A 72,089-nucleotide genomic window follows, 5' to 3' on the forward strand; every position below is an offset into this window, starting at 1 on the left:
TTGATTTAGCATCTTAGCCTTCATTGCTGTACTCTGCTTCTTCTAGCCTCTGGGCAGTGACAATGAGCCGTGTTTGTAATATCACTACCAGCCAAACTGGTGTAAGCATTCAGCAATGCATGCATTCCCTCACTGGTTTAACAAACATTCACATCAATACATCTTAGCATTCTTAGATAAGAGGGACAGGGAGGAAGACAGACAGAGAGGAAAAAAAGGAAAGAGGGAGAGAAGGAGAAAAAACACAGAAAGGGGAATACCTTCCAGTTTCGGAGACAAAAGAAGAAGATGAGTAGGCACCCGTGTCAAAGGTCTTGTGGTCTCATTGTAAACTGTGGAAGAGCATTGAGGTTGTGTGGACTCAGAGTATGCGCCACAAATGGCTATTCCGGCATTTGTGGCGCAACACATGGGCCCCACAGGGGTGTGTGCTTAGTCCCCTCCTGTACTCCCTGTTCACCCATGACTGCGTGGCCACACACGACTCCAACACCATCATCAAGTTTGCTGACGACATGGCAGTGATAGGCCTGATTACCAGTGAGGATGAGACAGCCTACAGGGAGGAAGTCAGTGACCTGGCAGTATGGTGTCAGGACAACAACCTCTCCCTTAACGTCAGTAAGACCAAAGAGCTGATCGTCGGGGCTGCAGTGGAGTGGGTCGAGCTGTCAAGTTCCTCGGTGTCCAAATCACTAAGGACTTAAATGGTCCACACACACACACACAGTTCTACAGCTGCACCATTGAGAGCATCTTTAGTGGCTGCATCACTACTTTGTATGGCTACAGAGGGTGGTGCGGACAGCCCAGTACATCATTGGGGCCGAGCTCCCTGCCATCCAGGACCTCTATATCAGGCAGTGTGAAAGGAAGGCCTGGAAAATTGTTAAAGACTCCAGCCACCCACGCCATAGACTGTGCTCTGCTTCCGCACGGCAAGCAACAAGTCTGACACCAGCAGGCTCCTGAACAGCTTCTATTCCCAAGCCACAAGACTGCCAAATAGCTACCAAAATGTCTACACGGACTATCTGCATTGACCCATCTATTTTATTTTTTATTTTTGCACTGACTCTATGCTACACACTCACTCAGACACACTCACACTGACACTCCAAACACACACACACACACACACACACACACAGGACTACACACTCACTCAGACACACTCACACTGACACGCCAACACACACACACACACACTTCATTTGCTCACACACACAAAACATGCACACACTTTCATACTGACTCTACACACACTCACATACAATCATCATATATGCTGCTACTCTGTTTATCACATATCCTGATGCCTAGTCACCTTACCCCTATACTGTACATATCTACCACTCCAGTATCCCTGCACATTGTAAATATGGTATTGGCACTGACCCTGGAACTGACCCTGTAAATAGCTTACTTATTTTCTTGTGTTCTTCTTATTTCTATTCTACTTTACTTTTTTTTTTATAGTACTACTGATATTGATTACTGCATTGTTGGGAAATAGCTTCCAAGAAAGACATTTGTGCACGTGACAATAAAACCTGAAACTTGAAACTAAGAAACAATCGTTTTTGTTTTCCATTGCATAATGTTTTGTTATGTGTGCCCTAATGAATACAACCAATTAGTAGTTCCACGTCGGCTGACTTTAGCGAGGATGCCAAAGAGTTCCATAGGTCAGCACGTCTCCACAGGAGGGGGAAGTGGCAAGCTGAGTGCATGGTGCTCTCAGCTCGGAGATCTCCGATAAGGATCACACTGGGGGTTTAATGCTGTGAGTTTACCCTGGATTCTACCTCAGGTTTGGGCTTCCTGCAACGCCTCGAGAGAGCAGGGAGCACAACCTTGCTTACGTAAATAAGGCAGGAGGAGAAAAGCACACAGAGCCAAAGGTGAGGCCCTGTTCCCATATTTCACGACAGCCACCATTGTTTGTGTTCCAGACTTCTTTCTTACCATGCAAAGTAGCTTCCTTTCCTGGGATCGGGTCGCGCCAATAAATATGTTGTTCTGCAGAAACAGACGCATTTCTTGGAGGCAGGTGAACGTTAAAAAACAAAACACAGCGGGGGAGGCTTCTTAGAGAACAACTTTCTTTATCGTACTCTTTATCTAGCTATTAGCTCCATTTAACAACTCAGACACTCCGCCTAAAGCAGCTTTAAAGGAAAGGTCACATTAAACATTAAGGAGAAGTAAAAAGAGGACATCTTTCACCATACAGACATATTTGCTGTACAGGTGTGGAATCTTAATTTGCCTACTATTGTCGTAGCTAAATAATCCTGCAGCAACAGGATTTGAACGTTTAGTCCACAATGTTGCTTGATCAGCAGTTAGGCTATTAGCTGGACAAAAGTAGGCTACATGAAAAGTGCAATGTTAATATAACCATGTGCTATGCTGTGTTCATAACTAAGTGGGAACGTGGCAATTTTCAGTTGTGAAGTAGTAAATACAAGTTGGATAAATTCACATGCTTTGAACTTGTTGAGATACACCGATTGGCTAATGGAATACAAGCGGTGTCAACCATAAACAAAAAGTACAGCTATCATGCTTGCTAACAAATAATTGTGTTCAAAAACCATATTAATAGATTGCGTTTTGTTGTATTTAAATGAATAATCCACTCAAAACCACAAATTCCTATGATTTATATTGTTAAATAATGGCAAATATGTGAGAACAATATGTTGTGAAAAAATAATAAAGTAGTTATAATAAGGTAGGAAGCAACGTGAAAATTGATATGGAAATCTGTTTGAGCGCAAGTCAACTACAAACCCCACAATGCTCTCTCTATGGACAGGCTGGCTGGCTAGCTAGGTACAGTGAGGGAAAAAAGTATTTGATCCCCTGCTGATTTTGTACGTTTGCCCACTGACAAAGAAATGATCAGTCTATAATTTTAATGGTAGGTTTATTTGAACAGTGAGAGACAGACTAACAACAAAAAAATCCATAAAAACGCATGTCAAAAATGTTATAAATTGATTTGCATTTTAATGAGGGAAATAAGTATTTGACCCCCTCTCAATCAGAAAGATTTCTGGCTCCCAGGTGTCTTTTATACAGGTAACGAGCTGAGATTATGAGCACACTCTTAAAGGGAGTGCTCCTAATCTCAGTTTGTTACCTGTATAAAAGACACCTGTCCACAGAAGCAATCAATCAATCAGATTCCAAACTCTCCACCATGGCCAAGACCAAAGAGCTCTCCAAGGATGTCAGGGACAAGATTGTAGACCTACACAAGGCTGGAATGGGCTACAAGACCACCGCCAAGCAGCTTGGTGAGAAGGTGACAACAGCTGGTGCGATTATTAGTAAAAGGAAGAAACACAAAATAACTGTCAATTTCCATCGGCCTGGGGCTCCATGCAAGATCTCACCTCGTGAAGTTGCAATGATCATGAGAACGGTGAGGAATCAGCCCAGAACTACACGGGAGGATCTTGTCAATGATCTCAAGGCAGATGGGACCATAGTCACCAAGAAAAACAATTGTAAAACACTACGCCGTGAAGGACTGAAATCCTGCAGCGCCCGCAAGGTCCCCCTGCTCAAGAAAGCACATATACAGGGCCGTATGAAGTTTGCCAATGAACATCTGAATGATTCAGAGGAGAATTGGGTGAAAGTGTTGTGGTCAGATGAGACCAAAATCGAGCTCTTTGGCATCAACTCAACTCGCCGTGTTTGGAGGAGGAGGAATGCTGCCTATGACCCCAAGAACACCATCCCCAACGTCAAACATGGAGGTGGAAACATTATGCTTTGGGGGTGTTTTTCTGCTAAGGGGACAGGACAACTTCACCGCATCAAAGGGACGATGGACGGCGCCATGTACCGTCAAATCTTGGGTGATTTCCCTCAGCCAGGGCATTGAAAATGGGTCGTGGATGGGTATTCCAGCATGACAATGACCCAAAACACACGGCCAAGGCAACAAAGGAGTGGCTCAAGAAGAAGCACATTAAGGTCCTGGAGTGGCCTAGCCAGTCTCCAGACCTTAATCCCATAGAAAATCTGTGGAGGGAGCTGAAGGTTCGAGTTGCCAAACGTCAGCCTTGAAACCTTAATGACTTGGAGAAGATCTGCAAATAGGTGTGGGACAAAATCCCTCTTGAGATGTGTGCAAACCTGGTGGCCAACTACAAGAAACGTCTGACCTCTGTGATTGCCAACAAGGATTTTGCCACCAAGTACTAAGTCATGTTTTGCAGAGGGGTCAAATACTTATTTCCCTCATTAAAATGCAAATCAATTTATAACAATTTTGACATGTGTTTTTCTGGATTTTTGTGTTGTTATTCTGTCTCTCACTGTTCAAATAAACCTACCATTAAAATTATAGACTGATAATGTCTTTGTCAGTGGGCAAACGTACAAAATCAGCAGGGGATCAAATACTTTTTTCCCTCACTGTAGCTAGCTAGAAAACATATCTGCCTACACATACTAATACCAAAGTCAAGGATGTGAAGTAGTTAGCTAGTTGTAAAATCCCTGAAACAAACTGCACTATCAATTTAGGAGTTACAATCTCACCATGTTGAAGTTGGTAGAGATTGTATTTCTAGTTCAAAACTTTGAGTCAGTGCGGTTGCTATGGCAATGTTTCCAACGGGCCGGCAAGTCTGCTAGCAAGGAGATGAGAGGAGGAAACCGCCTTTCCAGCATGGTAGTTGAAGGAAGAGACTATTAATCTGACGGCGCACTGTGTACTTTGAGGACATTTGGACAAAATATACACTTTGTCATGACGATATAGATGGATGGATGTGTTCTAGACAAGTATGCCCATACCATCTATTGGCTGATTTGGCATTCTGGAGTGCAGGTAATTGTTTTCATAAGCTTTATGAAATGTGATGGTGTGTTATCTCCAGTGACAGAACTATATAGCTATGACACGTTCCTAAACGATTTCCTGATTTCACAGACCGACCACAAAGAAGTTAAATCATGGTGAAAAGTTTTATTTTACCCACTGATAGAACATAAGCTTTCACCAAATTAACAGGAGTTTCAAGATTTCTTTTTCTGGGGGTGGATTATCCCTTTAACGGCCGAAAATGCTGTTATCCAGGTAATATCCTTAGTAGGGGACGTCAGAGGTCAGCATGTGGGAGAAGTTGGAGGTCAGGGATGATAGACGAGTTTCCCACTAGTAATTACCAGTTGAGGGCCGTTCAAGTGGACTTTTCCTAGTCGTATGTGGTAAATACCACCTTCCCACTTGGTTATGAATGCAGGGTAGTGCGGTTTTCAGTGAATTTATGTAAATCACACAGGAAAATTCTCAGCAACAAAAGAGTCCTGTAGTAGGAGTGTTTATCAAATGTAATATACATTTTTTGACAACGTAATAAACCAGCTAACATCAACAAACACAAATCTACTGACCTCATTTGTCATTAGGTTCATGAGGTTCAGGAAGAGGGTCTCAGACTGCTATTATTATGACTTCACAGAGAATATCACAATATCACTTTGTTTACTTGCCCACATACTGTAGCTTTCCTTTTAGTTCACCGTTTCAAATGTTGGCGTAGAGGGATTAGAAAAACTCAAATTCCTGACTAAGTGTAAAGGTGAGAACTACAGCCCCCTAGCATGGCCCATGGACTTCCCCTTATGATCCATAATGAATACACAGCCATTGAGGATGTCCGTTTGTCCACCCTGTTTTCCATTAAAGATCTGACAGCACAGTCACTTGAGTTATAGGCCTACTCAGGCAGGTTATAGGCAGACAATCACATTCGACCTATACCGTATTCCATATAGCCCATCTATCCTATTTAAAAAGGTCTGAAGACAGAAACAGATCACTTGGTTCCATTTCAACATTAGTGAAACCAAAGTGCTGTAACATATATCAATTAAAACAAATAAACTAGTACACACACATACACTTTTCAAATGTTCAAATCAAAAGGCTATTGCACAGAAAAAAGTTCAGAAACGCTGAACAGCAACATAAACTAAAGCACTGATCATTTGGAACGAGATCAGAATGACTACTAAGGCTTGATCCATAAATTAAATAATTAAATAGGTAGCCTACAAAATTCAAACAAACCATATGTTCAAATCAAAAGGCCTGATTAACATGACATCATAACACAGCCACATCCTGAGTCCCCGGGGCCGACACATTCAGAAATCAAAAGATGGTTTAGTATTTAGTTTAAAAGCTCTGATGAAGGCCAAGAGAACAAGAAACACTAGGCCTATTCAATGAGAAAACAGAAATCCACTTTGGATAAATAAAAAATAACAATTATTTGTTTTCAAAATGTAGCCTACGATGCAATACTTAGCTTCGCTATTCGGCATCTTCCCAATTAAGTAGCCTAGTTTTGTTGTTTGGCTACTTGAAGAGAACTAGGGCCTAGGCCTATCACTCGCAGCCCACCTCTTCCAATGCATTGTGGAAATGTGTGTATTGAATTCTACTATAGACGAAGAGCCAAAATGAGTAGCCTATAACACCCTGGCATTTAAACCATACTTGATTTTCGAAAATTCACATACTATAAAATGTTCTATTCTCGCACACTGAGAATGCGTTGTTTCGCGTTATTGGTTAATTTTGGTAGCACATCCCCATATCTGATTATCAGCTGTTATCAATGCCGAAATGAAAATGACATCCAGGCATTTAAAGTATAGGCCTACTTGATTTTCAAAATGTCACATAGGCTACTATGACCCTTTTGGTCCCGCTTTAAATGACATGCAGCTCATAAAGCCTTCATAAGCACTACATAAATGTGTTACAAAGCATCTATAACCGTATGTCATGCTTTATAAACGGTTCATAAATGTGGCATAACTGTGTGACATAATCACCAATGTTAAATGTGACATAACCCACATATATCAAATATGATATAATCGTGCTTTATAAAGGGGAACATGTTGTGCTGAAGGATGGCACATACTCTAAAGTGAAGTCATGTTAGTCACTTTAATCTTGATATCGTTCCCAGACACTTCCTCCCAAATGCGCGGAAGGTCTATTGGACCAACGCATCCAACTTGGCCTTCATTAGTTAGGGTTAGGTTTAAAATACAAATTTAAGATGATAAATAGCAGTGTTGTGTTCGAGACCACGTCAAGACCGAGACCGGGAGGGGGACAAGGGGTCCGAGACCGAGTCAAGACCGAGACCAGAAAAATGCAAGTCCAATTCAAGACCATGATTATAATTTTGTCAAATCACCACGATAATTAGAGTTCAAAATGTCCAGTATTTTTGTGTTCATATTTCAGAACAACATATGGATTCTTTAGACATTCTAAATAGTAAAGAAATGCATTATGAGGGAAAATAGAGCCACTCTACAAATGATTGCTAACCCAAATACAGTGGGGAACAATGGGACTTCTACGCCTTCAGAGAAAGGCTAAGGATTTATAAAATATAATGATAATGATATTATTATTTTCAATGATGTTCTGATTTAATCTCTTCAGTTTTTGTTGGAAAGGAAATGGTTAACAATGAAGAGAAAAACATTTCCAATCAGGATTTTTCTTTGCTGGTCTCTGGGATGATAAATCTAGCTAGCTAAGTCAGCCATTGGCTAGGTCATCAGAACCTAGATAAAGGCATCTGCCATTGTATTAGGGAGTGATAGTGGAATCAACCAATCACATTTTGACTTAATGGATGGGACTGTTTTTTCAAAAACGTATGGAAACTTCTGCCTTCTTGAAGGCTAACAGTTCACTGAGCAATAGCGAGCAGTAGTTTTTCCATGGTCTAGCTAGCTTTTGTGGTCGGCTAGTTTGCAGCGGCTGCAGCAGGTGTTATCAAAGAGGATGTTGTTGCTAATTTGTTAGCTTCTCCCTTTTCAAGAATAACTATCAACAAGAAGTTAAGTTTCAAAAGATCATCATCTGATGAGTGGGACTGTGTTTTTTACTGCAGTGTGCTTGCTGTTGTTAGCCATCGCTTTGGAAATAACTTATGTGTGTGAAACATTGTTGCACATAAAGTGGATATGACAGCATTTTAGCAACATGAAATCTTATTAAAATCTGTTCAGATACACCCCCAGGAAGGAAATGACACTTTTTAAAACATTTTCTGACAAGCGACCACTTAGATATGGTCATTGTCACGTTTTCATAAATTATTTGGGAATTATGTATACCAAGGCATTTGTGAAAATTCTATAGCAATGTAGAGTGGGAAAGCGGCCATGCGTTTGGACAATTAATAGACACTGCAATAAATAAAACCGGAAAAAAAACATCTGTCTTGTCCAGGACTGGAGTATACACAGACCGGTGCGCAATAGCCAATCAGAGCTACAGTAGGCCTTTATACAAACAAGCCATTTTCCACAAGGGCCTGCCATCATTCACTTTGAACTGGACTGTGAGTTTACAGGCAGTTGCAACAGCATGACTTTAGATTATTAGATCTAATTAGCACAAAAGCCACAAAATACACATGAATGGATTTCTTCAAATATGTAAACAACACGGGGGTCCTCTTACATTTGTGAACTTTACAGTCCTATTCAAATCACATTTTTATTGGTCACATACACATATTTAGCAGATGTTATTGCGGGTGTAGCGAAATGCTTGTGTTCCTAGCTCCAACAGTGCAGTAGTATCTAACAATTCACAACAATAAACACAAATCTAAAAGTAAAAGAATGGAATTAAAAAATATATAAATATTAGGACGACCAATGTATGAGTGGCATTGACTAAAATACAGTAGAATACAGTATATACATATGAAATGAGTTAAACAGTATGTAAACATTATTAAAGTGACAGCCTCTAAGGTGCAGGGTTGAGTCACCGGGTGGTAGCCGGCTAGTGATGGCTATTTAACAGTCTGATGGCCTTGAGATAGAAGCTGTTTTTCAGTCTCTCGGTCCCAGCTTTGATGAACCTGTTCTGACCTCGCCTTCTGGATGATAGCGGGGTGAAGAGGCCGTGGCTCGGGTGGTTGATGTCCTTGATTATCTTTTTGGCCTTCCTGTAACATTGGGTGCTGTAGGTGTCCTGGAGGGCAGGCAGTGTTCCCCCGGTGATGCGTTGGGCAGACCGCACCACCCTCTGGAGAGCCCTACAGTTGCGGGCAGTGCAGTTGCCGTACCAGGCGGTGATACAACATTTACATTTACATTTACATCATTTAGCAGACGCTCTTATCCAGAGCGACTTACAGGAGCAATTAGGGTTAAGTGCCTTGCTCAAGGGCACATCGACAGATTTTTCACCTAGTCGGCTCGGGGATTAGAACCAGCGACCTTTCGGTTACTGGCACAACGCTCTTACCCACTAAGCTACCTGCCGCCCCGGACAACCGGACAGGATGCTCTCAATTGTACATCTGTAAAAGTTTGTGAGGGTCTTAGGGGCCAAGCCAAATTTCTTCAGCCTCCTGAGATTGAAGAGGCGCTGTTGCGCCTTCTTCACCACACTGTCTGTGTGGGTGGACCATTTCAGATTGTCAGTGATGTGTACGCCGAGGAACTTGAAGCTTTTCACCTTCTCCACTGCGGTCCCGTCGATGTGAATAGGGGCGTGCTCTCTCTGTTGTCTCCTGAAGTCCACGATCAGCTCCTTCGTTTTGTTGACGTTGAGGGAGAGGTTATTTTCCTGGCACCACTCTGCCAGGGCCCTCACCTCCTCCCTGTAGGCTGTCTCGTCATTGTTGGTAATCAGGCCTACTACTGTTGTGTCGTCTGCAAACTTGATGATTGAGTTAGAGGCTTGCGTGGCCACACAGTCATGATAGAACATGGAGTACATGAGGGGGCTGAGCACGCACCCTTGTGGGGCCACTGTGTTGACGATCAGCGTAGTGGAGGTGTTGTTTCCTACCTTCACTACCTGGGGGCGGCCTGTCAGGAAGTCCAGGACACAGTTCCACAGGGCGGGGTTCAGACCCAGGGCCCCGACCTTAATGATGAGCTTTGAGGGTACTATGGTGTTGAAGGCTGAGCTGTAGTCAATGAACAGCATTCTTACATAGGTATACCTCTTGTCCAGATGGGATAGGGCAGTGTGCAGTGCGAAGGCGATTGCATCATCTGTGGATCTATTGGGGCTGTATGCAAATTGAAGTGGGTCCAGGGTGTCAGGTAAGTTGGAGGTGATATGATCCTTAATTAGCCTCTCAAATCACTTCATGATGACAGAAGTGAGTGCTACGGGGCGATAGTTATTTAGTTCAGTTACCTTTGCTTTCTTGGGTACAGGAACTATGGTGGACATCTTGAAGCAAGTGGCGACAGCAGAATGGGATAGGGAGAGATTTAATATGTCCGTAAACACTCCAGCCAGCTGGTCTGCGCATACTCTGAGGACGCAGCTAGGGATACCGTTAACACGCTTAAATGGCTTACTCACGTCGGCCAAGGAGAACGAGAGCCCACAGTCCTTGGGAGCGGACCACGTCGGTGGCACTGTGTTATCCTCAAAGCGGGTGAAGAATGTGTTTAGCTTGTCCAGAAGCAAGACGTCGTTGACCACAACGTAGCTGGTTTTCCCTTTGTAATCTGTGATTGTCTGTAGACCCTGCCACCTACGTCTCGTGTCTGAGCCGTTGAATTGCGACTCCACATTGTCTCTGTACTGACGTTATGCCTGTTTGATTGCCTTATGGAGGGAATAATTACACTGTTTGCATTCAACCATATTCCCAGTCACCTTGCCGTGGTTAAATGCGGTGGTTCGCGCTTTCAGTTTTGCGCGAATGCAGCCATCTATCCATGGTTTTTGGTTTAGGTAGGTTTTTATAGTCACAGTGGGAACAACATCCCCTATACACTTCCTGATGAGCTCAGTCACTGTGTCCGTGTATACGTCAATGTTATTCTCAGAGGCAACCCGGAACATATCCGAGTCCGCATGATCAAAATAATCTTGAAGCATGGATTCTGATTGTTCAGACCAGCATTGAATAGACCTTAGCACGGGTACTTCCTGTTTGAGTTTCTGCCTATAGTAAGGGAGGAGCAGAATGGAGACATGATCTGATTTGCCGAAGGGAGGGCCTTGTAGATATCCCGGAAGGGAGAGTAACAATGGTTCAGAGTTTTTGTAGCGTGAGTACTACAGGCAATGTGTTGATAGAACTTCGGTAGCGTTTTCCTGAAATTTGCTTTGTTAAAATCCCCAGCTACAATAAATGCGGCCTCAGGATATGTGGTTTCCAGTTTGCACAAAGTCCAGTGTAGTTCCTTGATCAAACAACCATGAAAAGGTAGGCTCTCTCTCCCTCAGTTATGCACATCAACAACAAGATCAACAACCAATGCTAGCCAGAGCAAAATGAGCTAAAATCTAACGAAGGAACATTAGATAAACCCTCTCAAATGTTTTCAGCTAGTTGGCCGTCAAAATTGCACTGATAAACGATGGGGAATGTTAGCCTCCTTATCCTTCTGCAGCTTGCCTGCCAATGCATGCTTGTCCCAACCAAGCACCCAAGCTGACTGGCTAAAGTTGGCTAGCTTGCTAGCTACTTCCAGACACAAATGAGAGAACACCTCACTCTGACAATTTATCTCGCCATAGCAGAGCTGGTTAGGCTGTTTACATGTTATCTAGAGTGTTCTTGACTAGCTTTTTCTACGTTTACTGACACCGGTCATCTTCAGCAGGTGTTGCACGTTCGTAAATTAATTAGTTGTTCTGCCCTCTGGCACTCTCAGACGAGAGTGCTCTGAAATCGGAGTAGATAGCCAGAGTGAATTTGCAAACGCAAGATATATGCTAACTGGATTATAATCGTTCAAGTTCTTGCTAGCTAACCAAATGACACCTGCATCTCTAGCTGTGTATAGCCACCGAAAAACGATATGAAAGGAAAAAGTCAGTCACTCACCCACTCCTCCAATGGCATTACATAACATCCTCCTAGCAGCTAGCTAGCTAGCTAGCTATCTTGCTAACATTAGGCTCCGTGTTTTTAGCTTGCTCTATAAATTGATACTCCAGTTAGCCAGTTAGCCACGTTATGACTGGCTTGTGATCATTGCCCTTGCTAGTTTGATTGTACTGACATTCCCAGCCTTAGTTACATTCGTCTGTTTTGTCCGGAATATTGGTTAATTGAAACTGAAACAGTGCATCCTGAATGGAGGCAGCAAACAATGTACCAGGCTAGCTGTGATTATCAATATTTTTGGACTACCAAGAACTGCATCCATCTATTCTGCAACAATGCATTAGTGTACGTCATGGAACGTTGAGTCAAATAGAACCTATTTTTCAAACCTCTTATGAGGTTGGTTTTGCAGGGCTTGAAAACTATTACAGACTACAAAGGGAAGCACAGCCGTGAGCTGCCCAGTGACACAAGCCTACCAGATGAGCTAAATCAATTCTATGCTCGCTTCGAGGCAAGCAACACTGAAGCATGCATGAGAGCATCAACTGTTCCGGATGGCTATGTGATCACGCTCTCTGTAGCCGATGTGAGTAAGACTTTTAAGCAGGTCAACATTCACAAGGCCGCAGGGCCAGACGGATTACCAGGACGTGTACTCCGAGCATGTGCTGACCAACTGGCAAGTGTCTTCACTGACATTTTCAACATGTCCCTGACTGAGTCTATAATACCAACATGTTTCAAGCAGACCACCATAGTCCCTGTGCCCAAGAACACTAAGATAACCTGCCTAAATGACTACCGACCCGTAGCACTCACGTCTGTAGCCATGAAGTGCTTTGAAAGGCTGGTCATGGCTCAAATCAACACCATTATCCCAGAAACCCTAGACCCACTCCAATTTGCATACCGCCCCAACAGATCCACAGATGATGCAATCTATATTGCACTCCACACTGCCCTTTCCCACCTGGACAAGAGGAACACCTACGTGAGAATGCTATTCATTGACTACAGCTCAGCGTTCAACACCATACTGCCCTCAAAGCTCATCACTAAGCTAAGGACCCTGGGACTAAACATCTCCCTCTGCAACTGGATACTGGACTTCCTGACGGGCTGCCCCCAGGTGGTAAGGGTAGGTAACAACACATCTGCCACGCTGATCCTCAACACGGGGGCCCCTCAGGGGTGCGTGCTCAGTCCCCTCCTGTACTCCCTGTTCACCCATGACTGCATGGCCTTGTACGACTCCAACACCATCATTAAGTTTTCCAACGACACAATAGTGGTAAGCCTGATCACCGACAATGATGACACAGCCTATAAGGAGGAGGTCAGAGACGTGGCCATGTGGTGCCAGGATAACAACCTCTCCCTCAATGTGATCAAGACAAAGGAGATGATTGTGGACTACAGGAAAAAAAAGTGTTTAGTGAGTCCACCAGATCAGAGGCAGTAGGGATGACCAGGGATGTTCTCTTGATACCGAGCACGCCCCCATTCTCATCGACAGGGCTGTGGTGGAACAGGTTGAGAGCTTCAAGTTCCTTGGTGTCCACATCACCAACAAACTATCATGGTCCAAACACACCAAGACAGTTGTGAAGAGGGCATGACAAAGCCTATTCCCCCTCAGGAGACTGAAAATATTTGGCATGGGTCCTCAGATCCAAAAAAAGTTATACAGCTGCACCATCGAGAGCATCCTGACTAGTTGCATCACCACCTTGTATGGCAACTGCTCGGCCTCCGACCGCAACGCACTACAGAGGGTAGTGCGTACGGCCCAGTACATCACTGGGGCCAAGCTTCCTGCCATCCAGGACCTCTATACCAGGCGGTGTCAGAGGAAGGCCCTAAAATGATCAAAGTATCCAGCCACCCTAGTCATAGACTGTTCTCTCTGCTACCGCACGGCAAGTGGTACCGGAGCGCCAAGTCTAGGTCCAAAAGGCTTCTTAACAGCTTCTACCCTCAATCCATAAGACTCCTGAACAGCTAATCATGGCTACCCGGACTATTTGCATTGCCCAACAGCCCACCACATCCCCCCTTTTACACTGCTGCTACTCTGTTGATTATTAATGCATAGTCACTTTAATTCTACCCACATGTGCATATTACCTCAATTACCTCGACTAATCGGTGCCCCCGCACATTGACTCTGTACTGGTACCCCCTGTATATAGCCTCCCGACTGTTATCTTATTTTACTGCTGCTCTTTCTCTTTTAAAAAAAATATTTACTTATCTATTTTTTTACTTTACTTACCTCTTTTTTTTTACTGCATTGTTGGTTAAGGGCTTGTAAGTAAGCATTTCACTGTAATGTCTACACCTGTTGTATTCTGTGCATGTGGCAAATACAATTTGATTTGATTTGAGCTCTGGTGGACATTCCTGCAGTCAGCATGCCAATGCAAGCTCCCTCAAACCTTGAGACATCTGTGGCATTGTGTTGTGTGACAAAACTGCACATTTTAGAGTGGCCTTTTATTGTCCCCAGTACAAGGTGCACCTGCATAATGATCATGCTGTTTAATCAGCCTCTTGATATGCCACACCTGTTAGGTGGAAGGATTATCTTGGCAAAGGAGAAATGCTCACTAACAGGGATGTAAACAAATTTGTGCACCGAATTTGAGAGAAATAAGCTTTTTGTGCGCATGGAAAACTTCTGGGATCTTTTATTTCAGCTCATGAAACATGGGACCAACACTTTGCATATTGCGTTTATATTTTTGTTCAGTGTATATATAGCCTACATGATGAGATTATTATGGACAAAAGAGCAAGATAATTTTTATTTGTCAAACTGCAGTGAAGCATCAGTGATCACATTACCAGAATAAGACCCTCAATATTTATCAGAAAGGAGCATCAAGTTCATCACCTTGCACTTTCACCACCCTGTGAAGTTCATCATGATTTATTTAATCTGTAGCCTAATAAACTGCATGCTTTCCTGACGAGTTGTAGTGGGAGGACCACACAACATGTCATCGCGGGACTCCAAATTTACCTAGATATGATTCTTATTATATCAATATTTGTGCATAAAAGCGTTACCACCAGCATTTATCGCATAATTCATTTTACCTACACAAAAAGATCCTACCATGTCGAATGAACAAATTATCTGTCGGCATTTATAAAACTGTACCGAAACGTTCTGTTTCAATCACAGATTTACTTTACTCACATAAAAACTGTGTATGGAAATGTGGTTAGTGTAATTGAATATTTATGTTGAACATACAAAATTACCATAATTTGTAAATATTTGACATAAGTCCTCATTTAACTATGCTTACCTACCTATAAAACCATTGAAGCAGACCTAAAGTAATTTTTGTAATATTGTTGAGATTAGTAAAACTGCTATGCAAATTGCCCTTCTAATATACAGTGCCTTGCAAAAGTATTCATCCCCCTTGGCGTTTTTCCTATTTTGTTGCATTACAACCTGTAATTTAAATGGATTTTTATTTGGATTTCAATGTAATGGACATACACAAAATATTCCAAATTGGTGAAGTGAAATGAAAAAAATTACTAGTTTCCAAAAATTCAAAAAAATAAATAATGGAAAAGTGATGCGTGCATATGTATTGACCCCCTTTGCTATGAAGCCTCTAAATAAGATCTGGTGCAACCAATTACCTACAGAAGTCACATAATTAGTTCGATTGCACACAGGTGAACTTTATTTAAGTGTCACATGATCTCAGTACATATACACCTGTTCGGAAAGGCCCCCCAACACCACTAAGCAAGGGGCACCACCAAAGAAGCGGCACCATGAAGACCAAGGTGCTCTCCAAACAAGTCAGGGACAAAGTTGTGGAGAAGTACAGATCAGGGTTGGGTTATAAAAAAAGATCTGAAACTTTGAACATCCCACGGAGCACCATTAAATCCATTATTATAGACCAGGCAAGGAGGGCATTAATCAGAGAGGCAACAAAGAGACCAAAGATAACCCTGAAGGAGCAGCAAAGCTCCACAGCGGAGATTGGAGTATCTGTCCATAGGACCACTTTAAGCCGTACACTCCACAGAGCTGGGCTTTACGGAAGAGTGGCCAGAAAAAAGCCATTGCTTAAAGAAAATAATAAGCAAACACGTTTGGTGTTTGCCAAAAGGCATGTGGGAGACTCCCTAAACATATGGAAGAAGGTACTCTGGTCAGATGAGACTAAAATTGAGCTTTTTGGCCATCAAGGAAAACGCTATGTCTGGTGCAAACCCAACACCTCTCATCACCCCAAGAACACCATCCCCACAGTGAAGCATGGTGGTGGCACCATTATGCTGTGGGGATGTTTTTCATCGGCAGGGACTGGGAAACTGGTCAGAATTGAAGGAATGATGGGGATGGCGCTAAATACAGGGAAATTCTTGAGGGAAACCTGCTTCAGTCTTCCAGACATTTGAGACTGGGATGGAGGTTCAACTTCCAGCAGGACAATGACCCTAAGCATACTGCTAAAGCAATACTTGAGTGGTTTAAGGGGAAACATTTAAATGTCTTGGAATGGCCTAGTCAAAGCCCAGATCTCAATCCAATTGAGAATCATGGGTAAGACTTAAAGATTGCTGTACACCAGCGGAACCCATCCAACTTGAAGGAGCTGGAGCAGTTTTGCCTTGAAGAATGGGCAAAAATCCCTGTGGCTAGATGTGCCAAGCTTATAGAGACATACCCCAATAGACTTGCAGCTGTAATTGCTGCAAAAGGTGGCTCTACAAAGTATAGACTTTGGGGGGTGAATAGTTATGCAGGCTCAAGTTTTCTGTTTTTTTGTCTTATTTCTTGTTTGTTTCATAAGAAAAAATATTTTGCTTCTTCAAAGTGGTAGGCATGTTGTGTAAAGCAAATGATACAAACCCCAAAAAAATCCAATTTAATTCCAGGTTGTAAGACAACAAAATTGGGAAAATGCCAAGGGGGTCAATACTTTTGCAAGCCACTGTAGCATTGCTGGTATGACCCTGTTTTTACTTCTCAATGGCCTGGTAGAGCTCTGTTATTTCCAAAATAAACATCAAGTAAAAAAAAAAAAGAACTATTGGAAGTTCTTATCTGAGTTGTTAGTAATAGGAATTTAAGGTGAAATAATTTTTTCTACATGTTTTTCAAGAAGAGACAGTTAAAGGGTTAAAGCTGAAAATAAAGTGAATGTCATGGCCAAATCATCCCAAAAAATTGTTTGTGTAGCTTAATTAAGTTACTTTAAGATGATAAGATGGTAATTTAAAACCTGCTAATTTTGACTTTATATTGACTTGCATTGGTGTTTGGACAAAAATGCTAAAGTTAGCATTTGGTGATAGCAGCCAGGTAAACTACACCATTACATTTTACATTTTAGTCATTTAGCAGACACTCTTATCCAGAGCGACTTACAGTTAGTGAGTGCATACATTTTTCATACACCATAGCATGGATTGCTGTCTCTCCTTCTCTAAAGACTGCTTACAGGGTAAGGAAACAAATGTAATTTTGTAATTTGGGTGAACTATCCCTTTAAGTTTGTCCAATTGAGATACAATCTCTTTCTCAAAAGAGACATGGAAAAGGGATGACCTTTACAGTGTTAAGGTTTGGACAGTTTGATGACCTAAAGGAATAGTTTAACTTTTTCACTCATCATTATTCATGATTATCCGTAATCATGATAGCATCCACATGAATGTAGGTGTTCAGAAACATATTCTATTCTTATTTACAATAAAAGTGACTCCAAAATGACACAATGCATTATTATTTACCATAAATTTATATTGGGCACCACATAATCCGAAACACAACCAAAATAAACTGCAAATGCATCCAACAAGCTCGTAGAGTCACAGGCTTGATGTAGTCATTGCATGGAATATGGGACCAAATACTAAACTTTTGACCAAATACTTATGACACCTTCAAATGGAGGGACTAGATACATAAAGTGCATTCATTTCTAAACGGTATAACAGATATGAATGAAAATATCCTCAAATAAAAGGTGACATTCTGTACTGTCACCTCATATAAAACATTTGATCTCAAATCCAAAATGTTGGTGTATAGAGCCAAATTAAACGTTTTCGCTTCATTGTCCAAATAATTAGGTAGTGGAGTGTATCTCTCCTACCTCTCCTGTCACCTCCCTGTCTTCAATAAAATACAGAAAATATTAAGAGTTAAACGCCCCAAAATAAAAAGACAGTGTTGGACCCCAACAGAGTATTTTGGCCATATAAATAATATCATTGTGCAATAGATTGTATTTCTATACATTTGAGCTCCTGTTTGCATTATGAAAAGGAGGTGAGGTGGTCTGTCCTGTGTGTGATGAATGTAGACTCCTGTATGGCAGCCAGGTCTCCAAGGACAGGGGATGTGGTCGCGTAAATAAAGCATGCAGGATGAATAAAGCATACCTCTTTTTTTTTCTCACTATTATGCGAATGTCAAAACAATTGACTCAAAGGAAAACAAATATCCCAACCGCTTTGGATGTTTACAGTGTCAGTGACATCACGCAACTCAGGCCCAACAAAATATTTATTGGAACATATACTTTGATCAATTCGGTCTTGTGTATCGGGGCATTGTATTATTATTTTAGAAATATGGGCGATCTCTCTCACTTTGTCAGAATTATGAATTACCCTCAAGCCAGAATTGATTCTTGTGTAGAAAAAATGTCAACACAATTAACAAAGTAAAGCAATTAATTACTTATTATTAAACCCTGAGCTTATTTTTGATACGGTTGTTTATAGTTTTCCTTATCCTTCTGTATGTTCTCATATTGAGTTTGATCCGTTTTCACAATGAATATGTATTTTTGTGCATGACATGACACACATTTTAAAAACAAGAATGACTTTGTGGCTTACATGATTTAGTCTTAGAGAGAACACTTGCGTAAGACGTCTAAGTCAGATTAGATTTTATCAAGGTTATTTTACGATGCCCTCTGAACAAAAGTATACATCTGCTTCTCATATTCTGGTCAAGGGTAATAATTTAAGGTGGACATGGATACTGACACAAACAGGGTGGGTGGTCCACCAGCCAGGAATCCCGAGAAAAACACTGAGGCTGCAGCATCCCAAATGGCACCGTATTCCATTTAAAGTGCAATACTTTTGACCAGGGAGCCCTATTGCAAGCTCAGTATTAGTAAAAGCAGTGCACTGTATAGGGAATAGAGTGCCATTTGGTATGCACAATGAGACTTATTCTCAGTTCACAGGTTACGGAACCATACGTCTCCTACAGGGCTAAATAAAGAGTAACCTGATGGATACACTGTGATAACATAAATCAGGACATCCCATCGGGTTTGACGAAGTGCCCTATTGTTTTGATTCAAGTGGGTAGCCATCCTGACAGACGCAGAGCAGACGTATACAGTAGTGGAAGAGGACATGGGGTTCTATTGAGTCTTCCTCTGTCGGCCTGTGGCGTGGCGTGTTATGGCGGGCTGCATTGTGATGTGTTGTTTATAGGAATGTTGTTATGCAATCTACAGGCAGTTGATGCCACAACCCTGCCCTGCTGGGCCGTCACCCACTAGGAGAGAAAGAGTGCCCACTGGGCACACACTGGTTGAATCAACGTTGTTTCAATGTAATTTGACAATGTATTGTGACGTGGAATCAACATGAAAAATACATTGGATTTGAAAAACTTAATCAACCAGTACTGTTTTCATCTCTCTTCAACCAGCGTTGTAAACATTGTTGTAAACAGGATGAAAATATTTTTTACGTTTCTATATGGAATTTTCAATGCAATTTCAATCAAATCAAATGTTATTTGTCACATACATGTGTTTAGCAGATGTTATTGCGGGTTTAGCGAAATGCTTGTGCTTCTAGCTCCGACAGTGCTAGAATTAATTAGGAGGAAGCTGGGTAGTTCTTCCCAGGGACTTCATTGTAATGTTCTGTTGCTGTTCTGCCATTAAAGGGCCTGATCAGTGGGAACCTCCATGTACATGAGCTCGTTTGGTTCCTGCCCCTCCTGCCTGCTTCTGCCAAAAAGGTTGGTTCTTGCCTGGAATACGCACCGGTGGCATCCGTGTCCGTAGTGTTCTAGGTATATGAAAGGATGTATGTATACATAGCTCTGATGATTATGGTGAAATTAGATTGATGTAACAACCAGTTAGTCAGGTTAAGTCAATGTATTTTAGTTGAAGTTTTACCTTAATTTCAATGTTGACAACGCTGGTTGAAAATGGTACTGGTTGATGACTTTTTTCAAATCCAATGTATTTTCCAAGTTGATTTCACGTCACAATACTTTGACAAATAATGTTGAAACAACGTTGATTCAACCAGTGTGTGCCCAGTAGGTAGACAGAACTCAACCCTGAGGCACACTCAGACCAGAAGCTTGTACTTATAATCAAATGGGAATAGAGGTTTGCTGTGCTCCAGACTGGGCCGACCCCTTCTCTCCCTCCTCAATACAGCCAGGCAACTCCAGAGCAAACAAACAAAACGAAAACATTTGAGGAACCAAACCATGAACATTTGTATCCATCGAGCGGAAAAAGAGAGGGGGAGGCGGTTGAGGCTTTGTTCCGAAAACAAACAGTGGATTGTTGGTGATTAACGTCAGATGTGTTTTCCAGTGCTGGCCCGTATTAATTAGGAGGAAGCTGGGTAGTTCTTCCCAGGGACTTCATTGTAATGTTCTGTTGCTGTTCCGCCATTAAAGGGCCTGATCAGTGGGAACCTCCATGTACATGAGCTCGTTTGGTTCCTGCCCCTCCTGCCTGCCTCTGCCAAAAAGGTTGGTTCTTGCCTGGAATACGCACCGGTGGCATCCGTGTCCGTAGTGTTCTAGGTATATGAAAGGATGTATGTTGATGCCGTTAGATATCCATATGAATTAGAGTCAGCCTGCCAAGCTCAACATTCAAAGCAGTGCCAAACTTAAATTGATTTACTTCCTGTCCTTCACAAGACTTGCCTAAATGGACAAAACAATGTGCTTTTCTAGGTCAAATACCCTAGTCTCACAGTGTTCTGTACAGTTTGGATGTTTCAACAGGGTTAGCATTGAAGCTAATATGGCTACAGCTAAAGGGTTAGGCCCAATCAACAGGGACTGGCTAAGCTGAAGCTTTGATCAAAGCTTATAATCGTTTAATTGTGAGCAAAAGTCGTGCCTATTATTTATCTTAGGTCAATATAGGTGGACATTTCTGTTCTAAACGTACCCTCGCAGTGACGCTGCAATTGCAAGCTCAGTATGAGTAACTTGTTTTGGTTAGGAAAATGTCACCCATAGTGTTTACTTAGCATAGTGACAGGAGGCAAGACGCAAGAACCATTGGCAGAAAGATACAGTGAAAGTTAGGCTAAAATTCAATCGTAGTACAAGTATTTCTCTCACCTTGTTTAGGTCTGTATTGCAGGTACAGTTGAAGTCGGAAGTTTACATACACTTAGGTTGGAGTCATTAAAACTCGTTTTTCAACCACTCCTCACATTTCTTGTTAACAAACTATAGTTTTGGCAAGTCGGTTCGGACATCTACTTTGTGCATGACACAGGTAATTTTCCCACAATTGTTTACAGACAGATTATTTCACTTATAATTCACTGTATCACAATTCCAGTGGGTCAGAAGTTCACATACACTAAGGTGACTGTGCCTTTAAACAGCTTGATGTCATGGCTTTAGAAGCTTCTGATAGGATAATTGACATCATTTGAGTCAATTGGAGTTGTACCTGTGGATGTATTTCAAGGCCTACCTTCAAACTCAGTGCCTCTTTGCTTGACATCATGGGAAAATCAAAAGAAATCAGCCAAGACCTCAGAAAAAAATTTGTAGACGTCCACAAGTCTGGTTCATCCTTAGGAGCAATTTCCAAACGCCTGATGGTACCACGATCATCTGTATAAACAATAGTACGCAAGTATAAACACCATGGGACCACGCAGCCGTCATACCGCTCAGGAAGGAGACACGTTCTGTCTCCTAGAGATTAACGTACTTTGGTGCGAAAAGTGCAAATCAATCCCAGAACAACAGCAAAGGACCTTGTGAAGATGCTGGAGGAATCAAGTACAAAAGTATCTATATTCGCAGTGAAACAAGTCCTATATCGACATTACCTGAAAGGCCGCTCAGCAAGGAAGAAGCCACTGCTCCAAAACCGCCATAAAAAAGCCAGACTACGGTTTGCAACTGCACATTGGGACAAAGATCGTAGTTTTTGGAGAAATGTCCTCTGGTCTGGTCTGATGAAACAAAAATAGAACTGTTTGGCCATAATGACCATCGTTATGTTTGAAGGAAAAAGGGGGATGCTTGCAAGCCGAAGAACACCATCCCAACCGTGAAGCTCAGGGGTGGCAGCATCATGCTGTGTGGGTGCTTTGCTGCAGGAGGGACTGGTGCACTTCACAAAATAGATGGCATCATGAGGAAGGAAAATGATGTGGATATATTGAAGCAACATCTCAAGACATCAGTCAGGAAGTTAAAACTTGGCCGCAAATGGGTCTTCTAAATGGACAATGACCCCAAGCATACTTCCAAAGTTGTGGCAAAATGGCTTAAGGACAACGAAGTCAAGGTATTGGAGTGGCCATCACAAAGCCCTGACCTCAATCCTATAGAACATTTGTGGGCAGAACTGAAAAAGCATGTGCGAGCAAGGAGGCCTACAAACCTGACTCAGTTACACCAGCTCTGTCAGGATGAATGGGCCAAAATTCACCCAACTTATTGTGGGAAGCTTGTGGAAGGCTACCCAAAAAGTTTGACCCAAGTTAAACAATTTAAAGGCAATGCTACCAAATACTAATTGAGTGTATGTAAACTTCTGACTCACTGGGAATGTGATGAAATAAATAAAAGCTTAAATAAATAATTCTCTCTACAATTATTCTGACATTTCACATTCTTAAAATAAAGGGGTGATCCTAACTGACCTAAGACAGGGAATTTCTACTAGGATTAAATGTCAGGAATTGTGAAAAACTGAGTTTAAATGTATTTGGCTAAGGTGTATGTAAACTTCCGACTTCAACTGTTTATTCCACGTTATGGCCGACTCACCTCAGATGCGGCTTCCTATCACATCACTGGCCTGGGGAGACTACTGTATGTGGCAAACCTGACACACAAACAGAGAGAAAACCTCAAAACTGTGAAAGGGGGAGGATTAGGAAATGATTGATGACAATCCCAGTCAGAGGAAGAGTGAGGAGAGACATGGCAGACATGACAGACAAAGTGAGCTGACAGGGGAGATAAGAATGCTATGGACGGTAACTATCATGTCTGTTATTCTAAGCATAGGGAATGAAGTCTGTAGACTAACCTTTCCTCTTTGTTTCAAATAACAGCGCAGCCTTTGACCTGACTGTGAGGTTGTCTGACAACTGAAGACTTTGTAATATGGATGCCATACTCCACTCCTGACTCTATTGCTTACCCATAGGGTTTCAAAAATCTGGGTTTGGCGGATGCCAGGAGAACGCTACCTGCCCCAATACATAGTGCCAACTGTAAAGTTTGGTGGAGGAAGAATAATGTTCTGGGGCTGTTTTTCATGGTTCGGGCTAGGCCCCTTAGTTCCAGTCCAGGGACATCTTAACGCTACAGCATACAATGACATTGTAGACGATTCTGTGCTTCCAACTTTGTGGCAACAGTTTGGGGAAGGCCCTTTCCTGTTTCAGCATGACAATGCCCCCATGCATAAAGCGAGGTCCATACAGAAATGGTTTGTCGAGATCAGTGTGGAAGAACTTGACTGGCCTGCACAGAGCCCTGACCTCAATCCCATCGAACACATTTGGGATTAATTGGAACGCAGACTGCGAGCCAGGCCTAATCGCCCAACATCAATGCTCTTGTGGCTGAATGGAAGCAAGTCCCCACAGCAATGTTCCAACATCTAGTGGAAAGCCTTCGCAGAAGAGTGGAGGCTGTTATAGTAGCAAACCGGGGACCAACTCCATATTAATGCCCATGATTTTGGAATGAGATGTTCGGCAGGTGTCCCCATACTTTTGGTCATGTAATGTAGATTGGGGGTAAGGCCCTGTGATAGACTAGCGTCCTGTCCAGGGTGTGTACTTGTACATTAAACTGCCTCACGCTACAGAAACAGGCTCCTGCTCCTATGCACCGTTCAGGCTCGTGCAAGGCTTGTTTTACTTACCCTGGTAGGTCTGCTGCAACCCTCCAGGACCAGGCAGTCTGGTGCAGGTGAGTCATGAACACTCACAGTAGGGAAGTGGGACACTGTGTGCTATTGGTCAGCATTGTAAAACCAGGATGTTCAAGTGGTCAATATGAATCATCTGCTCTGCATATAGAATTTGCTGCCATGTAATGTAATTTTCCTATGGAAAAGGGAACGAAAGCTACACATAGACATGTAGTGAGTAGTGACATAGGCTTTCAGAGATGCAGGCCAATTTAGGGAGTGTGTGAAGAGAACAAACAGCACAGAACCCATACTGAGATTGCCTGACTTGTTTTTAACAGCCCATGAGTGTTTATCAAACTTGAAAAAGATCCACCGTGGCTGAACTCCGACCAGCAAAAAGGAAGTTCCCTCCTAGTGCGTGGCGTGAACTTGGCTCCAATAAAAGCATCCGTTTGCCACCACGGTGCAGACAACACAAAGCCTTTGTTTACCACAAAACATCCCCTCGGACGAGTCTGGAGGTACGACCCTTCAGTTTCCCTTTGCAGCCAAGCCCCATATAGGAGCCATGGCGGAACCCAAATGGACATACAATAGCTGCCATAACACCCGCACACAGAGAGGCAAACAACAGATGTGTATATACAGTACCAGTCAAAAGTTTGGACACACCTACTCATTCCAGGGCTTTTCTTTATTTTTACTATCTTCTACATTGTAGAATAATAGTGAAGACATCAAAACGATGAAATAACACATATGGAATAATTTAGTAACCAAAAAAGTGCTAAACAAATCAAAATATATTTTAGATTTTAGATTCTTCAAAGTAGCCACCCTTTGCCTTGCTGACAGCTTTGCACACTCTTGGCATTCTCTCAACCAGCTTCATGAGGAATGCTTTTCCAACAGTCTTGAAGGAGTTCCCACATATGCTGAACACTTGTTGGCTGCTTTTCCTTCACTCTGCGGTCCAACTCATCCCAAACCATCTCAATTGGGTTGAGGTCGGGGGATTGTGGAGGCTAGGTCATCTGATGCAGCACTCCATCACTCTCCTTCTTGGTCAAATAGCCCTTACACAGCCTGGAGGTGTGTTGGGTCATTGTCCTGTTGAAAAACAAATGATAGTCCCACTAAGTGCAAACCAGATGGGATGGCGTATCGCTGCAGAATGCTGTGGTAGCCATGCTGGTTAAGTGTGCCTTGAATTCTAAATAAATCACTGACAGTGTCACCAGCAAAGCACCCCCACACCATCACACCTCCTCCTCCATGGTTCACTGTGGGAACCACACATGCAGAGATCATCCGTTCACCTACTCTGCGTCTCACAAAGACACGCCGGTTGGAACCAAAAGTCTCAAATTTGGACTCATCAGACCAAAGGACAGATTTCCACCAGTCTAATGTCCATTGTTCATTGTTTCTTGGACCAAGCAAGTCTCTTCTTCTTATTGGTGTCCTTTAGTATTGGTTTCTTTGCAGCAATTCGAACATGAAGGCCTGATTCACGCAGTCTCCTGGGTCGGGTTAAATGCGGAAGACACATTTCGGTGGAATACATTCAGTTGTGTTGACTAGGTACCCCCTTTTCCCAAGTAGTTGATAAACAATTAATTGTTAATTTATAGATAGTTATAAAAGTTATAAACAGTTATAACACATTGGTTAGCTGTAAGCTATCGTTAAACTAATAATTAACAGTTTATTAACTAAATATTCACGTATAAAGTATACCTTAATGCAGTATTTCTCAATCCTGGTCCTGGGGACCCAAAGGGGTGCACATTTTTGTTTTTGCCCTAGCACTAACACACCTGATTCACATCGAAATGCTTGATGATGAGTTGATTAGTTGGATCAAGTGTGTTAGAAATGTACACCCTTTTGTCCCCAGGACCAGGATCAAGAAACACTGCCTTAATGTAAAGTGTTACCCAATAAGGTTTACAAAACCATTGAAGTGATAAATTCATAGATGATACAAAATCTGTGTTTCAAGTGTGCCTTAAAATCAATTCAAGCAATACAACTGTGTACTGGTACTCATTCTAAACATGGAAGAAATATCTGAGCTCGAGGTGCAGTAGGTGAGCTTGTACGTGTGGTACCTGAGATCAAGTTAATTTTATCGCATTCCATTGAAATGTCTGTAAATGAGTGAGAAGTCAATTAACAGATTAATTAAAAGCGGTATTTGATATTTTCACGTTTCTTTGGAGACTTTCATTTCTTATCAGTAGTAGTACGTTTCACAGTATTTGTGTGATTCCGCCCCATAGTAGTAGTTGCAGCACATAATATGACAGATTTTAGGATTGAGTGCTCATCAAATTGTCGTCAACAACAAACCTCTACCTCTGTTATTTACAGCAGAAAGCCAAACAATTTAATCATTACGCTCCATCAGTATTAATTAGTCATAAAAATGAACACATCGATACAGAATTACGAGTGTTACGGGTGAACCTCTGTTCTACCAAACACTATGCGCTCCATATAATTTTCCTTGAAGTCAATCATCATCCATATCCTTCTCCTCGGTCGGGGGTTCCGGTGGCAGCGTGGTTCTGTTCCTGGGGGTTCTCCTGCGGTGCCGTCGAGGCCGGGCCTCTGAAAACCAGTTGGCAAGGGTCATGGCAACGCGGATGAGGCCCAGGTTGATGCAGTGCACCTCGGAGGTGACGGGGATGTCTGAGAAGAGGACGTGATCCCTGCATAGCAGGGCAGAGCTGTCACTGCTCTCGAAGTCTCTGACTATGTTCAGGATCTCCTGGCGCTCCGCCTGATGCATCATCCCCCGCACGTTCAGCAGGGTGGAGATGTGCTTCTTCCTGCAGGGAGGATGAAGGGAGGGAGAGAGGGGGAGGAAAGGGAGGGAAGATAGAGACTGGTGTTAGTGCGTTTCAGTGGTTTTGATGCTGATTCATGATTCAATTATGCAGAGCAAAGGGCCATGACTTATTATGTTCAGTTGATCTATTGATAAAAGATAATGTATATTTCACGCCAATTGGACACGATTCAACAAAGATGTGACAAAACCTTAATTGTCAATATGAACAAGGATAAGTATTTGTTCACAAAGCAATGAAGGGTGGGGTGAAGCTGACCGAGCCAGTAAACAAAGGTGGTAAACAGTGGATGGGGGGGATGAAGGGCTGATGTAGGAACTAATGGGACATATGGGGGAGTCCCAGTGGTGAACTGCAGACTTTGATCTCCGAAAATACCAGTTGCGAGCAAGAAAACAAAAGGCAGCTACTTGCAGGCACTCCTTGTGCCTGAATGAGTTAAGATCGTATCGACCTCCTCTCGCTCCATCATTTGATTCCAGAGCATGGCACCAGACTGTCTCCCGCAGGGTGGTAGGAACAGGAAATACTCCGCAGCAGCTTCCTGTCTCCCGGGCCACGCATCATGCGTCACACATTGGGTACGCTGCCAGCTAGCCGGCCAGCAGCTCACCCCACGAAACACACAAACAACGAGGGGCCAGGGACAGTACCTTGTGAGGCTCCCCAGCCTCTGCCACTCAAAACATCCCCTTGGTCCTCTCCAAGAATAGCAGGGTTAATGTAAGTATGTTTCTGTGCTTCTTTTCCTTGTGTTGACCCATTGTGTCAAGACAAAGGATTGAAGTGCCATTGAACGGGGTATGGTAGTATACTAGACGCATCGGTTTGAGTGTCTCAACAACTGTAACATTGTTGCATTTTTCACGCTCAACAGTTTCCCGTATGTATTTAAGAATGGTCCACCAACCAAAGAACATCCAGCCAACTTGACACAACTGTGAGAAGCATTGGAGTCAACACGGACCAGCATCCCTGTGGAAATTTAGGCTGTTCTGAGGGGAAAGGGGGGTGCAATTCAATAGTAGGAAGGTGTTCCTAGTGTTTTATACACTCAGTGTATATGTGGACTTGAATTGTGCACCTTTGTCTACACGCCAAAAACAGCACTTATGAAACTGCACCGTGGAATGTAGGTTCTGTGTACTGTGGCATTGCATATATAGGAAATGGTGACCAATGAATGACACTTGGCAAATTTGTTCACTGTATATCATTGTTTCCCAACTCTGGACTTTCTAAACACTGCTCTATACTGTATCCCCCGAATGATTGAAACCTTTACCGTATGTCTGGAAACTCCTTCACCAGAACAGCAACCTCCATCTGGATGGACGGAGTGTCCTCCAGTAGAATGATGTCAGCCAGATGAGCGAGGACACTGTCCAGCCAAGAGGATCCTGACTCCTGAGAGAGGAGATATAAGATCAATCATCATAAAAATGTGTAACACGAATGGCCACACAGAAACATATGAAAGCATTTGAAAACGCATACATTTTTCATTGTCCGTTTTTGTCCTTAAAAGGTTTAGCTCATTTCATTTTTCTGGACCAGTTGCATACTGTAAGTACAAAGGTCAATCATTTCTGTTGTCCATTAGCCATCAACGGATGACTCCTATTGAAAAACGATTATCTCAATCCATAATTTTCAGACAAAAAATCTCTCTGTGGACATACCCACAGACATTAAAGGAAAAATCCACCCAAAACCACTAATTCCTTTAATGTACAGTGTTAAATATCACTAATATGTGAGAACAATGTTTTTTGTAGACAAATGTTTCATTTTGGCGTTATAATAAGGTTGGTAGCAACATGGAAAATTGTTGTGGAAATCTGTTGCAGCTCAAATCGACTACAAAATCCACAATGCAATGCTCTCTCTATGGGCTGACTGGCTAGCTAGCTACGTAGCTAGTTAGCTAGCAAACGTAGCTACACACAATAATACCAAAGACAATATTAGCATGTAACGTAGATAGTTAGCTGCACTATCAATTTAGAACAAATATTTTCAGAAATATGAGATAATTCACTTGCTATGTGTAGTATTGTATAGCTTTGGAATCGTGACATTACGTACTTAAGAAGAAAATAAACACGTTTCTCGACACATACACTGATATTGAGAAGGGATTGCGTGACGATTAGTTTAGCAACTGCGTGACACAGCATGGCAACGTGAACGCGATTGGTCGACAGTCTGCTGGGTGGGGCGTTATACGGTTCGTCATTCATTGGATACCTATCTCCTTTCTATAGTATCGCTGACAACAGCACCATGCAATGCACCCTGGACTAAAGAGGCAGACAAATAGGAAAAATGGGCTAGACGCTCCGTTAAATTACACATTTCTCAAGGTAGGAATATCGCAAAAAATATGATCAATGGCTCACTCGAGAGAAGACATAATCCCGAGTTATGACATCGGCCAGTATTGAAATCTGACATGTATGATAGACGTTTTCGCGATGTAAAAGTCGTATTCCTATTAACTTCCAGTGTAGTGAGAGAGACTTTGTTACGGTGCTACGTCAAACGGCCGGATTTCTGGCTGCTTGAACGCCAATAACTCAGATAACATGAAAACATGAAATGACCCAGGGAATCGATAGAACATCTATCAGAGATGCACAAAAACAATATAATATTCAAAATGGGTGAACCTTTACTTTAATACCAACATCATGCACCAAAATCCATGCACCTTAGAATAAAAGGTGTTATCTAGGACCATAAAGGGTTATTTGACTGCCCTTGTTGGAAAACCCTTTTTGGTTCCAGGTAGAACCCAAAGGGTTCTTTAAAGGCCCAGTGCAATCAAAAACGTATTTTCCCTGTGTCTATATATATATATATATATATATACTGAACAAAAATACAGTGTTGGTCCCATGTTTCATGAGCTGAAATAAAGGATCCCTGAAATTTTCCATACGCACAAAAAGTGTATTTCTCTCAAAATCTGTGCACAAATTTGTTTACATCCCTGTTAATGAGCATTTCTCCTTTGCCAAGGTAATCCATCCACCTGACAGGTGTGGCATATCAAGAAGCTGATTAAATAGCATGATCATTACACAGGTGCACCTTGTGCTGGGGACAATAAAAGGCCACTCTAAAATGTGCAGTTTTGTCACACAACACAATGCCACAGATGTCTGAACTTTTGAGGGAGCGTGCAATTGGAATGCTGACTGCAGGAATGTTCAATTATCTACCATAAGCCGCCTCCAACGTCGTTTTAGGGAATTTGGCAGTACGTCCAACTGGCCTCACAACCGCAGACCACATTAACCACTCCAGCCCAAGACCTCCACATCCAGCTTCTTCACCTGTGGGATTGTCTGAGACCAGCCACCCGGACAGCTGATGAAACAGGAGTATTTCTGTCTTTAATAAAGCCCTTTTGTGAGGAAAAACTCATTCTGATTGGCTGGGCCTGGCTCCCCAGTGGGTGGGTCTGGCTCCCAAGTGAGTGCCCAGTCATGTGAAGTGAGTGCCCCTGCCCAGTCATGTGAAAATCCATAGATTAGGGCCTAATGAATTTATTTCAATTGACTGATTTCCTTATATGAACTGTGACTCAGTAAAATCGTTGAAATTGTTGCATGTTGCGTTTATATTCTTGTTCAGTATATATTTAGGCTACACACTATGAGGTTGGAATAATACTGTGAAATTGTGAAAATGCTGATAATGCCCTTTTAGTGTAAGAGCTGTTTGAAAAGACTGCTGGTGACATCCCCGGGCAGTAAATTAGCTAATAGACCAATAAGAAAGAGAGTTACAGTTTTCCCCTCCCAACTCAGATCACTCCCAGACAGTCCTAGGTAAATTGCTCTTTGCTAAGAAGCTATTTGTTTTATATATTTTTTTACCATTTTAATTGAGAGCAATCACAGTAAGGTACTTAATTGATACCCAGAAATTATTTGATATTGAGATGAAAACGGCTGCATTGGACCTTTACCACCAGAACCGCCATAGGCCAATGGCCACTGACGTTTGATTTTGTAAATAAATAAAAAAAACGGCTAAGAAAAAGCTATGTCCTGCTCCTTTCCTGACTTTTTCTAAATATTTGTATTTTACATGGCTCATTTGTCCGAATTTTTAAATCACAAACAGAAAAGTATTTAGAGCCTTTTTACCTGTTTTTTTTCTCACATCTATTCCCAACTTAACCAGCCAAGACAATGCGCTGTAGGACGTTGGTACCCAGCCAGGCGCTAATGTGTCTCTCTCTCCTCACTGAATGACTGAACGACAAATGGATGGATGGGAGATAATTGTGCACATTACTTCACAATTTTATTTAAATTAGGCTCAACTGAATGATAAGGAGGGTGAAGAGGTTGATTTAATTTAATGAGTTTGTGTTATGTCTATTTATCAGTGTTGGCACTAATGTTTATAGCAAATAATTTGACAGCGCACCTTGCAGGTTGATATCATTCTCTTTTACGTTTTAGAAGCTGTTACGGGACTGTTTTATTTACTATAACTCTATTACTAAGCAAAGTTATTGTAAGGGAAACAAAACATGCTATGTGTTGCTGTAGGCCTTTAGAATAATGCAAACATACCCTTGACGCTATCCGAGTTGATGAGCAAGGGGAAGCAAACATGCCAGTCAGCCTGCGCAGCCGGCCTATATAAACTACGCCTAAACTAATTAATTTCACACATAAGAGTCAGCCTAAAGACATGATTAAATTGACAATAGTCTGATGAGTGACTATTATGGGTTGTCAAATTGTACATGAAGAGATAGGCGCAGCTTGGAATTGGCAGATGCAGGGAAAGGAGCACCACTTTATCAAATCCTCCTTCAGAGTCACAAGCAAGTAAAACGTTCTGATTTCTATATAGTATCACTTTTTCCAAGAATATCCACACTGTCCATGCATTCAGCACATGCCCACTCATGCAACCAAATTGCTCTGGCTAATAAAAACAAAGACTAGGAACATAATAAACTTAAAATATGCTTTTCAGTTGTTTTCTTATTTCCACAGTGTTTCTTTAGATCTGCCAAAACAAAATTATAATGGATTTGTTTGTGATGGATTTAACTCTTGAACTGGTGTTTTTTTTTGTTTTTACTTTTAGCCTAGAGTAACATAATCTAACGAAAATACTATTATGTTCTTTGAAATAATAGTTTTTTAGTATTCTAATGATACCTAAGACCTTCATAAACACAACCAAATTATTATTCTTCCGAAAGCATATATGAAATCTAGGTTCTATATATTATCCTATTTATTAGACTGTTGGAATGTTAATGCGTCATTGGCTTGAAGTGGTGTCGAAAATAGGCTATAGGCCAGGGATATTCAACTCTTACCCTACTAGGTCCGGAGCCTGCTGGTTTTCTGTTCTAACTGATAATTAATTGCTCCCATTTGGTGTCCCAGGTCTAAATCAGTCCCTGATTAGAGGGGAACAATGAAACAACTATTGTCTTTAGGCTGACTCTTATGTGTGAAATTAGTTTCGGTATAGTTTAGGGGTAGTTTATATAGGCCGACTGCGCAGGCTGACTGGCATGTTTGCTTCCCCTTGCTCATCAACTCAGATAGCGTCAAGGATATGTTATGTTTTGCATTATTCTAAAGGTCTACAGCAACACATAGCATGTTTCGTTTCCCTTACAATAACTTTGCTTAGTACATTTTTACATTTACATTTTAGTCATTTAGCAGACGCTCTTATCCAGAGCGACTTACAGTTAGTGAGTGCATACATTATTTTATTTTTCATACTGGCCCCCCGTGGGAATCGAACCCACAACCCTGGCGTTGCAAACACCATGCTCTACCAACTGAGCTACATCCCTGCCGGCCATTCCCTCCCCTACCCTGGACGACGCTGGGCCAATTGTGCGCCGCCCCATGAGTCTCCCGGTCGCGGCCGGCTACGACAGAGCCTGGATTCGAACCAGGATCTCTAGTGGCACAGCTAGCACTGCGATGCAGTGCCTTAGACCACTGCGCCACTAAATAAAACAGTCCCGTATCAGCTTCTAAAACGTAAAAAAGAATGATATCAACCCACAAGGTGCGCTGTCAAATTATTTGCTATAAACATTAGCGCCAAAACTGATAAATAGACATAACACAAACTCATTTAAATTAAATCAACCTCTTCACCCTCCATATCATTCAGTTGAGCCTAATTTAAATAAAATTGTGAAGTAACGTGCACAATTATCTCCCATTCATCCATTTGTCATTCATTCAGTGAGGAGAGAGAGACACATTAGCGCCTGGCTGGGTACCAACATCCTACAGCGCATTGTCTTGGCTGGTTAAATTGGGAATAGGTGTGAAAATAACAGGTAAAAAGGCTCTAAATACTTTTCTGTTTGTGATTAAAAAATTGTAAATATAAACATTTAGAAAAAGTCAGGGAAGGAGCAGGACATAGCTTTTTCTTTGCCGTTTTTTATTTATTTACAAAATCAAACGTCAGTGGCCATTGGCCTATGGCGGTTTTGGTGGTAAAGGTCCAATGCAGCCGTTTTTATCTCAATATCAAATCGTTTCTGGGTATCAATTAAGTACTTTACTGTGATTGCTCTCAATACAAATGTTTAAAAAAATCAACAAAAATAGCTTCTTAGCAAAGAGCAATTTAGCTAGGACTGTCTGGGAGGGGTCTGAGTTGGGAGGGGAAAACTGGAACTGTCTTTCTTATTGGTCTATTAGCTAATTTACTGCCCGGGGATGTCACCAGGCAGGCCAAACCTCCATCCCAGCAAAACAAGCTAAAATTTCAGGCAGTCTTTTCAAACAGCTCTTACACTAAAAGGGCATTATCATCATTTTCACAATTTCACAGTATTATTCCAACCACATAGTGTGTAGCCTATATACACTGCTCAAAAAAATAAAGGGAACACTTAAACAACACAATGTAACTCCAAGTCAATCACACTTCTGTGAAATCAAACTGTCCACTTAGGAAGCAACACTGATTGACAATAAATGTCACATGCTGTTTTGCAAATAGAATAGACAACAAGTGGAAATTATAGGCAATTAGCAAGACACCCCCAATAAAGGAGTGGTTCTGCAGGTGGTGACCACAGACCACTTCTCAGTTCCTATGCTTCCTGGCTGATGTTTTGGTCACTTTTGAATGCTGGCGGTGCTTTCACTCTAGTTGTAGCATGAGACGGAGTCTACAACCCACACAAGTGGCTCAGGTAGTGCAGCTCATCCAGGATGGCACATCAATGCGAGCTGTGGCAAGAAGGTTTGCTGTGTCTGTCAGCGTAGTGTCCAGAGCATGGAGGCGCTACCAGGAGACAGGCCAGTACATCAGGAGACGTGGAGGAGGCCGTAGGAGGGCAACAACCCAGCAGCAGGACTGCTACCTCCACCTTTGTGCAAGGAGGAGCAGGAGGAGCACTGCCAGAGCCCTGCAAAATGACCTCCAGCAGGCCACAAATGTGCATGTGTCTGCTCAAACGGTCAGAAGCAGACTCCATTAGGGTGGTATGAGGGCCCGACGTCCACAGGTGGGGGTTGTGCTTACAGCCCAACACCGTGCAGGACGTTTGGCATTTGCCAGAGAACACCAAGATTGGCAAATTCGCCACTGGCGCCCTGTGCTCTTCACAGATGAAAGCAGGTTCACACTGAGCACATGTGACAGACGTGACAGAGTCTGGAGACGCCGTGGAGAACGTTCTGCTGCCTGCAACATCCTCCAGCATGACCGGTTTGGCGGTGGGTCAGTCATGGTGTGGGGTGGCATTTCTTTGGGGGGCCGCACAGCCCTCCATGTGCTCGCCAGAGGTAGCCTGACTGCCATTAGGTACCGAGATGAGATCCTCAGACCCCTTGTGAGACCATATGCTGGTGCGGTTGGCCCTGGGTTCCTCCTAATGCAAGACAATGCTAGACCTCATGTGGCTGGAGTGTGTCAGCAGTTCCTGCAATAGGAAGGCATTGATGCTATGGACTGGCCCGCCCGTTCCCCAGACCTGAATCCAATTGAGCACATCTGGGACATCATGTCTCGCTCCATCCACCAACGCCATGTTGCACCACAGACTGTCCAGGAGTTGGCGGATGCTTTAGTCCAGGTCTGGGAGGAGATCCCTCAGGAGACCATCTGCCACCTCATCAGGAGCATGCCCAGGCGTTGTAGGGAGGTCATACAGGCACATGGAGGCCACACACACTACTGAGCCTCATTTTGACTTGTTTTAAGGACATTACATCAAAGTTGGATCAGCCTGTAGTGTGGTTTTCCACTTTAATTTTGAGTGTGACTCCAAATCCAGACCTCCATGGGTTGATAAATTTGATTTCCATTGATCATTTTTGTGTGATTTTGTTGTCAGCACATTCAACTATGTAAAGAAAAAAGTATTTAATAAGATTATTTCATTCATTCAGATCTAGGATGTGTTATTTTAGTGTTCCCTTAATTTTTTTGAGCAGTGTATATACTGAACAAGAATATAAACGCAAAACACCAGTCTCAGCGTCAACAGTTAAAAGGCGACTCCGGGATGCTGACCTTCTAGGCAGAGTTGCAAAGAAAAAGCCATATCTCAGACTGGCCAATAAAAATAAAATATTTAGATGGGCAGTCTGAGATATGGCTTTTTCTTTGCAACTCTGCCTAGAAGGTCAGCATCCCGGAGTCGCCTCTTCACTGTTGACGTTGAGACTGTTTTTTTGCGGGTACTATTTAATGAAGCTGCCAGTTGAGGACCTGTGAGGCGCCTGTTTCTCAAACTAGACACTCTAATGTATTTGTCCTCTTGCTCAATTGTGCACCGGGGCCTCCCACTCCTCTTTCTATTCTGGTTAGAGCCAGTTTGCGCTGTTCTGTGAAGGGAGTAGTACACAGCGTTGTACAAGATCTTCCGTCACTTGGCAATTTCTCGCATAGAATAGCCTTCATTTCTCAGAACAAGAATAGACTGACGAGTTTCAGAAGAAAGTTCTTTGTTTCTGGCCATTTTGAGCCTGTAATCGAACCCACAATTGCTGATGCTCCAGATACTCAACTAGTCTCAAAAAGGCCAGTTTTATTGCTTCTTTAATCAGCACAACAGTTTTCAGCTGTGCTAACATAATTGCAAAAGGGTTTTCTAATGATCAATTAGCCTTTTAAAATGATAAACTTGGATTAGCAAACACAACGTGCCATTGGAACACAGGACTGTACGCCTATCTAGATATTCCATTAATAATCAGCCGTTCCCAGCTACAATAGCCATTTACAACGTTAACAATGTCTACACTGTATTTCTGATCAATTTGATGATCATTTTTTTCTGCTTTTCTTTCGAAAACAGGGAAATTTCTAACTGACCCCAAACTTATGAACGGTAGTGTATTTAGTAAATATTTTTAAGAAATCATATTTTTCTTAAAACTGCATTGTTGGTTAAGGGCTTGTAAGTAAGCATTTCACGGTAAGGTCTACACCTGTTGTATTCGGCGCATGTGACAAATAAAATGTGATTTGATTTATGCACTCTTTATCAATCGTTGGTGCTTATGTTTGCACACCTTGCGGGTTGATATGCATCTGATGCGTATGCTAAAGGAGACCAGCAACGTTCTCTAGCAGGTACTTATAGGCTGAAAGGCCAGGCGGTTCTGGTGTTAAAGCATACTACATTTTCTAAATGTCACATACTATAAAACATACTTTTTTTGCATATCCAAAATGCCTACTATTTAGAACACAAGTATGGGTATTCGGACATGGCCCTGGTCTGATGTACACTAGGGCCCTGTCTAGCCATTGCATTGTCAATGAAACACTGAATTCAGCAGTTTTTTTATTAAGTAGGCAAATATCACTTAAGAGATGGATATCTAGTCAATTTCTACACAGTAAATATTTTACTACCCTCTGGACTCTCGATGTGGTGGGTTTTCAGGAATAACTTTGAATCGAATACAAATAATACATAAAAGATTGAGGCTGCACTGAGACACAGGACTGCTGCCTCAGCTCATTCAGTGTGTGTGTGTGTGTGCATGTGTGTGTGTAGTTTCTGTGTGTGAGCATGTGTGTGTGTGTGTGTGAGTGTGTGTGCTGGGACACAGATTAGTGTTTTAATATGGCCATGTGTCTTGTGTATGTCACACTACTTGAACGAGAGAAACAGATCATGCTCTCCTGACTTCCTGGTTTAAGTCATGTTATAACAGATCTGTTCAGTAGCCACATTTTTGTTTTTATTTTTTAAATAATCCCCAAAGGAAGACTTCGCTCTTGCTTGTCAGACTATGGCTCTGATTTCACGTACATTCAAGCCTTTTAAATACCCTTTAGTTTACAACCCATCTCTAGCTCTTTATTGAAGCACAACTTCGACTAGTATTTGAGCTCAGTTTGAAAACCTGATTGATTTGGTCTCTTTTTATCTCCGTTGCCGGTGGTAAAAAGCAGGCCTTCTACATTTCAAAATGCGTTAATTAGACAAATCAGAGGAACACTGCTGTTCTGTATCTAAGGCCGTCTACCAATGGGATACGCACATCACTATCTGGAGTCGGTCGGTGTGGTGATTGTCTCACTGAACTGTAGCGAAGCTTTCATCCCGCTGATATTCATAAGCATCATAACGATTGACTTAAATGGAAAAAAAGGCTGGAGCTTCTCGCACCATTTGTAAATATGCTCTAAAGTGGCAAGAGCGTCAAAGGTACTGTCCGGGACTGTATGGGGAAAATGGTTCTAGTGTTAAACGTTCTTTGTTGAAATGGTTCTACCTGGAACCAATAAAGGTGTCTCATACAGGGACAGCTGAAGAACCCTTTATGAATAATTTTTTCTAAGAGAGTACTTTTTTTGTGAGCTGTATGTTTTTCAGACCTACTTTCTCAGAAAGAAAGACAACAGCGTGCAGTGTGCTAACACAGCTTAACCTCTCCATCCACTAAAAATAGCCTCTTCCCTTTTAGACAGCGATTATAAACGAATTCAACCCCCAGTTCCCACAGATGCCTCGTTCTGCTTCTCAAGCGAAAGGCCATCAAGGCTACCCAGAAACACATCAAAGTCTTCCAGCTGACAGGAACAGGAAGTTCCACAGAACACAGAGACTTCCTGTTGTCAGCCCGAGGTGACAGACATTTGTTTGAACTGGCTCTCGGAGAGGGGCAAATGCCATGCTGGCAGACCCAGTTCCTCACAATCTCCCACCCCCTGGCTAACACTAACGTAGGCCTGCACTCATTCATCTCCATCTCGCTGACAGTGGCCATTCTTCAGCCTTCTGCCCCGTATCAACACTGTCTGAGTTATGCCTGACCTGGCGACCCCCAGGGTCACGGCACCATTCGTAACAGACAGGCCTCTGCATTCCTCAGCCCAAGTCGTTTTGTTTCATCTTTAAAACAATATATTTTTAAAATCTGCTTCTAAGTGATTTTTCAGAACAAGGTCAATGAAGAGTATAGGGAAGTCATCTGTTTATTTTTTTTAGATAAACCGATCAGACGTGAATGAAGAAAGAAAGTGTCAGAAGTGTAGAAAGAAAGTTCAGCTCAACTGTTACGATAAAGGTTTCTCAGTGGAAAGACTGACAGGGTCTGCCCTATGTTCCCTCAGCACCTCAGCATTCACTTAACCAATTTCAAACAAAATTGGCACAAATGCGTATCGTATGCTGTTAGAGGTCTGTTATAAATGCACGCTTAGGGTTTACCAAACAATTGTTGGGAGTGTTAAGCTTAATCGTCTTACTGCGTTCAGATAGTTGTTCCTTTTCAGTCGGTCACTCTGTATAACATGCTATGGGGAGTCAACGACCAATCCTATTCACCTGAAGAAAACTGAAAATGAAACGGGCCAATGGATGCCGGGACTCGAGATTCAGATTCAGCTCCGACTTAGGTGTCTGTTAGTGGGGAGAGCGTACTCGTCCCCCTAGATATTGCGAGTTTTGGCTCTTGGTATCGTTTTTTCTGTTTGCTGAAAGCTTGGGAAAGAGGGCCAGTGCTAAGAGTAAGTTCAAAAAGGCTAACCAGATGATTTGAACCTCCAACCGTGCCCTAGGGCATGTGGTTTCACAATGAAAAGTAAAGATACTCGCGAGTGCAGTCCTGTTTGCCTGGGGTGGAAACACACCCAGGAGGTTTTCCGGGAGAGAGCAGCAGCGGTGGTTAGAGTTGATAGGGTTTTCATCCCAGCTGAGTGAGGCTCATTCCGGTTTCTCAGGCAGTGTTCAGAGTCCAGATTCCAGGGATGATATACTATCCCTGGTTGGCTCTGGAGGGTTCTCAGAGTCTGAATCGGATGACATCAGTACAGGGAGCCTAAAGCCCTGGTTTTGGATTCAGCGGGGGAGAGTGAACCATTGGTGGTTAATGAACCTTTGATGGAGCTGTGTTGTAGGATGGCAGATCACCTGGGGTGGATTGGCCGTCTTCTCCCCCACAGCGGAGTTCCTCCAGGTTTGGGGGAAGGTATTTACCTCCTGTCCATGCAGCGGTGAAGCGTCGCTTACCCGTTTAAAGATTTTGCTGATGACCTGGGAATCCCCTCATTCAACCAGGCTGGTGCTACCAGGTTATGGTGAGCTCAATAATGTAGAGGGTATGGAGGAGGCAGGGTTCATTTACACACTGCCGATTGATGGAAAGCTGGCACGTTACTTAGCTCCAGAGGCTAACAAGGGGGCTAATTCTAGCACAGTGCTTCCAAATACACAGTGCCGGTTCTCGGCGGATCAGCTGGACAAAATATACCAGGCTGAGGGTGTGACGGCCCTGTCGTTGAATGTGGTCACAATGCTGCAGATGTATCATATCGATTTGCTGCAGGAGCTAAATAAGACCGTAGAGGCGTGGAAGCCGGTTTCAGAGCTTCTCGATGAAATACATGCTACGGCTGATTTTGTGCTGTGTCTGTCCCGCTGTACTATCCTGGCAGTGGGGGGAAAGTATGGGGGCGATGGTGGTGGCTCAGTGGGGCCCTCCTCCCCAAGCATTTACTGTGGCAACAGTGCTTCTAAGAGGCTCGGTCAATGGGGCAAGTCCCCGAACCCGGTGTGGGCTGGGTATCAGAACGGAGGTACCAAGAAAGCACATTGTTTTTACCCAAGATTCGTTGGTGATCAGGAGTATTGACAGTGTGTTATCATCCAGGTGTGGGCATAATAAAACCAGTTCCTTCCCCACATTCAGACACACGGTTGTCAAGAGTGGTGGATATGAAAACAAGCATGATTTAAAAAAAGAATATCCAAGTCCTCAGGGTGGCGCTCTGCCTCTTCAGGAGATAAGGTATGGGAGACTGGCAGCATGCTCTGTCCAGTGGTGGGCATGCACAGTTTCATCATGGTGATGAGGGGGTACAGGGGTTCTTCATTTTCATGTGGCTATACATCCTCCCCACAGAAAGTTTCTGAAGTTTCATTTTGAGGGTGTGCCCTAAGTTTCTGGTCCTGCCTTTTGGGCTCTCCCTATCTCCCCACACCTTTTCTATGGTGGTGGAGGTGGCTTTGGCACCGGTGCTGTTCCAGGGGATCAGAGTATTGGCATATCTGGACGATTGGCTGGTCGTAGCGGAATCGAGGAAACAGGTGGAGCTCCACACTGCCATGCTGGTTTCTTATATTCAGTCTCTGGGGTTCATAGTGAATCACAGTTGTTTGACTCCAGCTCAGCGCATTCAGTTTCTGGGTCTCGTTCTGGACTTGCGTTTTTATCCCAACAGTGAAGGGTAGCATTCCGGCTCTGTCTGGCAGTTTCAGCTTGGGCACTCAGTGTATTTTTGCTTGTGCCTATGGTTATTGGGTCTGATGGCCTCTATGATAGCTGTGGTGCCTCTGGGACTTCTGTTGATGCTTTTGTATTAGTGCTGGGTGACTTCTACGCGTCTGGACGCATCTCGCCACTGCCATCAGCTGCTCAAGGTATCCCAGTCATGCCTAAGGGCGTTGATTCCTTGGAGGGACTGTTGTTGCAGGGGGTTCTCATGGGCCAGGTACTGTCTCGCAGGGTGATCACAACCGATGCATCCTTACTGGGATGGGGAGTGCTGTGTGTGGGCTGCTCAGGAAGAGGGATTTGGTCAACAGCGCAAAGGGCGCTGCATATCAATTACCTAGAGCTACTGACTGTTTCTAGGGCTGAGCTGTTTCCTTCCGATGTTGGAGGGCCAGCATGTATTGGTAAGGTCCGACAACAGGACGGTGGTGGCGTACATCAACAGACAGGAGGGGATGCAGCCTCTCTCTCTCTTAAACCTGTACCATTATCTGTTCGTATGGAGCAGTGCGCATTTCCTGTTGCTTAGGGCGATGTATCTTCCCGGATCTCTCAACATGGGTGCGGCTCTGCTTTCCAGGGGGTGGTCCTATCTCTACAGAGCGGAGACTGCACCCCTCGGTGGTTGCCCAGATATGGGACCGGTTTGGCAGGACTGACATAGATCTTACGCATCGCGAGAAAACATGCATTCTTGTCTGTTCTTCTCAATGATGGATCTAGACGCTCCATTGGGAACTAACGCTTTGGCGTATCAGTGGCCTCAGATCCTGCTCTATGCGATGGTCCATCAGGAAGGTCTGTTGTTGATTCTGGTGGCTCCCCGTTGGCCCAGACAACCCTGGTTCCCAGAGATCATCCGCCTGTTGGGCAGGGACCCTTGGAGGGTTCCGTGTCATCAGGTCTATGGTCCCAGGCACACGGTAAAGTTTGGCACCCACGACCGCAGGGGTTTGGCTCCTGAAAGGTTAAATCTGATGGCTAGGGGTTTACCCTCGAACGTGATTACGACTATACAGTCGGCTGTCATGTAGGGATTGACGGCTCTACCCCGGAGTCTCATCCTCTGGTTGAGTGGTTCCTAAAAGGCTTGCGTCAACTCAGGCCAGTGTCTAAGCCTATGGCACGGACCTGGCTATGGTCCCAGATGCTCTGTGTGAGCCTCCGTTTGAACCATTGTAGTCTGTGGACCTGAAGGTCCTTTCCTACAAGACTGCCCTGCTCATGGCCTTGGCGTCTGCCTAGTGAGTTGGGGATTTCTACGTGCTATCAGTACAACCCTTCCGGGCTTTCGAGCTGTTCCCTTTCTCACCTCCTCCAATGAACAATGGAGGTTGCATGGCCTGTGTCTGGTGCGCGCTTTACGCACGTACTGTATATGGATAGGACCAAGGATATCTGTGTTTGTGACCAGCTTTTTGTCTGTTTCGCTAATCCAGCTCGGGGTAGGGCGCTTTCTCCCAACAAAGGACAAGGGTTGCCTAGTGGTGTGCGTGCTCACGCCACTAAGGGTGTGGCGACTGCTTGGGCATTGTTCAGGGGCATGACGATCGGTGATATCTGTGCTGCAGCAAGTTGGGGTTCCCGACATACCTTTGTGAGGTTTTATCGCTTGGATGTAACTGCTGTGAGTGTTACGCAGCGCGCAGGTTGCGCATTTATCCAGGTTACCACAGTACCCTGTGGGTTTGAGCCTTGGGCTGCCGTGGCAGCGCACAAATATACAGTTTCCAGGTTACAGCAGGTTTTCTGTGGGATTGAGCCTCGGGCTGCCGTAGTTCATCAACTCTGGTCAATGCTATGCAGCACGTCTGCACTTTACCAAGTCACAACAGGTGGTCTGTTGTTTTGGACATTCGGTTCCTTGTACGAGTTCTGACATTTCAGGCTTGCAAGGTAAGTATTGTTTTTGGAACCATGGGGTCTATGGACCTGGGCTGCAGGGGAATCATGTAAGTGTGTATAGCCAAGTTGCAGCAGGTTCTGGTTCCCTATATGGGGCTCTGACAGTTCAGACTTCTCGGGTAAGTATTAGGGAAAAAGGTGGCTTCTGTACCCCCTTTTTGAGGTGGTGGAACCTTTGTGCTTGGGCTGCCCTGGGCATCCTAGTTTGGTACCCTCGAGAGATGGCTTGGGGCGTGATTGTATGTCCCCATAGTACACTACATTACCAAAAGTATGTGGACACCTGCTCGTCGAACATCTCATTCCAAAATCATGGGCATTAATATGGAGTTGGTCCCCCGTTTGCTGCTATAACAGCATCCACTCTTCTGGGAAGGCTTTCCACTAGATGTTGGAACATTGCTGCGGGGACTTGCTTCCATTCAGCCACAAGAGCATTAATGAGGTCGGGCATTGATGTTGGGCAATTAGGCCTGGCTCGCAGTCGGCGTTCCAATTCATCCCAAATGTGTTCGATGGGGTTGAGGTCAGAGCTCTGTGCAGCCCAGTCAAGTTCTTCAACACCGATCTCGACAAACCATTTCTGTATGGACCTCACTTTGTGCACAGGGGCATTGTCATGCTGAAACAGGAAAGGGCCTTCCCCAAACTGTTGCCACAAAGTTGGAAGCACAGAATCGTCTAGAATGTCATTGTATGCTATAGCGTTAAGATTTCCATTCACTGGAACTAAGTGGCCTAGCCCAAACCATGAAAAACAACCCCATACCATTACTCCTCCTCCACCAAACTTTACAGTTGGCACTATGCTATCGGGCAGGTTGCGTTCTCCTGGCATCCTCAAACCCAGATTAGTACGTCGGACTGCCAGATGGTGAAGCGTGATTCATCACTCCAGAGAATGCGTTTCCACTGCTCCAGAGTGGTGAAGCGTGATACACCACTCCAGCCAACGCTTGGCATTGTGCATGGTGACCTTAGGCTTGTGTGCGGATGCTCGGCCATGAAAACCCATTTAATGAAGCTCCCGACTAAGAGTTCTTGTGCTCAAATTGTTTCCAGGGGCAATTTGGAACTCGGTATTGAGTGTTGCAACCGAGGACTGAGTCGTTTTTACGCGCTATGCGCTTCAGCACTCGGCAGTCCCATTCTTTGAGCGTTTGTGGCCTACCGCATCGCGGCTGAGTTGTTGTTGCTCCTAGATATTTCCACTTCACAATAACAGCACTTACAGTTGACCGGGGCAGCTCTAGCAGGGCAGAAATGTGACGAACTGACTTGTTGGAAAGGTGGTATCCTATGACGGTTCCACGTTGAAAGTCAATGAGCTCTTTAGTAAGGCTATTCTACTGCCATTGTTTGACTATTGAGATTGCATGGTTGTGCGCTCAAATTTATACACCTGTCAGCAACAGGTGTGGCTGAAATTGCCGAATCCACTAATTTGAAGGGGTGTCCACATACTTTTGTATATATCGTGTATGTTATAACGAGTGACTGACTGAAAGGGAACATAAAGTTATGAATATAACTACTGTTCGCTGAAGGAGGGAACAAGGTATAACACATTTTGGCCCTGCGCCGTCAGGGGTTTTGGGCTCGCTGAAGAGCGGTACTGAATTGAGGAAATAAATGCAAGCCCCGGTATTATAGCCAGGAAGGCGGGGCTTCCAAGGGAGGGCTTGGCATTCATTGGCCCGTTGGGCGAGATTTCAGTTTTCTTCAGGTGAATTAGATTGGTCGTTGACTCCCCATAGTTTGTTATACCCTGTTCCCTCCCTCAGGGAACAGTAGTTATATTCATAACTATACGTTTGTGGTCATTATGACCATAAATCAGAGGGATGACTGACCAGGTCTTTGAAGAGTCCTTTGAGCTGCTTGGCCTCGTCCTGAAGTCGGAACGCCATCCTCTTCCTCATCTTCGATGATGTGCAGATGATCCGTCCTCGCATGATCGCACGCACATACTCCACCAGGACCCGCCTGTGTACCTCCCCTACCAGTATCTGTCAATCAAATAATCAACTAATCAACCATTCAGTCCCTCAATTGCAATATAAGTGTTGATAAACAATTAATATTGGGATAAAAAGGGCAAATATGTATTATTTTATGTATTTCCCGCAACATGTTATCGTGTCAGTTATGTGGTCATTGGTGGATACCTGATAAGGTGGGCAGTCCATTCTTCTGAACTTCTTAAAGTGTTGCTTGATGCTTGCTTCGATGGCCTCAAAGGCCTCAGTGTTGTTTAGCCACTTCCTCTTCACCAGCTTGTCACAGAACGGCTGGAATAGAAATGCACAGCTTTCATTCACATGAACAGCTTCTCCTATTGCAAAACATTTGTGCTAACGTTAGAGCATGTTTGTTTGTGTTTGATCAGTCATGAATAAGTGTGGACTTGGTGAGTTGTGTATTGGGGAAGGAATGTTTCGATAAATTTATAAATATTTTGTATCGATAAATTGTAAGGAAAACAGTTTTACCACTCTACCAAAAGAGGATGTAACACTTTAAAAAGCACATTGCCTCACCCTGATGTGCTCAAATAGTTTTTCTGTCAGAACCCTCCCTGATTGGTTAACGATCCTGTCCAGGGAGGAGTTAGCGCTCTGTGTGGACTCCTCACTGCCCTGTGGGTCACACTGCCTGCACCGCCGTACAAAGGACCTACACAAAAATTGGAATGCAAACACTGTTGGTCTCGGAATGATCGTATTTCTGACATGTAAAAACCATTTACAACCTTAATCATGTGGATAACCTAGTTTGACCATGTTAACTTTAGCAAGATAGTTAACTTATTATTCACAATGTTAGCAAGTTTAGCTAGCGGGCTGGATTATCTAGCTAACTCATTGGTCTATGTACTTGAATGCTCTCTTGTCGCATTTACGACTTCACCAACTGGAAAATACACGTTTTACATTTACATTTGAGTCATTTAGCAGACGCTCTTATCCAGAGCGACTTACAGGAGCAATTAGGGTTAAGTGCCTTGCTCAAGGGCACATCGACAGATTTTTCACCTAGTCGGCTCGGGGATTAGAACCAGCGACCTTTCGGTTACTGGCACAACGCTCTTAACCACTAAGCTACCTGCTGCCGTTTTCAATGAGCATTTGAATGGAGCATCAGTCAACACAGTTGCCACAAGAGATGACTTCTCTGTCTTGGTATCTACCTCAGAGGAGGACAACAGTTGACCAGAGCGATGGTCCTGGAGATGTATCCATCACCCCGGTCCCCAAACTCAGCCTGGGTCTCATGGAACATCTCCACTTTTCTCTGGAAACTGGACACACAGTAACATTATGAAATTAAATCCATATATCGATTTACATACAGGTTGTTGATTGAATATACTCATTGTCCATGTCTCTATAAGTACATCTTCTCCTCACCTGTACAGGAAGTCAGACAGTCCATTTAGACTGCAGCGGGCCACCCTGGCCCCCAGAAACGGGCTTACAGTTGTGGATCTGTCCAGGTCCACCTTCAGTCTCTGTTACAGCCACACACATACACACTGATAAGGGTAGGAACTTCAAAATCCAACCAGCCAAAATAGGTAATTCCTGAATATTCATGGGAGATTTACAAATGTCTTAGAGTTCTTTGCCACAATGTCCAATTTGGACATTCTGGTGTCACCATACTGGCTTGGTAATTGTGACCTACAGATATACTGTACAGTAGTGTCTCTGAGTGACAGTGTGACAGACCTGGATGATGGAGCGGGCCAGATTGGATTGGTACTCCTCTACGTGCAGCATTTGGGCCCACCGCCTCTCCTCCTCATCCAGAACCTGAGTGAGCTCTGTGGTCACCTTCTCCTGAGATAAACAACAGAACCCACACAACCATGAAGTCCACTGTCTATCCAAGCATAGGCAGTTCCATTACCATTAGATTAGTGCCAGAAACATTACCTCTATCAGTGGGAAAGTTGTCACCTGACAGTGTTCAGTATTAAAGGAAGTATGATTTTACCCTGACAGTGTTCAGGCAGTCCTGTTCCAGTCGGTCCACTGTATCTCGATGCAGTAGGGGTTCCAGTGGGGAGTAGTTAATAGGGGTTTTCGTGCCAACGGTGCCCAGGACATCCCTTGAAAAGACGAGAGGGAAAGTGAAGAAGTGCTACTGTGTGTCACTATTCATTAAAGTCTCACATTTCAGATCTGATTGAATACCTGTAAAGATCTATATGTTCATATACACGTACATGGACTTACTAAATGTTCTTACAGTGCCTTCGGAAAGTATTCAGACCCATTGACCTTTTCCACATTTTGTTAGGTTACAGCCTTATTCTAAAAATGATTAAATTGTTTTTTTTTCATCATCAATCTACACACAATACCCAATAATGACAAAGCAAAAACAGGTTTGTATAAATTTTTGCTAATTTATAAAAATAAAAATAAAGAATATATTTTATGTAAGTATTCAGACCCTTTATTCAGTACTTTGTTGAAGCACCTTTGGCAGCGATTACAACCTCAAGTCTTCTTGGGTATGACGCTACAAGCTTGGCACACCTGTATTTGGGGAGTTTCTCCCATTCTTCTCTGCAGATCCTCTCAAGCTCTGTCAGGTTGGATGGGGAGTGTTGCTGCACAGCTATTTTCAGGTCTCTCCAAAGATGTTCGATCGGGTTCAAATCCGGGCTCTGGCTGGGCCACTCATGGACATTCAGAGACTTGTCCCGAAGCCACTCCTGCGTTGTCTTGGCTGTGTGCTTAGGGTCGTTGTCCTTTTGGAAGGTGAACCTTCGCCCCAGTCTGAGGTACCGAACGCTCTGGAGCAGGTTTTCATCAAGGATCTCTCAGTACTTTGCTCCATTCATATTTGCCTTGATCCTGACTAGTCTCCCAGTCCCTGCTGCTGAAAAACATCCCCACAGCATGATGCTGCCACCACCATGCTTCACCATAGGGATGGTGCAAGGTTTCCTCCAGACATAACGCTTGGCAATCAGACCAAAGAGTTCAATCTTGGTTTCATCAGACCAGAGAATCTTGTTTCTCATGGTCTTAGAGTCTTTAGGTGCCTTTTGGGAAACTCCAAGCAGGCTGTCATGTGCCTTTTACTAAGGAGTGGCTTCCGTCTGGCCACTCTACCATAAAGGCCTGATTGGTGGAGTGCTGCAGAGATGGTTGTCCTTCTGGAAGGTTCTCCTATCTCCACAGAGGAACTATGGAGCTCTGTCAGAGTGACCATTGGGTTCTTGGTCACCTCCTTGACCAAGGCCCTTCTCTCCTGATTGCTCAGTTTAACCGGGCGGCCAGCTCTAGGAAGAGTCTTGGTGGTTCCAAACTTCTTCCATTTAAGAATGATGGAGGCCACTGTGTTCTTGGGGACCTTCCATGCTGCAGTCATTTTTTACAGACAACTCCTTCGACCTCATGGCTTGGTTTTTCCAACTGTGGGACCTTATATAGACAGATGTGTGCCTTTCCAAATTATGTCCAATCAATTGAATTTACCACAGGTGGACTCCAATCAAGTTGTAGAAACATCTCAAGGATGATCAATGGAAACAGGATGCACCTGAGCTCAATTTCGAGTCTCGTAGCAAAGGGTCTGAATACTTTTGTAAAAAAGGTATTTCAGTTTTTTATTTTTAATAAATGTACAAAAATGTATAAAAATCTGTTTTCGCTTAATGTTGTTATAATATGAGTTCTGACACTGACCTGTTGTAGATGTTGTAGAACCAGTCCAGCAGGGAGTAGACATCAGTGATCTGCAGCTGGGAGCTGGTGATGATGTTCAGGCGTCGGACCACCGCCCGGTGGTAGCTCTGCACGTACACCTGGAAGGCCTGGAACTCCTCCGGGTAGACCGACACAACGTTCCTCCGCGCCGCATCAAGGTCGTCCACCATGCGGCCCCTCAGCCGCTCCAGGTACGAGGCTAGCTGCCCTGCCTGAGTTTTCACCTGCTGGGGCAGGCTCCAGTCAGATGCCTCCCCCACCGCCTGCCGCCATTTCAGCTTGAACTGACGAGGCCGCTGGCTAGGATGGGGCTGGAGGTCCTCCCTCAGGGGCTGGGTCTCCTCTTTCTGTGCCTGGGCGGTGTCGGCCTGCTCCTCCTGCTGGATGACCAGCACCACCAGCCCCAGTTTGGGCCCGGCCGTTGGCTGTCGGAGGGACTCCCTCACGACGTCCCACATCTCCTTCTGAAGGGCCTCGTACAGCAACTCCACATCCTTGGCCTTGCGACGGCTGGCGTCCCGTGACACATTGGGGCTGGAGGGGTCGTCGAAGGACCCGTGATGGGTCACTCTGGGAAGAGTGGATGGAGGTGTGGGGGGGTGGGGCAGGAGGGCCATCAGCTCGTACTCACGCTCCAGCTCCTGGATGTGTGTGTCGGCCAGGAGGAGGTCCCTCTGGTTGACCAGCTGCAGGATCTCCAGAACTGAGGGAAGAGAGGGAAGAAGAGAGAGAGGAATCAATGTCATACTGTTTAGTCTATTGGTTTGTACAGAGTATTACTGTATGGGTATAAACGTGTGGGGTAAGTGAAGAGAAAAAGGCTATATTGTGTGTGAAATATCAACATTGACAAATTGAAGGGTGGTGATATGTGTGATATTGAGTATCTCTTGACCTGGCATTTTGGATTGTTGTGAACATGCAATGTACTACACTGTCCTTTGATTGTCCCTTGTCTGTTTTGGTCCATATTGAGCTCCACGAACAGTAGCTCTGGATGTAGATCTATCTAAAGCGAACTGCAGTGGGAGGAAGTCAGTCATTTCCGTCTTTCACAGTCTGGTGCTGATTGAGCCCGATGACTCGGGGTCCGGGGATTGCTCACAGCTCATCAGAAAGCAGCGTGGGATTGGGGGAAGAAGTACTGCAGGACCTGACCAGGAAGTTCCTGACTCGTAAAGTAAACACTGAAACTTACAAACACTTACTGTTGGAGGTCTAAGGTGCTCATGCCACAGACAGAAGTAACCTGCACTGACCCTTCCATGATTCAGATGTTTCAGATTAGGTGCGCTGTGATTGGTTGGACCTGCAGGAAACATACCATATCTCCCCTCCCGATTGGTTTGTTTTGGAGCGCCTTGTATACCTGAGAGAGGTTCCCTGGGGATTACCACTGGTGGCTCCTCCTCCAGCTCCTCCTCGGTCTCCTGGGAGTTGTGGTCCGACAGGGACTCCCTCTTCAGCTTGGCAAGGCTGACCATCCTGAGGAAGGAGGGACGGTGGCAGGACTCAGCCTCGCTGTCGGTGCTCAGGTCACCACAGGGCAGGCTCTCTCTGTGCTGCGTCTGCTTCCGCCGCCCTGCAAATCTACAAGCAGAAGAGAACCATCAGGAGAGGATCGGAACTATATTATGTCACAGTAGGACTTTGAAGGGCAAGAATGGCTATGTGTGGATTCCCAGAGTCTGAGATATTGTGTGGAAATTAAGGTACCATCTAAAATATAAAGGGAATGTGATACATAATTGTTACCAAATACTGTAGAGTTCAATGTTAACATGTGACCACCATATCTAGACTAGGCATCATATGCAATAAATAAGCAGGTATTTAAATGCTTGAGAGGTGATTGTAGCTCTAAGCATTCCAGATTGGTATATTTGATTGCTGGCTCTACCTGAGGGCAGCAGTCAAAGTGAAAACAATGTTTATAAATAGTGCTTAGGTACACACCATAGTATTAGCAAACAAAGGCAGTTCTGTGCATTAACATGGTAACTCATGGAAAATTGTTATATTACATAACCAATTAGGAAATGATTATGCTATATGCTGTGAGCATTTCCGTCATTTTGTTACGGCTTGATAGGGGGTCTCAGTCCTACCCGGTAACAGGAAAATCAGTTTGCCGGGATTGGATAGCCAAGCAAATCAGTAATTAAAGGAACACAACGAAAGCTCTTTGGTCTAGACATGACGAATTAAAATAGTTTCTGAGTCATATTATATATAGAGATTACATTTATGTTAATCTGTAGCTCTGAGCCCATATTTATAAAGCATCTCAGAGTGGGAATGCTGATCTAGGATCAGGTTCTCCCTGTCCATGCAATCTTCATTGTGATCTAAAAGGCATAACTGATCCTAGATCAGCAACCCCTCCCTCTTACCGGAGCAGGGTCATGATCTCCTCTGAGCTCCTGCGGAGGCCCTTCCTCTTCTCTTTCTCTGGCTGGGGCGAGTGGGGGTCTGTGCGGCATCGCTGGGATGGGCTGGTCCCCCACACGCTGCACCCCGACATACGCAGCCCCTTCCCCAGCTTCCCCAGGGTCTTCAGGGGCGAAGAGCCGCACAGCCGCTCGAGGGTTCCCCTCAGGGGCCTCCCCCCTCCTCCTTTAGGGGCCTCGGGGCCATGCCTCTCCGTGTTCACCTCATTCTCCTCCTCTTCCCCGTCACGTGACGACCTGCGCTGGAAGATTCTTCCTCCACGGACCCCCAAAATGGGGGGGTCACCCTCATTCCTCTCTTCCTCAAGGTCCACCTCCTCGAAGGGGTTCAGGTCCAAGTTTAACCTGGGCAGGATGAGGTCACCATTCCCATGGTTTCTCCCCGGGAGGTTCTTAAGGATAGACATTAAAATGCTTGTGCTCAGGAATCAAATACTGCAAAGACACAAGGCCACTTAGTTAGAACAGAGAATGAGATCACAGATCATTTGAACAAGCTAGTTAGGCTACCAATACCAAGAGCTCAATAGGAGTGTGCTGGAAAAGGTTGAACAGAAAATTAAAGCTAAAACCAGAATGAATGGGAGAGTAATGTTGTACTCGAAGATCTACAGAATATTCTAATAGCATAGGAACTGTTGCAATTATACTATTCAGTATAGACTTTACTCAGAGCTAAAATACAAACACAGATGTTTACCCAACAGCTCTTTCAAGTTACGACAGTACAACATGTGTTATAGTAATGTAAAGGTAACTGCCAAAATAAAGGAAACACCAACATAAAGTGTCTTAATAGGGCATTGGACCACCACGAGCTAGAATACCTCCAATGCACCTTGTCTGGAACTCTATTGGAGGGATGTGACACCAATCTTCCAAAAGAAATGTCATCATTTGGTGTTTTGTTGATGGTGGTGGAAAACGCTGTCTCAGGCGCCGCTCCAGAATCTCCCATAAGCGTTCAATTGGGTTGAGATCTGGTGATAAGATGGCCATGGCTTAGGGTTTACATCGTTTTCATGCTCATCCCACCATTCAGTGATCACTTTTGCCCTGTGGATGGGGGTCATTGTTATCATATGGGGGCATAGCCATGGTAGCCAAAATAGTGGCCTGCCCAGCATTTTTATACTTGACCCTAAGTATGATGGGATGTTAATTACTTAATTAACTCAGGAAGCACACCTGTGTGGAATCACCTGCTTTCAATATACTGTGTATCCCTCATTTACTCAAGTGTTTCCATTATTTTGGCAGTTACCAGTAGATATTCAATACAGTACATAATGACTCTCACCTGTACAGTACATTTACAACCACCTGTTTAACCCATGTACATTATGTAGGATCTAATGCTCTAAGATCTTCAATTGTTTTAGGTTTCTGTACGTCTTTAGAGAGCAGTGGTTCAAAGTTACATATAATTCTCATAATCAGTGTTTACTGATTGAACTCACTTGCCCTCCACCAACATATAAGGACAGACAAATAGGTGACCACTATGTATTGAAGTCCTACTGAGACAGAGGCTGTACTAATATGGACACCGTAGACCACCACACATGCTTTGTATGTAGTGCCTAAGTTGGGCATGGTACCAATCATATACTCAGAGGCATGTATTCTTGGATGCCAAGGGAAGCCAGGCTTCCCCAAAAAATTTACCAAGAAAAAAAGAAAGAAAAGAATGTATCTTTCGTATCTCTGTGTTTCAAAATAGTCCTTCAATTCGCAAGAGGCTGAATGTATCTCACCGGAGAAAGCATCCGATCGAACTAAACAGTGCCCCTCTGTCTCAGTATGTGCACCGTATCTATCTGATGCTGTCTGGTTCGAAAGAGTAGGACATTGTTGCCACCCGTAGCATTGAATGCAAGGGAATCCAGCGAGCATTTGGCCTCCCTTGGTAAAAAAAAGAATAGACAATCAGCGTTAAGCTAAACTGAGTGAGCTCAGCTGTGAATGGTCCTGGCACACCAAAAAAAGTGTCAAGGGAAGACTGTTTGGATTTGGCTTCAGACTAATCAAATCCCAAGACAAACATCATTATTGACAGAACAAAACTTGAATGGTTGCATCTCGTTGTGTTGTTGTCCTCCTGTGACTAAGTAGCTAGCTAAAATCGGCCCTTTCCTAAATTAGCCATCGATGGAGATAAGGATTTTTGACTTGTGGTTTTACTTAATTCTCCGTACTGGCCAATGATTATAACAGTGATTCTGATCCAACCATAAATCATACATTGTGCCCCTGGCCTGAGAGGATGGAAGTTCAACATGTAGCTAGATGTAGTATGCTAATGTTAACTAGCTGGCCGGGCGTATCGTTGCCCATGAATGGAAGTTAGGCTAGTGAGCAAGTATTTTAGCCAGGTAGCCTAGGACAACAAAATCGAAACGTGTGTACTGTATGACAGAGTCATAGACTGTTTAGGCAACATGAAAGAGGAGGATGGCATTGGCATTTCTCTACAAGTAGGGTGAGTGAGTCAACCAAATTGAGATGTTTTGGGATGAGTCGGACCGCAGAGTGAAGGAAAAGCAGCCAACAAGTGCTCAGCATATGTGGGAACTCCTTCAAGACTGTTGGAAAAGCATTCCACGTGAAGCTGGTTGAGAGAATGCCAAGCGTGTGCAAAGCTGTCATCAAGGCAAAGGGTGGCTATTTGAAGAATCTCTAATATTAAATATATTTGGATTTGTTTAACACTTTTTTGGTTACTACATGATTCCATATGTTATTTCATAGTTTTGATGTCTTCACTATTATTCTACAATGTAGAAAATAGTAAAAATAAAGAAAACCCCTTTTGACTGGTAGTGTTTAAATATATATATATATATTTTATATATTAAATATATACAGTGAGGGAAAAAAGTATTTGATCCCCTGTTGATTTTGTACGTTTGCCGACTGACAAAGACATGATCCGTCTATAATTTTAATGGTAGGTTTATTTAAACAGTGAGAGACAGAATAACAACAAAAAAATCCAGAAAAACGCATGTCAAAAATGTTATAAATTGATTTGCATTTTAATGAGGGAAATAAGTATTTGGCCCCTCTGCAAAACATAACTTAGTAATAATAATAATAATATGCCATTTAGCAGACGTTTTTATCCAAAGCGACTTACAGTCATGTGCGCATACATTTTTACGTATGGGTGGTCCCGGGGATCGAACCCACTACCCTGGCGTTACAGGTGCCATGCTCTACCAATTGAGCTACAGAGGACCACATAATTGTAATGGTAGGTTTATTTGAACAGTGAGACAGAATAACAACAAAAAAATCCAGAAAAACGCATGTCAAAAATGTTATAAATTGATTTGCATTTTAATGAGGGAAATAAGTATTTGACCCCCTCTCAATCAGAAAGATTTCTGGTTCCCAGGTGTCTTTTATACAGGTAACGAGTTGAGATTTGGAGCACAATCTTAAAGGGAGTGCTCCTAATCTCAGTTTGTTACCTTTATAAAAGACACCTGTCCACAGAAGCAATCAATCAATCAGATTCCAAACTCTCCACCATGGCCAAGACCAAAGAGCTCTCCAAGGATGTCAGGGACAAGATTGTAGACCTACACAAGGCTGGAATGGGCTACAAGACCATCGCCAAGCAGCTTGTTGAGAAGGTGACAACAGTTGGTGCGATTATTCGCAAATGGAAGAAACACAAAAGAACTGTCAATCTCCCTCTGCCTGGGGCTCCATGCAAGATCTCACCTCGTGGAGTTGCAATGATCATGAGAACGGTGAGGAATCAGCCCAGAACTACAAGGGAGGATCTTGTCAATGATCTCAAGGCAGCTGGGACCATAGTCACCAAGAAAACAACTGGTAACACACTACGCCGTGAAGGACTGAAATCCTGCACCGCCCGCAAGGTCCCCCTGCTCAAGACAGCACATATACAGGGCCGTCTGAAGTTTGCCAATGAACATCTGAATGATTCAGAGGAGAACTGGGTGAAAGTGTTGTGGTCAGATGAGACCAAAATTGAGCTCTTTGGCATCAACTCAACTTGGCGTGTTTGGAGGAGGAGGAATGCTGCCTATGACCCCAAGAACACCATCCCCACCGTCAAACATGGAGGTGGAAACATTATGCTTTGGGGGTGTTTTTCTGCTAAGGGGACAGGACAACTTCACCGCATCAAAGGGATGATGGACGGGGCCATGTACCATCAAATCTTGGGTGAGAACCTCCTTCCCTCAGCCAGGGCATTGAAAATGGGTCGTGGATGGGTATTCCAGCATGACAATGACCCAAAACACACGGCCAAGGCAACAAAGGAGTGGCTCAAGAAGAAGCACATTAAGGTCCTGGAGTAGCCAGTCTCCAGACCTTAATCCCACAGAAAATCTGTGGAGGGAGCTGAAGGTTCGAGTTGCCAAACGTCAGCCTCGAAACCTTAATGACTTGGAGAAGATCTGCAAAGAGGAGTGGAACAAAATCCCTCCTGAGATGTGTGCAAACCTGGTGGCCAACTACAAGAAACGTCTGACCTCTGTGATTGCCAACAAGGGTTTTGCCACCAAGTACTAAGTCGTGTTTTGTAGAGGGGTCAAATACTTATTTCCCTCATTAAAATGCAAATAAATTTATAACATTTTTGACATGCGTTTTTCTGAATTTTTTTGTTGTTATTCTGTCTCTCACTGTTCAAATAAACCTACCATTAAAATTATAGACTGATCATGTCTTTGTCAGTGGGCAAACGTACAAAATCAGCAGGGGATCAAATACTTTTTTCCCTCACTGTATATAACAATGTTTACCATACACTACTGTATAATGCACAGGATTAGGTCATGTACACTTATTATAAAGTGGGACACAGAAGTTTTGTCCAAAAATACCCATGCAAATACATAATATAACATATAATAATGAAAACATACACTCTGTACCAAACATTATGAACACCTACTCTTTCCATGAAATAGACTGCCCAGGTGAATCAAGGTGAAAGCTATGATCCCTTATTGATGTCACTTGTTAAATCCACTTCAATCAGTGTAGATAAAGGGGAGTAGACAGGTTAAATAAGGATTTTTAAGCCTTGAGACAATTGAGACATGGATTGTGTATCTGTGCCATTCAGAGGGTGAATGGGCAACACAAAATATTGAAGTGCCTTTGAACAGGCACACCGGTTTGTGTCAGGAACTGCAACGCTGCTGGGTTTTTCACACTCAACAGTTTCCCGTGTGTATCAGGAATGGTCCACCACCCAAAGGACATCCAGCCAACTTGACACAACTGTGGAAAGAATTGGAGTCAACATGGGCCAGCATCCATGTGGAATGCTTTCGATACCTTGTAGAGTCCATGCCCCAATGAACTGAGGTTGTTCAATATTAGGAAGGTATTCTTAATATTTTGTACACTCAGTGTATATATATGCCATTTAGCAGATGCTTTTATCCAAAGCTTGCATACATTTTATGTAACATGGTAAGTAAAATATATGGTATCTAGTTCTTAAAGTCTTGGGAGATGGAAACATGAAAGGCAAATGGAAATAATTGAATTACCAGCCCAGTCTAGAAATAATGCATATTGATTATAAAACATATATTTGTTTGTTTTTCCATTTTTATTCCAGTCTATAGTAGGGATCCTTCTCAATCAAAAGTGTTGATATCTCATAAACTCAAAGACACAGTATTTTATCATAGTATTTCAGAGAAAACCAGAACATGCGCACAGACCATCACACTGTGGTACAAAAAAGCTAACCTGAACATATACATTATTGTATAGGCGTTTAGAGATTTTGAGAAAGAACGGCAAGAGGTACAGAAATCAGAAGTACAATGTACGCCACCCTTATTCATAATATGAGAAATATCTGAATTCCTCTTACCTTGTGTAGTGTAGTGTCTCAGTGGAATGTCATCCCGGTGTGTGTTGTATGTATGTGTGGCAGAGTGTGTGTGTGTGTGCGAGATTGTGTTTCTATCTCCTCTGTGGCTCAGAAGAGCACTGTGCTCACCCGACTTCCTGACTCTGGCTGTATTGTAGCCCCCCCCCCACACATACACACACACATACACCCACACGCATGTTCTGGGAGACTCCAAATTATACTAATTGCATGACCACTGGAGGAAGACTGTTTTTTATAGCAGCACATTCTTCTGCAAAGCCTCTTTCTTTTTTTAATTCAGCACACGTTTCTTAGTGTGTGTGTGTGTGTGTGTAGATTCATGTCTGTCTGAGGGTCAGATGATACGTCTGTGTTGTGCTTCTACATTCTGAGTTGACCTGAGTAACAGAGAATATTTCCAAGGACTTCAAAGCAAATTTCCTGTGTGAAGCTTTTCAACAATCACCTTCACTGCTCTGACACGAGGTCAGTCTAACATACAAGACACCGATTTTTTTTAAAAACTGTTTGTAATATAGAAGAGAGCATGTGAACAGATAATGGGCTGGTGTGTTTGATATCTTACATGACAAATCAAAAGTATTTTGAGGCCCACAGTATGTCATGAATCAGACATCTAGAACTAACATTTAGATAATATTCAAAGATGCTGGGTACATTTCTTAAGATGGTTGCTTTGCTTAGAAACCTTTACAGTGGAAAGATGTTAACTTTAGTGCATACTTACAATTTAGCATAACATCACTGTTAGGTTGATTCCATGCAAACTTCAACAACAGTAAGCTTCTAACTCTTGGACCACCAGTGATCAATTTTGTCCTCCTGTGCCCACTAGTGGTGGAATTGTGGACCATCTGGATCATTTCCTATAACCAACACAAGGGGGATGTCTTGAGGAAGGTGATGTCTGTTCTTTCTATTAGTTGAGGATGTTGATACATTACATCAGGGTTCTTCAATTCCTGTCCTGGAGGGCCGAAACACTTCTGTTTTTTATTTCTACCTGGTAGTTAATTGCACTCTCCTGGAAGAAGGTTGACGACATCCGATCCTCGTTTGTTAAGTCAAATGACACTGCTGGTCCTGCTCACACTGCCCTACCCTATGCTTTGACTTCTTTCTCCCCTCTCTCTCCAGATAAAATCTTGCGACTTGTGACGGCAGGCCGCCCAACAACCTGCCCGCTTGACCCTATCCCCTCATCTCTTCTCCAGACCATCTCCAGTGACCTTCTCCCTTACCTCACCTCGCTGATCAACTCATCCTTGACCGCTGGCTATGTCCCTTCCGTCTTCAAGAGAGCGAGAGTTGCACCCCTTCTCAAAAAAACCAACACTCGATCCCTCTGATGTCAACAACTACAGACCAGTATCCCTTCTTTCTTTTCTCTCCAAAACTATTGAGCGTGCCGTCTTTAGCCAACTCTCTTGCTATCTCTCTCAGAATGACCTTCTTGATCCAAACCAGTCAGGTTTCAAGACTGGTCATTCAACTGAGACTGCTCTTCTCTGTGTCACGGAGGCTCTCCGCACTGCTAAAGCTAACTCTCTCTCCTCTGCTCTTGTCCTTCTAGACCTGTCTGCTGCCTTTGATACTGTGAACCATCAGATCCTCCTCTCCACCCTCTCCGAGCTGGGCATCTCTGGCGCGGCTCACTCTTGGATTGCGTCCTACCTGACCGGTCGCTCCTACCAAGTGGCGTGGCGAGAAGCTGTCTCCGCACCACGTGCTCTCACCACTGGTGTCCCCCAGGGCTCAGTTCTAGGCCCTCTCCTATTCTCGCTATACAGCAAGTCACTTGGCTCTGTCATATCCTCACATGGCCTCTCCTATCATTGCTACGCTGATGACACACAACTAATCTTCTCCTTTTCCCCTTCTGATAACCAGGTGGCGAATCGCATCTCTGCATGTCTGGCAGACATATAAGTATGGATGACGGATCACCACCTCAAGCTGAACCTTGGCAAGACGGAGCTGCTCTTCCTCCCGGGGAAGGACTGCCTGTTCCATGATCTCGCCATCACGGTTGACAACTCCGTTGTGTCCTCCTCCCAGAGTGCGAAGAGCCTTGGCGTGACCCTGGACAACACCCTGTCATTCTCCGCTAACATCAAGGCGGTGACCCGATCCTGTAGGTTCATGCTCTACAACATTCGGAGAGTACGACCCTGCCTTACACAGGAAGCGGCACAGGTCCTAATCCAGGCACTTGTCATCTCCCGTCTGGATTACTGCAACTCGCTGTTGGCTGGGCTCCCTGCCTGTGCCATTAAACCCCTACAACTCATCCAGAATGCCGCAGCCCGTCTGGTGTTCAACCTTCCCAAGTTCTCTCACGTCACCCCACTCCTCCGCACACTCCACTGGCTTCCAGTTGAAGCTCGCATCTGCTACAAGACCATGGTGCTTGCCTACGGAGCTGTGAGGGGAACAGCATCTCCGTACCTTCAGACTCTGATCAGTCCCTACACCCAAACGAGGGCATTGCGTTCATCCACCTCTGGCCTGCTGGCTCCCCTACCTCTGCGGAAGCATAGTTCCCGCTCAGCCCAGTCAAAACTGTTCGCTGCTCTGGCACCCCAATGGTGGAACAAGCTCCCTCACGACGCCAGGACAGCGGAGTCACTCACCACCTTCCGGAGACATTTGAAACCCCACCTCTTTAAGGAATACCTGGGATAGGATAAAGTAATCCTTCTACCCCCCATTTAAAAAAAACTAAACATTGTAAAGTGGTTATCCCACTGGCTATAAGTTGAATGCACCTATTTGTAAGTCGCTCTGGATAAGAGCGTCTGCTAAATGACGTAAATGTAAGTGTAAATGTCCCAGGTCTGAATTAGCCCCTGATTAGAAGGAGAGGATGAAAAACAGAGGTGATTCGGCCCTCCAGGACCGGAATTGAAGAACCCTGCATTACATGAACAAATGTCTGTGGACACCTGCTCGTCGAACATCTCATTCCAAAATCATGGGCATTAATGGAGTTGGTCTATTGAGCCAGATACCTGCCAAAAGGTTGAGCGTACGTATTGTTAGGATCGTAAGAAAATCCATACATAAATTGTTAGGATCGTAAGAAAAGCCATGCGTGAAACATGAACGTAAATGTGAAATTTCATCTGTGAACATACAAACACCATGTTACAATTACAGACTAACATTTTAGGCTTGAACAAATCTTGTGTTGCAATTCTGACTTACAATAATACTTTTCAGAGTTTTGGCAGTTTCATCTCACCAACAATTTTTTTTACACCAAACGGCCTGTGAGGAGTGCTACTCAAACAAGCATAACACAGTATAAAGAAAACGGAAGTCAGGGAATCCAGATAGAGGTATTGTGCATGTTTTCAAGTTAAAAATCTCCATTCTCTATTACTCCTGTTGAGGTTACTTCACATTTAGGTAGCTAATGTAATGGATTTGTTTGCCAGCGCAAGTCTAGATAGCACTAGCTGTATTTTGCCTACAACAGTGATGTTTCAGTCCGCTAGGTGTATCTCTACAGCATGGGCATATCTCTAGGTGAAGTGGACATCCCCATGCATGTACCTTATCGAAATATGACTAATTCAATATTACACCATCCCATTCTCTGGGCTCTGTCTGTAATCATAACCAGTAGTATATACCAGGAATAATGAAACATAGCTTCAACGCCATACAACACTCCTTCCGTAGCCTCCAACTGCTCTTAAACACTAGTAAAACTAAATGCATGCTCTTCAACCGAACGCTGCTTGCACCCGCCCACCCGACTAGAATCACTACTCTCGGCGGGTCTGACCTAGAGTATGTGGACAACTACAAATACCTAGGTGTCTGGTTAGACTGTAAACTCTCCTTCCAGACTCACATTAAGCATCTCCAATAAAAGTTAGATCTAGAATCGGCTTCCTATTTCGCAACAAAGCCTCCTTCACTCATGCTGCCAAACATGCCCTCGTAAAACTGACTATCCTACCGATCCTTGACTTCGGCGATGTAATTTACAAAATAGCCTCCAACACTCTACTCAGCAAATTGGATGTAGTCTATCACAGTGCCATCCGTTTCGTCACCAAAGCCCCATATACTACCCACCATTGTGACCTGTACGCTCTTGTTGGCTGGCCCTCACTACATATTCATTGCCAAACCCACTGGCTCCAGGTCATCTATAAAACACTGCTAGACAAATCCCTGTCTTACCTTAGCTCACTGGTCACCATAGCAACACCCACCCGTAGTCTGCGCTCCAGCAGGTATATCTCACTGGTCATCCCCAAAGCCAACACCTCCTTTGGCCGCCATTCCTTCCAGTTCTCTGCTGCCAATGACTGGAACGAACTGCAAAAACCTCTGAAGCTGGAGACTCTTATCTCCCTCACTAACTTTAAGCGTCAGTTGTCAGAGCAGCTTACCGATCACTGCACCTGTACACAGCCATTCTGAAATTAGCCCACCCAACTACCTCATCCCCATATTGTTATATATTTTGCTAATTTGCACCCCAGTATCTCTATTTGCACATCATCTTTTGCACATCTATCATTCCAGTGTTAATACGAAATTGTAACTATTTTGCACTATGGCCTATTTATTGCCTTACCTCCATAACTTACAACATTCGCACACACTGTATATATATTTTCTGTTTGTATTTTTGACTTTATGTTTTGTTTACCCCATATGTAACTCTGTGTTGTTGTTTTTATCGCACTGCTTTGCTTTATCTTGGCCAGGTTGCAGTTGTAAATGAGAACTTGTTCTCAACTGGCTTACCTGGTTACATAAAGGTGAAAATAAAACAAGTCTTTGCCACTCAAAACACTTTTTTATAGAATATTTTGAAATGTATTTCATCACACAAAATCTTGCCAAAGCATATTCTGTAGGAGGGGTTCATATGAATTTAAAATAATTTGACATGATTTATATGAATCGGCTCATGAACATATGTACTAGGGAGAGGCTGTATCCATATCAATAAATGAGACAAAACTAAACATTGATTAAGTCTTGGCTATAACCTGTCCTGAGTGAAATAGCCAAGGGGTCCCAAATGGCCAAGACTATCTATAGCCTATTCTTATTGCCAGTACTGTTTTCCCTATCTGCCACTGTATGTGCTTCTTCAACTATTTTGTTTAAAATGTATTTTGAGGCTATATTTAGAGGCATGTGAGCTTTAAGGGGAGGCCTATAATAAAAACAGTTGTAAAACACAAATAGACTTCTAAAATTATTCCGCAAGACCCCAGTACCCAAAATGTTGGTCTAAATTGCAATGCCTACAAGTTGAAGGCCTATTTTTTATTAGGATAGGCCTGAATTAAACATTGAATTATTAAAGTGATAGGCTAAAGAACTTTGGAGAATTTAGATCATTTTGAATACACATGAATTTCAATAAACAAATAGATAAGACTGTTCTATTCTCATTGATTTAGTTCCTATTGCAACTCAGACATGACAGAATGGATGATATACTGACTGAACTGATTGAAGGATTAATTAAATGTTCAAATATGTTGGAATGATGAGTTGCACGAATCATGCATGCTCTGCTAGTAGGCAAATATGCCTACATTAGGGTATAATGACTCTATGGATGCATGCCTCCAGAAGGGCATATTCTGAGGTTGAGGGGTGCTTTTCCGAAGGCGCATGGTGCTGTGGTGCTGCATGGAGATCACAAGCTCTTCAACTGGGCAGCAGTGTCTCGAATAGCCTATACGGAGACTACCTAAGACCACTGCAACAGAGTTTTTGTAAAGTGTGGGAATAAGCTTATGCCAGACTTAGCCTACGTTTAACCTCTCCCTTGTTAATTTCAAAGTCCATATGTTCATGACCCGATTCATATAAATCATGTCAAATTATTTTAAATTCATATGAACCCCTCCTACAGAATATGCTTAGGCAAGATTTTGAGTGATGAAATACATTTCAAAATATTCTATAAAAAAATATTTTGAGTGGCAAAGACTCCAGTGGTCAAACATAATTCATAGATTCACCAAACATATATTATTATTCATTATACATGTTTCATTATTCCTGGTATATACTACTGGTTATGATTGCAGACAGAGCCCAGAGAATGGGATGGTGCAATATTGAATAAGTCATATTTTGATAAGGTGCATGCATGGGTATGTCCACGTCACCCAGAGATATGCCCATGCTGTAGAGATACACCTAGAGGACTGAAACTTTACTGTTCTAGGCATAATACCGCTAGTGCTATCTAGACTTGCGCTGGCAAACAAATCCATTACATTAGCTACAGTGAGGGAAAAAAGTATTTGATCCCCTGCTGATTTTGTACGTTTGCCCACTGACAAAGACATGATCAGTCTATAATTTTAATGGTAGGTTTATTTGAACAGTGAAAGACAGAATAACAACAACAAAATCCAGAAAAACACATGTCAAAAATGTTATAAATTGATTTGCATTTTAATGAGGGAAATAAGTATTTGACCCCTCTGCAAAACATGACTTAGTACTTGGTGGCAAAACCCTTGTGGCAATCACAGAGGTCAGACGTTTCTTGTAGTTGGCCACCAGGTTTGCACACATCTCAGGAGGGATTTTGTCACACTCCTCTTTGCAGATCTTCTCCAAGTCATTAAGGTTTCGAGCCTGACGTTTGGCAACTCGAACCTTCAGCTCCCTCCACAGATTTTCTATGGGATTAAGGTCTGGAGACTGGCTAGGCCACTCCAGGACCTTAATGTGCTTGCCTTGGCCGTGTGTTTTGGGTCATTGTCATGCTGGAATACCCATCCACGACCCATTTTCAATGCCCTGGCTGAGGGAAGGAGGTTCTCACCCAAGATTTGACGGTACATGGCGCCGTCCATCGTCCCTTTGATGCGGTGAAGTTGTCCTGTCCCCTTAGCAGAAAAACACCCCCAAAGCATAATGTTTGATGGTGGGGATGGTGTTCTTGGGGTCATAGGCAGAATTCCTCCTCCTCCAAACACGGCGAGTTGAGTTGATGCCAAAGAGCTCGATTTTGGTCTCATCTGACCACAACACTTTCACCCAGTTCTCCTCTGAATTATTCAGATGTTCATTGGCAAACTTCAGACGGGCCTGTATATGTGCTTTCTTGAGCAGGGGGACCTTGCGGGCGCTGCAGGATTTCAGTCCTTCACGGTGTAATGTGTTACCAATTTTTTTCTTGGTGACGATGGTCCCAGTTTAGAGTGTGCTCCTAATCTCAGCTCATTACCTGTATAAAAGACACCTGGGAGCCAGAAATATTTCTGATTGAGAGGGGGTCAAATACTTATTTCCCTCATTAAAATGCAAATCAATTTATAACATAACTATTCAAATAAACCTACCATTAAAATTATAGACTGATCATTTCTTTGTCAGTGGGCAAACATACAAAATCAGCAGGGGCTCAAATACTTTTTTCCCTCACTGTACCTAAATGTGAAGTAAACTCAACTGAGGAGTAATAGAGAATGGAGACTTTTATCTTGTATATGTGTAGGATCTCTCTTTCCGGTTTCCCTGACTTCCGTTTTTTTTTATACTGTGTCATGCTTGTTCACGTAGCACTCCTCATAGGCCATTTAGTGTACTTTTTTTTTGTTGATGAGATGAATCTGCCAAAACAGTGAAAGGTATTATTGTACATCAGAATTGCAGCACAAGATTTGTTCAAGCCTAAAATGTTAGTCCGTAATCGTAACATGGTGTTTATATGTTCTTAGATGAAATGTCATGTTTTCGTTTCATGTTTCACTCATGGCTTTTCTTACGATCCTAACAATACGTACGTTCAACCTTTTGGCAGCTATCTGGCTCCATAGGAATTCCCCCCTAAAAGAGTGCATACCTGACCCAGCCCTGGCCTGTCATGCAGACAAACCTGTGCATAAGAAGGAAGGACGTACTGTAGGCTACGTCACATGCATGCCCTGAGTAGTAACACTGTCGCCTCTTTTTGAACTAGAGCCATAGATAAACTGCTTAGAACAGTGCACGTGAAGCATGACAACCATAGAAAGAGGAGTTGGCTAAAGCCCATACAGCTCTCCAGGCCCGTATTCATAAAGCGTCCAAGAGTAGGATTATTGATCTAGGATCAAGTCCCTCTCTCCATTTAATCTTATTCATTATTACAAAAATGATCCAAGATCAGCACTGCTATTCTGAGACGCTTTATGAATACAGGCCCTGAGACCAGGCTAGCCATGCTGTTATTTTAAAACCTTGTCTAAATGGCCTATCTACAGCGTCTTTGTGAATGACAACAACAACGACAATACTGGCCCTATAGTGATTGACATATGTTTTATTTACCTCCATTTTAATATGATGAATTCATTGAAAATCACTCAAAAATAAAGTTGGCAGTATAAACCAAGAGGACAAACTGGTTGGGGGTCATCACTGCCAAGATGACTGGGATGAAATGAGGTGACTGGGAAACACATTTCCGGAAACGTTCCCAAAATTCCCAGGTTTTCTAGAAATCCCGATTGTAGGATTCCCGGGAATACTTGGAGGATTTCCTCCCTGCTTATTCCCTCCAGATTCCAGAAATTCTCCAACCAGAATTTATGAAAACCTGGGAATTTTGGGAACATTTCCGGAGTTTTACGACCCTAGTCAGAGGTCAGATGTCAGGTGTTTGTTGAGGTCAGAGGGTCTGGTGGGTGTGGGTGCGGGGGCAGTGGAGGCCGTTAAAGTGGTAGGGCTCATGGAGGTGCTGGGCGTGGTTGTAAAGGGAGGGGTGTTCGATGCCCTCGGTAGCCAGCTCCTCCTGCTTGTGAAGGCCCACTAGCTTGACTAACAGCTCTCCGATGAAGGCCTGGCAGGGGGGACACATAGTAGCATCATGTATGTACCAGTGGAGGCTGCTGAGGGGAGGACAGCTCATAATAATGTCTGGAAAGGAGCTAATGGGATGGCATCAAACACGTGTTTGATGTATTTGATACCATTACACTTATTCCACTCCAGCCTTTACCACAAGCCTGTCCTCCCCAATTAAGGTGCCACCAACCTCCTGTGATCGGTAATGTTTTGTATTTTTCCCTTTCACATTAGATACATACACTGAACAAAAATAGAAATGCAACATGTAAAGTGTTGGTTTCATGAGCTGAAATAAAATATCCCAGAAATGATCCATATGCACAAAAAGCTTATTTCTCTCAAATGTTGTGCACAAATTTGTTTACATCCCTGTTAGTGAGCGTTTCTCCTTTGCCAAGATAATTCATCCACCTGACAGGTGTGGCATATCAAGCAGCTGATTAAACAGCATGACCCTTACACAGTTAAGGCCCCTCTAAAATGTGCAGTTTCGTCACACAACACAATGCCACAGATGTCTCAAATGTTGATGGAGCGTGCAATTGGCATGCTGACTGCAGGAATGTCCACCAGAGCTGTTGCCAGAAAAAGTAATGTTAATTTCTCTGCCATAAGCCGCCTCCAATGTCGTTTTAGAGAATTTTGTAGTACGTCCAACCGGCCTCACAACCGCAGACCATGTGTATGGCGTCGTGTGGGCAAGCGGTTTGCTGATGTCAACGTTGTGAACAGAGTGCCCCATGGTGGCTTTGGGGTTATGGTATGGGCATGTTAGGCTATGGTTCAACCCAGCACTCAGAGAAACAAACACGACAAAGGGAGTGGAAGAAACAAAAATATTTTAATAAAAGTTCAAATTGTCTTAGTCCAAAAACAACTGAAGTAAAGGAACAGAGTGGGCTAGTCGGCTCCGGAGGAAGGAGAGGCTGAGGCAGGCAGGCAGGCAGGCAGACCGGCAGGCAGGTTGGGAGGCAGGTTGGGAGGGATGTCTGAACGCTCTGGTAAGAACAACGATCTGGCGCCGGTGGAGAGCCATGCCCCGGAATTAGTAGTGCAGGTTGATGAGAGAATAGGATGCAGCTGCGTAGGCAGGAATCACTGGAAACAACCCGCAGCTGCACAGGAGAGGCAGATCCTGAGCACGCCCCTGATCCACTCCAGACACACCCACATAAAGGGGACAAACACACATACAGATACAACAGACACAGAGGGGACAAAACAAGGAGGAAGGGAAACAGAAAAGGGAGAGACAAGCTGCCCACATAACAGTACCCCCCCTCAATGGTCGCCACCTGGCGACCCACCAGGCCTGTCAGGGTTGTCGTGATGGAAGTCCGTGATCAGCTGAGGATCCAACACAAAACGCTTAGGGACCCAAGACCTCTCCTCTGGTCCATAACCTTCCCAATCGACTAGGTATTGGAGACCCCTACCCCGCCTCCGAGAGTCCAGGAGCCTACTGACGGTGTAGGCCGGATGGTCGTCAATGAGGCGAACAGGTGGAGGTGGATCAGCCGGCGGACACAAAAGGCTGGAGGACACAGGTTTCAGTTGGGAGACGTGGAAAGTAGGGTGTATCTTCATGGCTGAAGGCAACTTCAAACGAACCGCAGCGGGGTTAATGATGGACTCCACCACAAACGGACCCAGGTACCGAGGAGACAGCTTGCGTGATTTGGTACGAAGAGGTACGTTCTTAGACGACAGCCAAACCTCTTGACCAGGATGAAACACAGGTGCGGGAGTCCTGCTCCTATCCGCTGTCATCTTGTTCCTGTCGGTGGTCCGAAGCAACGCTTCCCGAGCGTCGCGCCACACTCTCTGGCAGCGGGCGGAGGTTCTCCTGAACCGAAGGAACAGCCAATTCCTTCTCCTGAGCAGGAAACAGAGGGGGGTTGATAACCCATGGTAACTTCGAAGGGTGAAAGGCCAGTGGCAGAGGTGGTGAGGGAGTTGTGGGCGTACTCTATCCAAGGCAGATGTTTGGCCCAGGATGATGGATGTTGAGCAGCCACACAACGAAGGGTTGCTTCGAGGTCTTGATTGGCTCTTTCTGTTTGACCGTTGGTCTGGGGATGAAACCCTGAGGACAGACTAACGGAAGCACCCAAAGCAGAACAGAAAACCTTCCAAACACGGGAAGTAAACTGTGGGCCTCTATCAGATACGATGTCCACAGGTATTCCATGGGGACGGAATACATGTTGGACTAGGAGGTCCGCTGTCTCACTGGCAGACGGTAATTTTGGTAATGCTATATAGTGAACAGATTTAGAGAATCTGTCCACAATGGTAAGTATAGTATCATTACCTTCAGACTTGGGTAGGCCGGTGACAAAATCCATGGCTATGTGGGACCAGGGACGGCTGGGAACTGGGAGGGGGTAGCAGCAGCCCCGAAGGGGACTGATGGGAGGCTTTGCCCCGAGCACAGGTTGAACAGGCTGCCACAAAAGCCTGAACGTCAGTTTCCATTGAAGGCCACCAAAAATGTCTCCTAAGCAGCGTCAACGTGCGTCTCATCCCAGGGTGACCAGCAAAACGGGAGGTGTGAATCCACTGCAACACCTGAGACCGGACCGTCTCGGGAACAAAGAGTAGGTTGGGAGGTCCATCACCCGGTCCCGGGTCCGTGGCAAGTGCAGTCTTCACAAGAGACTCGATCTCCCACTGAACAGCCGCCACGACGCATGAGGAAGGCAGGACTGCCTCAGGCTCGCTGGTCTCCGAAGGGTCAGCAAACTGGCGGGACAAAGCATCTGGTTTAACATTTCTTGACCCCGGTCTGTATGTAAGAATAAAGTTAAACCTACTAAAAAACAGGGCCCATCTGGCTTGGCGTGAGTTGAGTCTCTTAGTGGCTTGGATGTAAGCCAAGTTTTTGTGGTCTGTCCAGACCACAAACGGCAGTTCAGCTCCATCCAGCCAGTGCCGCCATTCTTCCAGTGCTAGCTTGACCGCCAGCAGTTCTCGGTTTCCAACGTCGTAATTCCGTTCTGTGGGTGACAATTTCTTGGAGAAAAAAGCACAGGGGTGAAGCTTTTGGTCAGTGGGGGAGCGCTGGGAGAGGACTGCTCCCACACCTGAGTCTGACGCGTCCACCTCCACAACAAACTGCAGAGAGGTATTGGGGTGTATCAACACAGGGGAGGTGGAAAACAGTTCCTTCAAAACCCCTACCGCCTGCTCCGCCTCAGGGGACCACAGAAAAGGGACTTTTGGGGATGTGAGTCTAGTAAGGGTGCCACCACTTTACTAAAACCCTTAATGAACCTACGGTAGAAGTTAGCAAAGCCCAAAAATCGTTGAAGTTGCTTACGGGTGGTGGGTATGGGCCATTCCGTCACTGCCCGGATCTTCTCGGGGTCCGCCTTCACCTGCCCGCTCTCAATGATGAAACCAAGGAACGATGTAGACTGTTTGTGGAACTCACACTTCTCTGCTTTGACGTACAGCTTGTTCTCCAAGAGCCGTTGAAGGACTTGACGGACGTGTGACTCATGCTCCTCGGGTGACTTGGAAAAAACAAGAATATCATCCAGGTATACAAAGACAAAACGGTTCAAAAAATCCCTAAGAACATCGTTCACCATGGCTTGGAAAACAGCAGGGGCGTTTGAGAGCCCAAAGGGCATGACCAAATACTCAAAATGTCCCAGTGGAGTGTTGAAAGCGGTTTTCCACTCATCTCCCTTTCGGATCCGGACAAGGTGATAAGCGTTCCTGAGGTCGAGCTTGGAGAAAACTGTGGCGCCATGCAGAGGTTCAAAAGCAGAGTTGATGAGTGGAAGGGGATACTTGTTTTTAACAGTTATGTTGTTTAAACCCCTGAAATCGATACAGGGGCGTAACGACTTGTCCTTCTTTTCCACGAAAAAGAAACCTGCACCCAAAGGAGACGACGAGGGACGGATTATGCCCGAGACCAGAGAATCACCAATGTACTGCTCCATTGCCTCTCTTTCTGGTCGGGACAGATTGTATAAGCGACTAGAGGGCAAGGGAGCACCAGGAAGCAGTTCAATAGGGCAATCATAAGGCCTATGTGGTGGTAGAGACAGAGCCTTGTCCTTACTGAAAACCTCCGCTAAGTCATGGTATTCTTTGGGGACAGATGACAGATCAAGAGGAGCTGAGGGATGAGTTGGGTTACACTTAGTGGGGGGAACCGCTGACCTAAGGCACTCTGAATGGCAGTTAGTGCTCCAACTGAGAATGGTGTGACGTGTCCAATCAATTTGTGGGTTGTGAAGAGCCAACCAGGGGAAGCCAAGGATTAGGGAGGTAGCTGAGCCAGACATAACTCTTAGCTGAATGCTTTCACAATGATTGCCTGAAATCACTAGGGATACGGGGGTGGTTTGATGAGTTATCTCCGCGAGGAGGCGCCCATCAAGGGCTGTGACCCGAATGGGGGTAGGTAGTGGCTCCATGGGGATACGAGCTTGTGTAACGAACTGGTGGCTAATAAAGTTGTCTTCTGCACCTGAGTCTATGAGAGCTGAGAGTGGCAGGGAATGACTCTGGAAACGTAAGGTTACAGGTACTTGTAATCGGGGAATGATGGGTTCAGGATCTAACTCTGGGCTCGCAAGTAGACCCACCGTTACGAGCGAGCCTTGTCTTTTGGCCGCTTAGGGCATGTAGCCAGAATGTGTGTGGCGTCTCCACAGTACAGGCACTCACCCGCCTGGAGGCGCCGTTGCCGCTCTGCTGGAGGTAGTCGAGCTCGACCCACTTGCATAGGTTCCTCCTCTGTGCTCGGGATGGAATCAGGAACAAGAAGCTGCCGGCTCCGGGGAGGCGAGACTCGAGTGGTTGAAGGCTGGGGAACTCGTCCTCCTAGATGCGGCCGACCGCCTCTCTCCCGACGCCTCTCCCACAACCGGTTGTCTAGCTTAATGGACAGGGAAACGAGAGAATGTAAATCATGTGGCTCGTCACGAGCAGCCAGTTCATCCTTAATGGCTTCATTCAAACCGTTTAGAAATGCTCCTTGAAGTGCCACATTGTTCCACTTGGAGTCTGCTGCCAAAGTCCAGAACTCAATAGAGTACTCAGCCACACTGTTAGAACCCTGCCTCAAATTAAAAAGTATCTTGGAGGAATTACCCACATGGTCAGGATGGTCAAAAACAGTCTTCAATTTAGCAGAAAAATCAGCGAAAGTCAATCCAGTCAAAGCTTGATTTGAGCATACAGCCTCAGCCCAAACCAGAGCTCTCCCTCTTAACAGCCCCAGAACATAATGTACCTTAGAGGAATCAGTAGAAAACGACAGTGGTCTCTGCCGAAAAATCAAGTCACACTGAAGCAAAAATCCCCGGCACTTGTCCAATTCTCCATTGAACGGTTCAGGCGACGTGACAGGGGGTTCCCGATGGAACGAAGCCTGCATAATGTCAGAGGAAACAACTTGGGGTGCGTCAAACTGGGGGTCAGAGAGAGATGGAGAGCTGATAACAGACAATTTAGAGACTTGTGTAGTTAACTGAGTCACCTGGTTCAGCAGTTGATGATTATCTTCCAAAAGAGTCCGAATCAATTGGTCATGCTGTCCTAGCAACGTTCCTTGAGCCTGGATAGCTTGTTGGAAGCTGTCTTCGTTTGCCCCGTGCTGTTTCTCTGTTGGGTCCATGGCCAGATCGTTCTGTTAGGCTATGGTTCAACCCAGCACTCAGAGAAACAAACACGACAAAGGGAGTGGAAGAAACAAAAATATTTTAATAAAAGTTCAAATTGTCTTAGTCCAAAAACAACTGAAGTAAAGGAACAGAGTGGGCTAGTCGGCTCCGGAGGAAGGAGAGGCTGAGGCAGGCAGGCAGGCAGGCAGACCGGCAGGCAGGTTGGGAGGCAGGTTGGGAGGGATGTCTGAACGCTCTGGTAAGAACAACGATCTGGCGCCGGTGGAGAGCCATGCCCCGGAATTAGTAGTGCAGGTTGATGAGAGAATAGGATGCAGCTGCGTAGGCAGGAATCACTGGAAACAACCCGCAGCTGCACAGGAGAGGCAGATCCTGAGCACGCCCCCTGATCCACTCCAGACACACCCACATAAAGGGGACAAACACACATACAGATACAACAGACACAGAGGGGACAAAACAAGGAGGAAGGGAAACAGAAAAGGGAGAGACAAGCTGCCCACATAACAGGGCAGGCATAAGCTACGGACAACGAACACAATTGCATTTTATTGATGGCAATTTGACTGCACAGAAATACCGTGACGAGATCATGAGGCCCATTGTGAGGCCCATTTATTTTAAGGTATCTGTGCCCAGATGCTGTATTCCTGATATCTGTATTCTCAGTCGTGAAATCCATAGATTAGGGCCTAATAAATTTATTTCAATTGACTGATTTCCTCATATGAACTGTAACTCAGTAAAATCTTTGAAATTGTTGCATGTTGCATTTATATTTTTGTTCAGTAGGATAATACATAGATAGGAATGAGAGTGGGAGACGGAAAATAGAGCACTCTGAAGTCTCAACACCAGCCGCTCTAGGTTTGGACTAAAAAGCATGTTCAATGGAGCATTTCGGCTTAATC

General features: G+C 44.1%; 1 protein-coding gene across 2 annotated transcripts; it reads right to left on the reverse strand.

Annotated features, from left to right (window-relative positions):
* Positions 1-25,568: 25,568 nt before the first annotated feature.
* Positions 25,569-57,134, reverse strand: LOC121574233 (exocyst complex component 3-like). 2 transcript variants are annotated; one of them, XM_045206823.1, is made up of 13 exons: positions 56,672-57,134; positions 50,737-51,228; positions 49,713-49,933; positions 48,323-49,046; positions 46,617-46,731; positions 46,349-46,459; positions 46,028-46,128; positions 45,808-45,918; positions 45,158-45,293; positions 44,786-44,908; positions 44,471-44,626; positions 28,229-28,350; positions 25,569-26,922 (listed from the first exon to the last, which is right to left on the reverse strand). In XM_045206823.1, exons 2-13 carry the CDS (start codon positions 51,198-51,200, stop codon positions 26,604-26,606), a joined length of 2,703 nt encoding a protein of 900 aa, XP_045062758.1. In that variant the 5' UTR covers positions 51,201-51,228; positions 56,672-57,134; the 3' UTR covers positions 25,569-26,603. The 2 variants fall into 2 exon arrangements, with proteins under 2 accessions (XP_045062758.1, XP_045062759.1); XM_045206824.1 differs by lacking the exon at positions 56,672-57,134 and having other exon boundaries at positions 50,737-51,506.
* Positions 57,135-72,089: the final 14,955 nt, after the last annotated feature.

This window comes from Coregonus clupeaformis, chromosome 24 (genome assembly GCF_020615455.1).
Source record: "Coregonus clupeaformis isolate EN_2021a chromosome 24, ASM2061545v1, whole genome shotgun sequence".
Lineage (NCBI taxonomy): Eukaryota > Metazoa > Chordata > Actinopteri > Salmoniformes > Salmonidae > Coregonus > Coregonus clupeaformis.

Coding starts and splice junctions, on each gene's coding strand:
- LOC121574233 (XM_045206823.1), bottom strand. CDS start 51,200: ATGTCTATCCTTAAGAACCTCCCGGGGAGAAACCATGGGAATGGTGAC. Junction 45,919..46,027: donor CTGTCTGACTTCCTGTACAG/GTGAGGAGAAGA, acceptor CTGTGTGTCCAG/TTTCCAGAGAAAAGTGGAGA. Junction 44,909..45,157: donor AACTATTTGAGCACATCAGG/GTGAGGCAATGT, acceptor TTTCTATTCCAG/CCGTTCTGTGACAAGCTGGT.